At 38.3% G+C, this 72089-nt stretch overlaps 1 long non-coding RNA gene and 1 pseudogene across 1 annotated transcript; both read right to left on the reverse strand.

Moving 5' to 3' along the window:
* Nucleotides 1-12510: 12510 nt before the first annotated feature.
* On the reverse strand, nt 12511-13317 carry LOC133777711 (uncharacterized). The gene is made up of 2 exons (XR_009868782.1): nt 12916-13317; nt 12511-12813 (listed from the first exon to the last, which is right to left on the reverse strand). It is a non-coding gene; the product is annotated as an uncharacterized LOC133777711 (long non-coding RNA).
* Nucleotides 13318-15383: 2066 nt separating this feature from the next.
* Nucleotides 15384-46104, reverse strand: LOC133779548 (negative regulator of systemic acquired resistance SNI1-like; annotated as a pseudogene).
* Between the last annotated feature and the right edge of the window lie 25985 nt (nt 46105-72089).

Raw genomic sequence — 72089 nt, forward strand, 5'->3', positions numbered from 1 at the left:
TGATCAGGCTGCGAGGCAGGTGCAGTCTGATTCCTAGCCAATTGTAAGGCTGCCTCGAGGGCTGCCGTGGCTTCACTCTGGCGATGGTCCATCTCTGCCTGCCTTTCACTCAGCTCCGCGTGCTACCATTTAATTTCTTGTTGCTGCCGCGCCATGATTTCGGCAGCGCTTTCCTGGCCGGCCCTCAGATTGGCCAGCTCTTCGTGCAACACTCCTAGAGTGCTCTTCAGCGTCGTGTCATCCATTTCTTCCTCATCAAATTCCAAATGTGGTTCATCTTCAGCCACATTGGGAGGAGGAGGAGGAGGCGGGTTAGATGGTGCAGCGCCGGCCGCTTGTCCAGTTTTCCTGGTAGTTTTCGCCATTGGTTTTCTCAACGATGCTATATCAATCCTCTCAATGAAAGCACCAGAATGTTGACCTTGATTTTGGGCAACTAACAAGGAGTCTAAATATGCTTGACGTGGATGAATGCGTTGGAAAGAACGTGATAACGAAAATAATAAGAACACAAGATTTTATAGTGGTTCGGCCACAGGATCTGGTAATAACCTACGTCCACTTAGCTTGTTATTGATGTAAGATCCAAAGGAGTGATCAAAGAACTAGGGTTCAATGAGTTTCACCAACCTCTGAAGAACAATACAATATGACTAATTTTATAACTCTAATCTCAAGTGATCTAGAAGTCAGAAAAGAAAAAAGGATCCCCTTCCCTGAGCCCTCTTCTTCTATTTATAAGCTCAGGGAAGATTTACATTGATTTGTTACTGATATTATTTCCTAAATAATCGGATACTCAGGAAATCATGGGAGATAATTTCGGATTCCATCATAACTGCCTAAGATTTCCTCCGCGTATTATGCACATTTGACCAGGTTGGTCGTATAAAGAAATCGATCGCATGATACTGAATATTTTCCTGGTCGATAGTCGAGCACAGATTCTGCCAGATGTCAGCCACGTGTAATTAATGCCTGCCAAGTCATTCACTTCTGATTTTTGGGATAACACATATAACATAAAAACATAACGTAAGACCATATCAAAACATATACTATAAAACATATATCACAATTCTAACCCATGTCCATGGTAAACATTGGGGTTTGCTAGATAAGTAACAATGAGCCACAAAATACATTGAGGTTTGCTAGTTAAGCAACTGTGAGCCCCAAGCAACACAAAAACATTGGGGTTTGCTAGCTAAGCAACTATGAGCCTCAAAATACATTAAGGTTTGCTAGCTAGGCAACTATGAGCCCCAAAGACTGCAAAACATATTCATATATATCATAACATAACATATAATAACATAAACATATCATAACATATAAGCATATAAAAACTATCTATCCAATTTTCTTGACCAACACCGGGATATTTGAGAACAACGACGGGACTTGGAACACTCCTAAAATCAACAATAAGAATGGTAAGTATTTCTAAATGAAAGAGATGATAAAGAAGAGAACTAAACCACCAAGAAGAAGCTTACCGAAAAGAAACCTTAAGTTCAAAGAATTTAAATACCTAACCAAGAATCAAAAACAACAAGTTAGGATTTTAGTAAAGAAAACTAAAGAACCATACAGAAATGAACTTAAGAATAAGAATACCTTTGGATGTACTAGAACCGATCTACACCTCGATATTGAAAACACACTCTATATCTCTTTTCCCAAGTGTTTATAAAGCTTAAAATGATAAAGCTTTTATCCCAAACCCAAGTGTATAACTCTACAGTAAACCTAGCAGCTTGAAGGCTCTGAACACAGTTTGAAGAATGAGAAATATGGCTGGGTACTAGGTCCTATTTATAGAGTTCAAGGACTGAAAATATCTCCTTTTAGCTTGAATAAAAATAAGGAACATTAATTGAAAATTATTTGAAAATGTGCAGAGGCTAGTCAAGAGGTTAAGGGATGATTCAGGCTCAACTTCTACAACATTTGAAAATGTGGTCCTAGGGTCGATATATCGTCCACCCTAGGCGATATATCACCTGGCCCAATGTCCCGAGTGCTCATGGTTTCGATCGTGCGAAGTTGACGTGTTTTTCGTATCTTCCGTGTGGCGATATATCACCCCTATAGCTGCGATATATCAACATACGTTGAAATATTAGACATGTAATTGCACTTTATCAGCTTAATTTGAATTGGATAAACTGCTTTGACTGAGTCATAATACGATTTTAAAGCTGCTGGAAGGTTCTAGACCTTCTAGATCTATCTTTTATTAAAATTATTCATCAAAAATACTTAATTCCTTGATATTCATGGTTATGACAAGTGTCATTGTCTTATTAATTCTATCTAAACCTTATACTATAATAAATGACATCATTATAATCAGCTATATTAATCAAACCTTATGTTATAATTAATAGTCGTAAACTATAGGTTAAACTTATAAAATCTATAAGTGTTGCTACGAGTGTTCAACTAAGTTCCGGTTTGAACAAAAAACCATAGTAACTATCATACTATAACTACTACTAGCTACTACTACTACTACTACCACTATCTAACTAGCTAAGTAAAGTTCTGGGACTCTACATATTAGTTCTATCTAAACCTTATAGTGTAATACATGACATCCTTATAATAAACTATATTATTCAAACCTTATGTTATAATTAATATTCTTAAACTATAGGTTAAACTTATAAAATCTATAGGTGTTGCTACGAGTGTTCAACTAAGTCCCGGCTTGAACTAAAATCCACAGTAACTATCATACTACTAACTAATACTAACTACTAATACTACTACTACTACTACTACTACTACTACTACTACTACTACTACTACTACTACTACTACTATCTAGCTAGATAAGTAAATATTTTGGGACTCAACAATTCTCCCCTATTAAAAGAATTTCGTCCCCAAAATTTACTTATCAAACAATTCTGGATACCGGACTAACATGTCCACCTCCACCTCCCACGTTGCCTCCCGTTCAGAACTATTACTCCATAGGACCTTGACTATTGTAATAATTTTAGACTATAACTCTTTCATCCCTCTATCCAGGATGCTAACCAGTCATTCCTCGTAACTCAAGTCTTTCTGGAGTGCTATCGTATCGGACGTGAGATGGGTCTGACACATATCTACACAGTATCGAGATGTGGAAGACATTGTGGCTATTTGCTAGAGCTGGCGGTAGGGGTATTCTATATGCAACTGCTCCCACTTTGTCCAATATCTCAAAAGGACCTAAAAATCGGGGACTAAGCTTGCCTTTCTTCCCAAACCGCTTCACACCTTTCATAGGAGATATCTTTAAGAAGACTTGATCTCCATATTTGACTTCCACATCACGCCGCTTGGCATCCGCATAACTTTTCTAACGGCTTTGAGCAGCAAGCATACGATTTCTAATCAGCGTTACTTCTTCCTGATCTTCTCTAATAGCTTCGTGTTCAAGATGTTGCCTTTTTCCTACCTCGTCCCAAAGTAACGGAAATTGACACCTCCTTCCATAAAGTAACTCATAAGGCACCATCCCGATCGTTGACTGGTAGCTATTGTTGTAGAAGAACTCTATAAGCGACAAATACTTACTCCAAGATCCTCAAAAGTATCGTGTATTGCGCCAGATTACACCGTTCTCCATAAAGATAATGGCGCCAGATTTTCAATGCAACGACCACCACTGCCAACTCCATATCGTGTGTTGGATAGCGTTGCTCTACTTCTTCAACTGCCTCCAGGCGTAGGTTATCATCTTGTCATTCTGCATCAACACACAACCCAACTCTTGCTTCGATGCATCGCAGTAGACTACAAACTTGTCGTTGGGTGTTGTTACACAAAGTACTTGTGCTGAGCATAGCTTATCATTAAGCAACTTGAAGCTTTCTTCACACTTATCAGTCCAGTTGAACCTTTGTTGTTTCCGGGTCAGGTTGGTAAGTGGAGTGGCTGTTTGAGAAAAGCCCTCTACAAACCTCCGATAATAACCTGCTAGTCCCAGAAAACTTTTTACCTCTGACATGTTCTTTGGTCTAGCGAATCCTTCACAGTCTCTACCTTAGATGGGTCTACTGCATCTCCTTCCTTGGATACTATGTGTCTGAGGAACGCTACTTACGAAAGCCGAAATTCACACTTCTTGAACTTGGCGTAAATTTGATGCTCTTTCCATTGTAACAAGGTCATCCTTAAATGTTCCTCGAGCTCGACTTCGTCCTTTGAGTACACGAAGATATTGTCGATGAACACTATGAAAAATTTGTCCAAGTAATCCTTGAAGACCCTATTCATTAAATCCATAAACGCGGCTGGAGTGTTGGTAAGACCGAAAGACATAACTAAAAAATCGTAATGGCCATAACGAGTTCTAAAAGCTATATTAGGAATATCCTCTTCCTGTACCTTGAGCTAATGATACCCGGACCGTAAATCAATCTTTGAAAATACGATCTTGCCTTGGAGTTTATCAAACAAGTCGTCAATTCGGGGTAGCGGGTACTTATTCTTAATCTTCACCTTATTAAGCTCGCGGTAATCTACGCACATCCGCATGCTTCCGTCCTTTTTCTTCAAAAATAGAACTGGTGCTCCCCATGGCGAATGGCTTGGTCTAATGAAACCCAAGTCTAGGAGTTCTTGTAGTTGCGTCTTTAACTCCTTGAGTTCGGTAGGTGCCATCCTGTATGGTGCCTTTGAGATAGGCTCGGTGCCCAGTAATAGTTCGATTGTGAAGTCAATTTTCCCAGTCGGCGGCAGCCGTGGTAAGTTGTCAGGAAATACTTATGGGAATTCCTTTATAATGCGGACGTCTCCAACATTTAGTGGTGTTTCCTTTTCCACATCCATAACGCTGGCTAAGAATGCTTGACATCCTTTTTCTATCATCCTCTGAGTTTTGAGAGATGAAATAAGCGGTGTGCGTAGTCCTGAAACTTTTCCCATATAGCATAGTCTCTGACCGTCAGAAGTCTCGAATGTCACTTTCTTGCGTTTGCAGTCGATGGTTACGCCATGCCATGCTAGCCAATCCATGCCCAGTATAACGTTGAAGTCTTTGATCTCTAGTTCTATAGGTCTCCTTCTACTTGTATGCCCTCAATTTTGATCAGTACGCTTCGTACAATCTGTGATGATAGGACTACCTCACTCGAAGGAAATTAGTCACCAACCTAGTTCTACAAGGTTTTTCTAATTTCTTTATCATTCCTAATGAGATATATGAGTATGTTGTTCCCAAATCAAACAATACTAGAACATATACTGTCAAGGATAGGAATCTGACCTGTAACTGCTTTGTTACTAGCATGGGCTCCTCCCTGGGTCAAGGCAAAGACTTTTGTCTAGAACCATCGTATTATCCCTCTTCTCCTTTTGCTTAAGTTGGGGACATTCCCTCTTTCAATGATTTTCCTGGCCACAAATGTAGCATTCCTTGGTATTTGCACGACACTCCCCAAGATGTTTCTTTTGGCATTTGGAGCACTGCGGGTATTCTACATAACCTAACCTATCACTTGCTCATAATCTTTTGTCACCATTGGCCTGCTTACTATTGGGATGCTTTCTCTTCTGCCTATTACTGTCGCTATGCTGAGGATGCGGCTGAGGCTGTTGTCATTGTAGCAGCTCTTCAACTAGTTGTCGTAGCCAGAAAATTTCTGCGGTGATGTCAATCGGCAGTGGCGACGCACTTTGATTAGCAGCAGTAGTGGTAGCACACGCTTCTCTTCTGCGAACTGGAGGGGCTTCATTAGTCTCATGAGCGGCGCTGAAGGCATCGACATTTGTGTGAGCAGACCTTCTGAGCGACATCTTCAGCAAAGTTCTAATAGTCGAGTAAACATATTAGAACTTACCCTAATAGGCTCTAAAGCAAAAAATTAATCTAAGCAAACATAACTCGAACCTATTAATTATGGTTTCTTATGAAGAATTATATAAGCCTTCTTTATAATTAGGGTGTGTTTCTATACTTAGAAAAATAAGCCATCTTTATTATTTTCTAAGTCTGTTTCTAATCATCCTATATGACTTATTTCTCAGGCTCGAAACTCGTCGTTGTTCCAAAGTTAACCATATTGAGGGAGGGGTTGGGATCAGCAAAATTGTTCCCACTACTATGGCCCCCTAAACTCTCAATATGGAACCCGGTCCATTGATTTGTATCCACACTCACCGAACTTGGCCATTATTTATTATGATTGTAAAAAAAAAATCAAACTCATACATGTCATTCAAAATATAACAATGATATTTGTTTGGAATTTTTTTTTCACTAAGTACAATCATAAATGCAAAGATAATAAATAAAATAAATAAAGCAATAAACTATAACAAATAAACATAATAACTATAACATAAACACTTACATTGGCGGTTAGATTTGGAGCTTGAGCATGTGTATCAAGGAGAACTTCATGCAAATGGACCGTTTTCTTTGATACCAACTGTAACGACCCAACTATTTCTAAGACCTTGGACCCTTAAAACTACTAGACATAGCTACTACTTTGAAGAAAACATTCATAAGAAAAATAATAACTTCATTAGAACTCCAAAATAAATATTGTGCAAATTACAAAATAAAATATAAAATGTGGTATGGCATGGGTGCCCATTGTTTAGTAAACATAAAACATAACTTTAAATCATATAACAATCATATAACATAAATCATAATACCCAGCAAGGAAAATCTACTAACAATCATATAACATAAATCATAAGCATATAACTATATCATATAACATATACTATCAAACGTATGACTATAAAAACATCTATTACAATGGCCATCATACTTCTTGGGGCTTGCTAGCTAGGCAAAACATATGCCCATAAATTTGTTTGGCTTTGTTATCTAAACAAGTCATATAAATTTATGGGGCTTGTTATCTGAACAAAACATATGCCCAAGGACTATATTCTTAGGGCTTGTTATCTGAACAAATCATATGCTTGTTATCTAAACAAGTCATATGCCCAAATAATTCTATACATATACATATCATAAAATACACATATCATTTCAGAAGCATATCATAACATAACATCTAAGCACATAAAATCTATCCTATTTTCCTTACCAACATCGAGATATTTTGAGAACAAGGACGGGATTTGGAACACTCCTAAAACCAACAATAAGAATGGTGAGTATTTCTAAAGATAAGAGATGATAAAGAAGAGAACTAAACCACCAAGAAGAAGCTTACCGAAAAGAAACCTTAAGTTCAAAGAACTTAAATACCTAACCAAGAATCGAAAACAACGAGTTAGGATTTGAGTAAAGAAAACTAAAGAACCATACAGAAATGAACTTAAGAATAAGAATACCTTTGGATGTACTAGAACCGATCTACACCTCGATATTGAAAACACACTCTATATCTCACTACCCAAGTGTTTATAAAGCTTAAGATGATAAAGAATTTATCCCAAACCCAAGTGTATCACTCTATAGTAACCCTAGCAACTAGAAGGCTCTAAACACAGCTTGAAGAATGAGAAAAATGGTTGGGTACTAGGTCCTATTTATAGAGTTCAAGGAGTGAAAATATCTCATTTTATCTTGAATAAAATAATGAATATTAATTGAAAAATATTTGAATATTCATTCAACAGGTGCTTAAGACTCGGTCAAAAATGTTCAAAGGCAAGTCAAGAGGTTTATGGATGAATCAAGCTCTGTTTCTACAACGTTTGAAAATATGGTCCTAGGGCCGATATATCACCCATCCTAGGTGATATATCCCCTGGCCTTATGTCCCGAGTGCTCCTGGTTTCGTTTGTGTGAAGTTGACATTTTTTTCGTATCTCTTGCGTGGCGATATATCGCCCCTATAGCTGCGATATATCGACATACGTTGAAATATTAGACACGTAATTGCACTTTATCAGCTTAATTTGAATATGATAAACAGCTTTGACTGAGTCATAGTACGATCTTAAACCTGCTGGAAGGTTCTAGAGCTTCTAGATCTTTCTTTTTATTTAAACTATTCATCAAAATACTTAAATCCTTAATAAACATGCACACGACAAGTGTTATGATCTTATTAGTTCTCTCTAAACCTTATAGTATAATACATGACATCTTTATAATCAGCTATATTAATCAAACCTTATGTTATAATTAATATTCTTAAACTATAGGTTAAACTTATAAAATCTATAGGTGTTGCAATGAGTGTTCAAATAAGTCCAGGTTTGAACCAAAATCCCCAGTAACTATCATACTACTAACTACTACTACTACTACTACTACTACTACTACTACTACTACTACTACTACTACTACTATTACTCTCTAGCTAGTTAAGTAAATATTGTGGGACTCTACAGTATCCATCAAACCCATAGAGAATCTTTATTCCTTGGCATTGCCCATACATACTTGCCAATTGCTGCTTCATTCCACTCGTTGATCCTTTTGAATCCCAAACCTCCTTCAGCCTTTGCTCTACACATATCATCCCAAGATACATGTCCTAAACTACTAGACTCAGCCAAACCTTTCCATAAAAAATTCCTACAAATTGAATTAACTTTTTGTAGAACCATTTTAGGAATTATCATGATCTGAGCTCGGTAAGAATGTATTGCCAGAAGAACTGAGTTCAACAATGTTGCTCTGACCGCATAAGACAGATTCCTGGTACTCCAAACTTTAATCCTTTGAACCATCTTCTCCACTAGAGCTTCACACTCATCTTCCGATATTCTCTTTGCTCAAATAGGAATCCCTTGGTATCTAAATGGTAAATGACTTCTAGTAAAACCAAAAGAATCAATTACTCTTTGCACCTCCAAACCATCCATATTACTACAATACAATGCTTACTTTGTTTCGCTCGGTTGCAAACAAGATGTTTGAGAGAACAATTTAAGGCCACAAAGCATGAAGTATATTGACTTAAAGTCCCCATGACAGAAAAGAAAAACATCATCTGCAAAATAGAGATGATTTAGCTTGAGAGGTCCACATCTGTTATGAAACTTGAATCCCTCTTTCTTACCAATTTTCACCATAATTCGGGATAAATATTCCATCCCCAACACAAATAGTAAAGGAGACATTGGATCCCCCTGCCTTAGACCTCTTTCAGCTTCAAAGAAACCATGTAAATACCCATTAAACATGAGACTAAATCATTGGGTTCTCACACACATCATAATCAACTTAATAAAATCTTCAGGAAATTTGAATGCATATCCTCAATAAAATCCCACAACTGTATCGTATGCCTTCCTCAAATCCAATTTAATCATGCACTTCAGTTTTGAATTATTCCTTCGATAACGTCTAATCAAGTCCTGACACACCATTATGTTATATGCAATATACCTCCCTTGAACAAATCCACTTTGGTTCTGAGCTATAATGTCTGAAAGAACCTTTCTCAATCAAGAGCAAACTAGCTTAGTTGTAACTTTGTATACAACATTACTACAAGCTATAGGACGAAAATCCATAACAGAGTCTGGACATTTACCTTTGGCAATCAAGGTCAGAGTTGTTTAATTATTCTCCTTGAGAAATTTTCCTGTATGCAGAAACGATCTCACAGCTTCGCAGACTTCATTACCAATCACCTCCCAGTTGTCTTGAAAAAGAAACTACTAAACCCGTCAGGATCCGAAGATTTATTTCTAGGAATATAAAAAATGGCTGCCTTAACCTCTTCACTAGAGTACTCTATTGTTAATGACCTGTTATGAACATCAGTTACAATAGCCCTTGATTAATTACCTAAGGCAATATTGTTTTCCTTCCCTCCAATTTGCTCCCCAATAGCCTATAATAAAAGTTCAAAAAAGTTGCAGTCGCTTTGTCTGGTTTGTCAACCCAAACACCATCCATGTCCTTAATCGAATAAATCCTATTCGCAGCCCTCCTAGTCCGAATACTAGTATGGAATAAAGTGGAATTATCATCTCCATCCTTCAACCAATGCAATTTCTCTTTCTGTTGAAGAAAGGAGATATCATTTTTATGTGTTTCAGTGTACCTTACTTTGGCTTCCTTTTCCTTTGTGATGAGAACAATATCAAGAGGCCTCATTTGTAATTCAGCGTGGCAATCTACCAGATCTTGATATCGCATAGAGTTTGCAGCTTGAATATCCCCAATCTCAAACTTGGTTATCTCCTAGAGTATCTTCTTAACTCTTTTTAAATTTTGGACAAGTTGATACATTGGTGCACCACCATCTTTGACCAGCCAAATTGTTTTCAATCTCTCCTGAAAATCTGGAGCTTTTTGCTACATTCTAAAGTAACGAAATGTCTTCTCCCGTCCTGGAACAACTCTATAAATAGATAATATAGCTGGACAATGATCAAAATTTCCTTCTGACATGAACACAGCCTTGGCATTTGGAAACTTATCCAACCATTGTTGATTTGCCAATACCCTATCTATTTTAGAATAGATCCGAGTATCCAAATCTTGTTTGTTGTTCCAAGTGAAAAAAGATCCTGTAAACTTCACATCTTCTACCTGACAGCATTCCACACATTCCTTGAATGCATCTAAGCATTTTTGCCTCTTATTTCCACCTATTCTTTCTTCAACACTAAGTATATCATTGAAGTCCCCTAAAATGAGCCATGGATCACTCACCTTGGCTGCAATTTTTTTTAAATTAGTCCAAAGACGAACTCTGCCATTTTCTTCATTCATTGCATAAACATATGTAACCAAAATGTTTTCCTTACCAGCCAAGGAGGTAACTTCTAAATGCATTAATTGACTTGTGCATTTCAGAATATTGATTGCAAACATCCCCGGATTCCAACTTACCATAATTCTACCTCCTTTGTGCCATGCATTATTTGTTGAGAAACACCAACTCACAAAGATATTTACATATACAGATCCCATATTATGAGCCTGTATTTTAGTTTCAAGGAGACCAACTAAACCCATCTTCATTGAAAAGATCAATCTCTTGCCCTCTTCCTGTTTATGGCGATTATTGATCCCCCTGACATTCCAACTTAGGATCCTATCCATTCTCCAGGGGATGATCTCCCCCTCCCTACTTAGTAACATCTACTTGTCCAACAATTGAGCATTCTACTATCTCCCCTAGGATGTGAAAATTATTTGACAATGTTTTTCCATTGGAGCCTTCCCTAAATATTTCTTTGTAACCACCCACTCCTTTCTTACTTCTTCTTCCTTCATGCAAACATCAGTTGTATGTTCCATTCCATGGCATTTCCCACATGTGATAGGAAGCCATTCATATTTCACTGTTAAATAGATTTCCTGGTGAATTTCATTAGTGAACGAAATCACATCAGGAAATTCTTGATGTAATTACACTTCCACCATCACCCGAGGGTAAGTGAGCCTCTCTTTATTCTTAGTAATCAAATCCAGCATCAATGAAGTCCCCACCTGCCCCACAATCTTAAACAGAGCTCTTTCCCCCCAGTACTTTAAGTCTACTCCATGAATCTGAATCCATGTAGGTACAGAGCTAACATCTTTTTTCTTGAAATCAGTATAGGCATCCCACGACTTCATTACTACTGGCTTCTTATCAAAGAACATATAGCCTCGATTCAAGATAGTATCCCTAGTACTCAGAGCCTCAAATCGAATGATAAACACTCTATGTGCCAATAATCCAATTTTGTCTATGCCTTTGTCTCTCCAAACTCTCCTGGCAAAGCCTTAGGATACCCCCACGCCATACACACTCTGACGTTGGAACTCCCCACATCACCACGCGTGCTAAAGAGAAATCCTATTTGTTACCTGGAAGGGAAAGTAAGGAGGTGAGCTAAAAGCCCATTAAAGAAGTACAAACAACACACAAGTAAACACAACAAAACATATTCACATTCATACATCGTTATACATCATACTTAACTTCATCATCATACATCATCATCATAAACATCATTATCATAAACATTATCATCATATATTTGTGAACATGGCCCCCTATCTTGTCCATGTCACATCTTGAGGTAAACAGGAACTCTGGTCGTTGAATAACCTCGGCGCGTTCGCCCTATGAGTTATGTCTTCATATCCTTAGTAACACTACAAGAAAAAATGCTTTTAATAACACCGAAAATGTGTTATCAAAACCTATGATAACACTTTCTGATGTGTTAAGACCGACTATGTTATCGTAGGTCAGGGTACTTTACATAACACTTTATCAGTGTTATACAATTTCTGATGTGTTATTGTATTGTCAACGATAACACAATTTCTGTGTTATTTTAATATATAGATAAGTGTTGAATTATGTTATTTATAGTCGATTATATAACACTTTTTTTGTGTTATAATACACTTTAGTATAACACTTTTTTTGTGTTATACTACACTTTAGTATAACATTTTTTTTGTGTTATACTAAACTTTAGTATAACACATTATTTGTGTTATACTACACTTTAGTATAACACATGTGTTATATTAGCTTAGAGAAACATAATCTTTTTTTACTTACACAAAACTAGAAAAACAAATATGAAAGTTGAAGCCAAATAAGGTAGCATAAATAGATTTTTATTAATTACTCAAATGTAATTACAATATTTAGTCTACTAGTCTAGGCTTAAGAAATCATATTACAACATAATTTATGCCCAATTCAGATTCCTTTATCACCAAATACAAAACAAGAAATGTATACAAAAATTAGTGAAATACATTCTTCCATTCTTTGCATCAATATCTCGATGGCTTTGCAGTTTCTTTGAAAGTGTTATGCTTCAAAAACAGGTCAGTAAATGCCACCCTCAAGTTCTTAACCTCTCTATCTAATTCACTTGGTGTCCTTTGCCTGCAAGATCCTAGAAAATGGAGTAGGATCCACCAAAAACTGAGATAAGTCTACAGATCAGTGCTTGAAGTATCATACAAAAATAAAACTATAAAACCCACATAGCTCTTACAATTTTCTGAAAGTTTTTTCAAGACTACAGTATGTATTCCATCTTTTAGATACCACAAATTGTCAACAGCAGCAACTCAATTACTTGTAACTAAACTATACTAAATTTCTATGACTAGAATGATAGTAAATGTAAAAGCAAATATTACATCCTTATGTTAAATTCAAGACTCTAGTGATTGACCTTAAATTAAAGAGTCATAAAAGAGTTTCAAAGAAATAGAAGACCTTATTGAAAACCCAAATTTCACCACTAATGTTGCAAATGCTAATTAAATAGAAATTTACAAAGGAACAATGCTGCATAAATATCCAGTTTTGACATTAGACTCCAAATATCATAAAGTCAAATTTATATAAGAGGATTAGTTAAAGCCAAAGCTTTACAACCTTAATTAACAATCAGAATACCTTCAAGACAGACTGCTTATTAGCTTTCTGAATGTGAATATTAGCAAGGAGAAGAATTAGATGTTCCCTCTGGTTGGCAACATTGCTTTCCTGGTTAGAAAACACATTATGAAAATTCAGAGAAGCATCAAAATATGAGCAATGTAGAAGAAAATAGCTAAAACAAGAAGTTACCTTTGTAAGTTTTATCAAACATTTAACAACCCGATCAGAGAACTTCTGATTTCTGACAGCAAATGTCTCATTTGATGCAGGTGAGGGCCACCTTGAAGGATCTAATGGACGTAAGAGATTGATGAGAACAACAAAGGATGAAGTTCGATCTGCATTATCCTGTAAAGTTGAATAACAAATCAGACTAAAATAAAACATGCGAGTCAAGATAAGAATAAATGAAAAAAAGAAGAGGGAAGAAATGAAATGGCAAGTCTTAATCAGAATCTTTAGCATTAGAACATTCAAAGCTTTTAAAAGTTGGCTGCCATCATCCATATGTGGAACTCTCTCATCCAACAGCCATAGAAGGAGCTCAGTAATTAGACTATCAAGAGTGCTTTCCTTGACAGCATAAGCCAGTCTCTTGTTTTGAAATGTCTAAAAATCAATTAGAATTTTACATCAACTAGTTAGGTTTATAGTAAGGTATATAAAAAAATGGAAAAACAGAGTACAATGTTAGCATTAAGACATTCAACAACAACATAAACCAAACTTACCTGCATGAGGGTGTTGAGAACATATTTACAAGATCTAGATGATGCTCCTGTCAAGCTGAGCCTCTAATACCTTGGAAGTACTGGGCCAAAGATAGATCATGTAACCTCTGCACTTTGCTCTGCTACATCCAATCTACAATAAATAAAAATAAATAAAAGTTCAAAGTTAGTAGTCTAATAGGCTTGTATCAAAAGGACTCTAGATCGTGGTGACGAATTTTTTTAGCTATAAAAATAAAGTAAATGTCCTCAAACAAGTTTAAAAATATTGGACGCAATGCAATGCAATGCAACAATTTGAAAACCAAATAAGTGCAGCCCAATAGCAGGAATACTACAAAGAGCTCTACAACAGATTCTTTCAAAGATTATATATATTTTGGTGGCTGATATCAATAAGAGCTCTACAACAGATTCTTTCAAAGATTATATCTGTATTAGTGCCTATCAAATTGGTACCATGCTATTACTAATGCTGGTTAAGGACCTTAAAATTGGTTGAATCACAATATTAAACAATTTAGAATGGCTTATCAGATGACTAGAGTTCAAAACTTTTCCATGTTCAAATAAACAACTAGGATTATCTGGAGAAGGAAAGTCAGCAACAAACAAATTTTCGTTTGAAAAACCATGCTCTACATAATTATATAATCAGAATCTTTTCTTTAAAACCGATACGTTTAGCAAGAAGAGTAATACTTTATCTTCTCAGTCATCCTACAAAATTTAAAAAAGAACTACAAAGAGCAGTTGTGGGGGTCTAAAGCAATTGCATAAAATAGAGTACAGGGGTCTCTTTACATACAACAGGTTGAACTTTGAAAGACTGTGTTACTTATTAACAGGTATATAGATAAGTTCATAAAGAGCAAGATCAATCACCTGAAATCCATGTACTAAGAGTAACTGAATTACTTCAGTCCCAATTCTTTTAACAGCGCTTTTTGTGCCGGTGATATCTGAAAAGCACGTCAATGCTCCACTAAATGTTGAATCATCTACAAAACCATTAGACCTATGAGTACGGACAGAAGGCTGCAATATCGAATGATACAAGGTAAATAAGAATATCAGCAATGAGTAAAAAAATTGCTTTATCATTACAACAAAATAACACTTTATGACAACAATAACAAACTACGGCAATGACCATAGAAGAAAGTTCTTTGGTCAATATATGTGAAGTCTTATCATTGGTTTACTACTTTGTTCTTTCAACATTCCAAGAAGTCACTTACCTTTCCCACATATTTCCAAAAGTACTGCACAACAATTTCAAGCTTCCATTTAGGTTCATCGTATACCTGCAAAACATCCTCAGGATTGGCTGAGTGACCATGTTTTTGGCAAATTATATATTTTTACACAGAAAAATAACTACAAATTCATCATATATAAAACCATAAAACAGGGGAAACAAATCGAGGCAAATTCATTGTTTAGAAGTTAGATGAAATCTTATTTGTTCCTAAACCAGTAAGAAAATTATTGTAGAGCCATCAAATATTATAACCCACAATTTGTAACCATAAGAAAGTTAAAAAATACAATACATAAAATTGATCTTGGGCAAAAGAGCTGTCTCAACACTTTAGAGATTTATATTTTATACCATGCGCGCATAGGAACATAAACTATGTTGAAAAATGGCCTGAAAAAAAGCAGGAAGTGGAGATGATTACCTAAAGAAAAGGGTGGAAAATATCCTTATTATAAGTAAGCTCATCTACAATTAGCTCCACCATCGGAGTCCTGTATCATATTTTTCGGTTTTTTTTTATTATTATAAGAGTATTATATAAAAGAGCTGAAAAAATAATTTTGTAAAGAGAGCTACTGTATACCTGACACCATCAGCTCTTGTAGTAGAACCTTCCTTATTTGCTTTCTTCTTAGATGTATCTAGCTCCATAATCTAAATATCGTGTAAAACTAAAAATCAGTGACTCAGATGAAACTGGCTCAAAACAATACAAATCGACTTCTCATGGGGGACTTACAATTGTGAGAAATTTTTGCATAGTAATGCAGGCATTCTTTCCAACCTCAAATAAAGCAACTATCACAGCTGATCACAACTTTTAGCTGATTTTTCTTCAGAAATTTCTGGATGTATTTCATCATCATTAAATGCAACAGAACTCTGGTACAGTTGACACATAAAAGTTAAACAATCCTTCACCAAGTTTTTGTAGTTTATTTTATGTGATCCCTACATTAGAAGATTAGCTTCAAACATAAGAGCCATGCTGCAGTAAAAATCACTTTGAAAATAGCACATCAACAAGAATAAATCCCTTCATTATTCTTTTCTTAAGATAGTACATACCAAAAACATGTTAAGCAAAGACTCTTTCAAATGCACCCAACTCATGAGACCTGCAAACAACAGTGATTTGCAGCTTAAGAATGTAGCCATGGAGTTAAATCCATAAAACCATACATACAATCATATGAACTACCTTCATATGCACTATTGCGCGGTACAAAATCACTTTCAAGAATGTTGACAAGATATTGAAATAATAACAGCTTTCTCAGGGACTGCACAAAAAAAAAAGGACTGTAATAAACAACATAGAATTAAAGAAGCATGCTAGTATTTAGATGAATTGCTCCCTACAATTACAAATATTGAAATATACTTCAAACAAGCAGAAACAAATTAAAAATGTCAGAAAATTAATTATAACTTTAGAAAGTCTAAAAAAAAAAAAGAAACAGCATTATTTATGCATCTCACTTGACAAGTTCAAAGCAGAGCCAATCACCAAGTATTGTCTAAAGCATTACAAGAAGGGCAAGGATACCATGAAAAAGTGAAAATATTTGGACAGACGGTATGTATTAATAATCTCCAAAAGTAAAGGCTTTATAGCCATGAACAGTAACGAGCAAGGTATTGTAATTAATTGAGCAGCAGTGGGATTCAAGAAATGGAGTACGAAAAACAACAACAGCAATAATAATAATAATAAAGACAAACCATAAACACAATCATATGAACTACCTTCACATGCACTATTGCGTGGTGCAAAATCAGAGAACTAGAAAGTTTAGAAAATATTAGTAATTATAAAACTATAAAAATTAGTGTAATTATCAGTGACCTGTATATTTCTACAGCTTTCTCTAGTTACAGTCATACTCCATACATTTCTAAGCTCCAAATTTGTTTTCACTTTATATATGAGATCATGTATATCCAATAGATGATAAAACAAATATCAAGTATTTACTTCACACAAGACATTATTGAACCATTCTTGGCTTCATCACCATGAACCTTGGTATACGATGTATTTAGCTTCCAGGAATTTAACCAGAGACATATCATACTTGGTTAAATATAATTATCAATTACAAAAAAGTCCTAAATTACAATAAACAATGAAAAGGAAACTAGATAACCAACCTTTGTATCAGACTTTTGAAAGTTCATTCCATTAGTCACATGAACAAGGTCTTGTATCAGGCAATGAATGTCCTGTGCTTCAGAAGATGATACATTATACAATGTGAAAGTATCATACCTAAGCAATCAATAACAGAAAAATGCTCCGAACAAATACATGTAACACAATTCAGCACTTGGACGTTAGCCATGAAATGAATGAGCTTTCTTTTACACTACTAACTTTTTCATCATTTTCTAGGTTATAAAAATGGCCAGATATACAGAGCAAAAAAATATATATTTTAAAAAAATTACATGTTTATCTATTATTTTTTTCTTGAATGTACAAATCTCCTCAACCAAGCTTTCGCCTCATAGGAAAGTTGAAAAGGACAAGGATAGGAAAAGGTAACAGCAAGCCACAAGCTCATTAGGAAATTCATGGTCCAGATATTAATATAAGGGGGCAAAGTCATATCGAGAAACACAATGTCTTAAACTTGTTATGGCATGGAGATGAGAAAGAATTTCAGAATCTTATTCAAAGTATATACAAAATGCAACAACCAGGAGAAATACATGTATTTAGAAATGCAATTAAGACTGACAAGGAAGAAAGAGAAACTAACTTACATAGGAGTCTACTGGTCCCCCCTGGTTTTTATCACCTTCTCTTCCGTGACTAGAAAACTCCGGACTGAGATCAAATGGCGACCAAGCCTAAGAAGCACAGAGAGAGTGTCCACTATAAGACAATGGATATGACTTGCAGCATCAAAATATAGAGAATATTGAAAAAGAGACCATTTTAAAATATAAATGCCCTCAGAGATTAATGCTAGAAATTTCATGAACATTGAAAATTCATTAAGAACCAATCACATCTTCAAGGTTTAAACACCACCACTTCAACCATCACCTTTGGCATTCACCACCACCAACAGCAAACACAGATTATCATCACCACAGCCAACATGAGAAAATAGTAATAAATAACAACAACACCATTTCAACTTGACATTCTTATCCTCAAAAACTAACAACAGCACCATTTCCAGCCGGATTTGAATAATATCGTTTATAAGAAAAAGAAAATTACAGCAAAACTAAAAAAACCATTAAAAATAAATAAATGGATAAAGAGTACTAGGAATTCTCCAAATGCATAAAAGTCCCCGTAACTCGTGGCTAATGAAGGCAATACTGTTAAAACAAATTTCAAGTATAAACCCAAAGAGAAGCCCAAAACTAAACTCTAGCATACAAAACTATTATTAAGAGTCAGACCAGTCTTTAAATATTCTCATATACCTTTCAACCATAGAACCTTAAGAGAAATGCAAAGATCTCACTTCCTCAAAACAACTAGCTTAATTTATGCCTCAATCACTCGTATAAAACACAAGTCTCGTAATAAGATAAAGATTGCACGTTGAAAGGATAACCCATGATATACTATCTCCATTCAACAAACTGTAACTCAAGTTCAGGACTTCAAAGAAAGCTAAATAATACAATACATACTTTCTTTACACACATATATATAACACATACATGTATATAGATCAAGTATAATATTTGAAATAAAAAACAGAATATCTTAAAAGAATATACCTTCTTATTCAGTTTATAGAGATCTTTCCCCTTTTTTGAAAGTTTAAATCAAGCCCTAAATCAACTTTTTCCAACCATATTTGTAATGAAGTGAGACCGGAAAAAAAAACACAATAAATTATGAGCACAACAGAGTCATCGGAGCATAAAAATACCCCATAAATACAAAAATGGATATTAAAAAAAAGCTTACTGTAATTGAGAGAGGGACACAAATTGGAGAAACATACCAGATTTTGCTTCCACCATGCGTCGAGGTGATGAAGACACACATAGTGTCGTCGTCGTCCTCCTGGGCAGATTGTATAAGTGGCGGGCAAGCTTAATCGTCCTCCTCCTGGGCAGATCGGTCGAGAAACGAAGAGAGAGAGGGGGTAAACGAAGAGAGAGAGGGGGGGTAAACGGGGAACGAAGAGAGAGAGAGGTGGTAAACGGGGAACAACAAGAGAGAGAGAGAGGGTAAACGGGGAATGAAGAGAGAGAGAGGGGAAATGGGGACCGACTGTGAAATGGGGAAATGGTTTTTTACTTTTTTTTTTTGGTCAATTGGACCGTGTGAAAAAAAATTTTGGGGGGGTGGGGGCTGGGGAAAATTAGGCGCCAATTAAGTCCCGCCTATATACATATATATATACTTATATATATATTATAATACTTTTTGAAAAGAGTTATATTTTTGTGTTATGGAAATGGGTTTTTGTTGTAGTGTAACTCGGGTTACGCCTTCATATCCTTAGTAACCCTTTTGTTGTGTTGCATTCAACAGGCTAACAACCATTACATATCATACAACATACATAAATACATGCAATCCAGTCATATCAAACCCAAGGAGAACATCATGAATTTCTTACATGGCACATTATTGTATATAACATTTATATTCATACAAGTTAATCTTACCGTTCATAGCATAACAAATAGAATTCTATCCCTTACCTCAGGTCCAAGCAATGCAAAAATTGACAAAGTTCACAACGAGCCTATAACCATAATCAAATAGCATCATTTAGCATCACATAAGACTTTCTTGTGCCCAACTCATATACTCCATGTGTGCATGGGCCACATTGTGAAAACTACACATATTTTCCAAACATGCATATTTACACATAAAATCACCAAAAGAATAATGCAAATTATAGCTATTCTACATGCATGGTTTTTAAGTAAAAATCATATGGTTGAATATTATACATATTTTTGAACTAAAAGTGCATTTGCATGCGACAAGCATAATATTTTCCTACGCACTTATTTCTATCATTTTCAAAATAATGATTTAGCAACATACTTTCTTACCATTATTTATTTCTTTTAAATCCCTAAGTTGATTAAATCTCTTAAGACATTATCTTTATTTTAATAAAAATAATTTATTTAGCCATTTAAAATAATAAAACCATTTATTATTTATTTTATTTTTAAAAATATTACATAGAAATAACAAAGACTTGAAATTACTTACTATACTTTTAATTATCATGTTTCCTTAAAAAATAACAATTTTATTTAAATTAATAAAATTACAAAATTTATGTGAGAAAAATATAAATTTTAAGTGTGATAAAAATATATTTTGCTTGTATTATGTTAAGACTAAATTTTCAGTTTAGATTCATATGTGATAATCAAATAATTAATTTTAATTTATTAACTAAACTTTCAGCTGCCATTTAATTTATTTAAAAATCACAAGTGAATTAATCTAAATATTTTTCTTAATTAAAATAAAGAAAATCATATCTATTAAAATGAACACCGATGGTTACTTTTAAAATACCATTTTTTGTATATTTACATAGTTTAGGTGTTATATTATTTCACAAACACACAAATTTTCTTTTAATTAAAACAATTTCCAATATTTTTACAAAAAATTCCAGCAACAAAATAAACTCAAAAATCACCATCTTGAAATTAAAATCTCATATTTTATAAAAAAAAAAAAAAAAAAAATCAGCTGGTATTCATTTGAGTAAAAACACTATTTTAATGTATATTAAAATATCTTTTAATTTCTTAAAAACATCATAGAACTTGCAAAATCATTTAAGCATGCAAAATCATTATTTTCATCATATTCTAAACCATTTAAACACAAAAAATTCAGCAAGCTTAAGAAATTAAGAATCCATCTTTTCATCATGCTTCACAAAAATTTACACAATAACCATACATGTTTAAATCTATACAAATAGATCACCAACCCTAGCATGTTTTTATCATTCAAGTAATCCAAGAGAAAAAAAAATTATCATAGACCCATTTAAAATCTCACAAACAACCTATGATGTTTCTAAGATTATAATTGACATGAACACATAAAGTTGAACTAACATGCTTGAATAACCACCCCTAGGCCGAAATTCCACAAGCCAAAAATAAAAAAAATCCTTGCATGCTTACACATAGAACTTTTAAGCCAAAACATACATAGCATCAAATCATAGGAAAAACCTTAGGCAATATAACATCAACACCACCATACTTATGATTATAAGATCAAAACAATTATCCTTAATAAGAGATTGACATAATCACCATACATCAACAATAAAATATTGCCACAAACCACAACACCAAGAATACCCAAGCCCACACCTAGGTCAAATCCCTCATGCATCAAAATAAAATTATATCCATCAATCCATATAACCCAAGAAAGCATAATAACATTAGGGCTAAAGATTCATTACCTCTCTTGATTGTAGAATCAAGAATACAAAAGTGACCAACACCAAAACTATATCCACCCCTTGATCAAGCCTAGGGTTTCAAATCCCACATGAAGAAAAGGTGAAACCAACAACAACATCAACAAAAGGAAAAACTTGTCAAAACCAAGAATCATGAGAAGAGAATCTAGAAACCACAATTACAAAGAACACATACCCTAGGATTGAACCCTCTTCTTCTTCCTTTTCTCATCCTCCTTCTCTTTCTCTCTCTAGTTCGTCCATTCTCTCTCTCTCTCCTTCTCTCACTAGGTCGACGGCTCCAAGGCTCCAAATGGCCTCATTTTTTTTCCTCTTCCCTTTTTATTCCCTCATGGCCGAATACCCTAGCCCCAAACAAGAAAAGGAAACTAATTTCTTTTCTTTTTATTTTATTTTATTTAATCCCTTGATTTCTTACATTTTTAATAAAGGGTGGTGGACCTTCCTTTTTCCCATCCAATTTCATATAAATGTGGGATCTCAAAAAAAGGAAACAACCCTCCTAGCTTGTGTTCACACTCCACATGCCACCCTCCTCATTTCCTCTTCCTTTATTTATTTATTTTTTCTTCTAATTAAATAAAATAAATCTAATAAAATGAAGTAAAAAAAATGTGTAGAAAATCTATACAAGTGCACCATGAAACCACGCACATGCACACACTCAAACACTTGGGTGCATCACTACTTACCATGCACCTTGGTGCATTCAACCAAAACTTAATTATTCACAAAATTAAAAATAAATAAACAATTAGCAATTAAATTCACAAAATTATACCAAACAATTCTAACAACTAATTTAAACAAATAAATAAAATAATTCACAACACTTAACAATTAAATAAAATAAAGCACAAAATTTAATATATAAAAAAAAGTTGGTGCGCTACATTTAGGTCTTCCATTCATAAAAATGGAATATGATACTAAAGAAATGCATCCCTTTGTCCACGATCTCTAGAATGCACTAAATCATTTTTTTCCAACACAAAGTCCAAGAATTCCTATTCCACATAATCATACGACTTTTCTAAAATAAATTTTAAACACCATTCCATTTTTCCTTTACTTTTATACTCTTTTACAACCTCATTTTCCACCAAGGCTATATTCAGTATCTATCTTCCCTCAACGAAATCCCCTTGTGTCTCATAGATTGTACCAGCAAGTACTCCTCTCAATCTACTAGAATGTATGTTAGAGAAAATCTTATAAAGACTTATAACGAGCTTGAACAATCGATAAGTTTTCACCTAAATTTCGAGAATAAATAAACAATCTCGAAATGTAGGCTAGTAAAGTGTAAGCTCAGAATTAGTAAGTATTAACATTATACTTGTACAAATAAACATGATGTTCCAAATAGACATGTCATTTGCACTCAAGCATCAGACGCAGGCTCGAAGGCAACAAGAAGTCTCCTCTCAAAGGTGAGTTCAATGGATCCATCAAGCAAGAAGATAGTCACAACTAGAACGATGAGCTCAAAGCTATGTATGATCTCGAAAGCACGTTCAAGCTCGAAGATGCATTAAACTAATATGCGGAGATGTCGTGAGGGAATCTCTATAATCATGGGGATTTAATTCAAACTGTGTAATCAACCCTATTTTTTAGGGATATTTATCTACAATTAATGCAATTAATTGTATTTTAATTAATAGATTTGTATTTTAAATTCAAACTTGATATGTATCTTGTAATATCCCTAAGATTGAGGGAGAATTCTTGGAACCGGGTCTATAAATAGCCTAGGTTTAGTCATTTCTACTCAAGCGTTATTTTGTACTAAGAAAAGCTCTATGAAATTGCTCTAAAAAAAGCTTTATCGCAAATCTTAATAAAAGTGACTCGTGGACGTAGGCAGATTTTACCTGCTGAACCACGTAAAAAATCTATGTTCTTCTTTTCTTGCTAACCTATACATTTGCTTCATTGCTCTTACTTTTAGTTGATGAAAAACATCGTCAATAGTTTGGTGCTTTCATTGAGAGCATTAAGCATTCGCATTCTTTCATACCTTTTGTTGAACAAACAATGGCTGCACCCGCTGGAAACGTCCCTGGATCTAGAAATGGTCAACCATTGCCTAGAATCCCCAAGGAGAACACTCCCTAAACAGAGGAACATCTCCAATGACCTGGCAAATAGTCAATGAATGAGGAAAATATTGCTGAAGGGAGTGCGACATTGGGCCCGCAGGAACCTGGTCAAGTGTCCAGGCCATCTAACAAGGAGTGTTATTATTATCCTGAGAGATATGTGCCAATGGTGGAGTTGGAGAATCAAAGGTTGTGAGAAAGTTTGGCTGAATGAAGAAATGATGAGGAGGGATGCAGAATTACAGGTGCTCCCACGATGGACTAGGGGACGTCCTCAAGGTAGTGGTGCGGCAAGGGTGGCCGAACAAAGGGCCAAACAAGGTCAAGTAACATGGGTTAGAGCGAGTACTATAATCAACCAGTCCGGGGTATCATCTCAAAACTCCTCACGAACCAACCAGCCAAGAGAGGTTCTAGTCTCCATTGGGAACAACCGAGCTGCCCTGTAAGCAGCCCGGAATAATAACCCAGAACCAGCGAGGCCAGTCACGAACAATGAGAGAACACATCCCTATCCAATTAGGCATTCTCCATCACCTATTAGACACCCATCGCCAATATGAGATGTACCCCAGGGAGCTCCTAGTAGAAACCGAGCTGGGAAAGGACACCTCAGAGGGCTGCCCAAAGTGCTAGGAGTGGAAGCTAGGACAAAATCCATCAAGCTCGACCCGAGCATAGAGGTGGACACGGGATCCCACCAAGGGCACATCAAGAACATTTCCAGGTTAGACCACCCCACCCATCGGGAAGTTATGTGTTGAGGTCACGTGCTACTGGAGCTAGGGTGAACATGAATAATCTACCTCAAAAATATGCCCCACAACAACAATAGCAGCCACAAAGAACTGTTAGTTTCCTTGAGGGAAGCCAGGATTATAGCAGGTTGGTGAGTGTCTATAACACCAAGTCTAGATATTATGAGAACTATCTGAATGATCATCCTGATCTTCAAGATCATCTAAACAAAAATCAAGGACAATTCAACCGGAAAAAATCTGACCTGAGGGCACATTTAAATGTTGAAAGGGAGCCCTTACAGCCTGTGTATGGGAATTACTATAACCCTATACTGCAATAAGGAGCTGGAGTTCCTATGAACAATAACCAGCTCCCAGTGGTATAGGCTCCCCCTTTGATGGAATCAGTTCAAGAAAGAATTAACCAACTCGAGGAAGCGTTCAGGCTTCTTTGAGAAGGGAAAAACAAGGATAAGGCTTGTGGCTTAGATGAGGAGCTCGAGCCCTTTTCACAACATATCTCGAGCATGCCCTTTTCCAATGGATACAATAAACCTCAAGTGGCACCTTACGACGAGACTACCAATCCAAGCAGCCACGTGAGCACCTTCAATACAGTAATGAGGGCTAGAAATGTCGGATATGAGCTCAGATGCATGTTCTTCCCAACCACACTTACTGGACCAACAAAGAGTTAGTTTGACAAATTTCAAAGGCACTCGATCTCGTCATGGGAATAGCTCTCTAAGGAATTCAAGAAACAATTCCAGGCTGTGAAAAGCATCAAGCCTGAGGCTTCCTCCTTGACAAATATGAGGCAGCAGCCATGAGAATGATTAAAGAGTTACTTGGTGAGGTTTAATATAGAGGTAGCCCGAGCTCGCAATGTTGATGACGGTGCGAGCCAGAGTATTACCAAGAATTCCCCTTTGGGATGATATGCAAAGGAAGCCCATGAGAATGATAATCGAGTTCACCACTCGAGCTCAGAGGTTCGTCAATGTAGAAGATGCAAGGTCATCACTTAAACAAGCTCCCCCCCCCCCCTACCTCAATAACTACAGTGATCAACATTAACTCAACTACGAACTCGACCACAGCATCTGTGGCACAACCCTCAAGAGAAAATTCTTCTAAGAGGAAGAAGAATGAAGGAAATAACCATGAGGCAGACAGGGGTAAAAGAAGAGAGGAGATAAGCATTTCTTTATATACATCATATATACCGAGCTCACAGACACTCGTGAGAACATATTTCTCGCAAATGAAAATCAAGTCCCATTTAGACCAGAAGGATTGTGACATCAACGCAACTGGAGGGATTCGAATAAGTTCTACAGATTCCACAAAGACATAGGTCGTACAATTCAGGAATACAAACAGCTAAAAGATGAGATCAAATGACTGATCCCGAGGGGTTACCTCGAACAATATGTCTGAAACCGAAATCAAGCCCAGGCACCGCCTAATCAAAGGGCAACTTTGGCTCAACCTGCTCAACAAACCGCGGCACCACCTATAAGGGAGGATAATCAACCTCCTCCAATCGATGCAGTAGATGTGATAAGTATCGCTGGGGGACCTTACTCGCATAGGCGAGCATAAATGCTCAAAAGAGGTATGTCTAAGAGTTGAAAACTGGAGACAGATCTCCCTACGTGACTAAACTGTGAGCTTCTAAACAATAGATGGTCAAAACCCAACCGATCACTTTTACAAAAGAAGTCGCTTCCCACGTCCAATTTCCTCACAATGACCCCCTGGTCATAACATTCCAGCTCAAAAATAAGAGGGTTCACCAAATCCACATCGATAGCGGGAGCTCGGTCAACTTCCTCTAAAAGGCGACATTGGAAAAAAGGGGTTGTTTGTTCGAGACCTAAAATCTTGTGCAACAACCCTGTACGGATTCTCAGGGGAGGGAATCGCTAGTACAGGATCCATTGAGCTCCCAGTCACCTTATGAGACTATCCAATCTCGATAACTAAGATGCTGGAATTTAAAGTAGTGGACACCCCATCAGCCTACAATGTCCTGCTCGGGAGACCAGCCCTGATTGGACTGGGGGCAGTTACATCAATTAGGCATTTGGTTATAAAGTTCCCAACACCTAGTGGTATAGGGTCATTGAAAGGAGATCAATTAGCAGCTCAAGAATGTTACATTATCTCCAGGATGGGAAAGGCCAAATAAGTGCATAGGCACTGTTAATTATAGAGGAAATCGAAGAAAGAATCTACAAGGTCGAAGAAGAAAACAACCCCAGAATTGAAGAAGAAAGGGCCAACCTCGGTCCCTTTAAAGAGCTCCAAGACATTCAACTCGGTGATAGGGAAACTGCCAAGGTTGTAAAAAATGGGAAGAACCTCACAAAGGAAGCGAGATAGCAATTAATTTGCTTCCTGACGGAAAATCAAGATGTATTCACGTGTTCGCACTCAGGCATGATTTGGATTAGTACCAATGTTATAAGCCACACACTAAACATCGACAAAAGCTTCCCTACGAAATAGCAAAAGTGAAGACTCCTCAACGACGAGAGGAAAAAGGCCTTGAAAGAGGAGGTTGATAGATTAAAGGCATATCGGTTTATTCGAGATGCTTTTTACCTAGAATGGGTAGCTAAACCAGTACTATTCCTAAAACCGAACAGCAAGTGGCAAACTTGCATCAATTATTCAGACCTCAACAAAGCTACCCCAAAATATTGTTTTTCTGTTGCCTTGAATCGACCAGCTCATTGATGCAACCTCGGGTCACGATATTATGTCGTTCATGGATGCATATTCTAAATATAACCAGATAGTAATGCATGCACCCGACTAGGAGCATACGAGCTTCATGATGGACAAAGGGCTATATTTTTACAATGTAATGCCTTTCGGACTAAAAAATATTGAAACGATGTACCAAAGATTTTTACTTGTAAATAGAATGTTTGCCGAACAGAATTGAAAAAAGATGAAAGTGTTTGTGGACAACATTCTGGTCAAGTCCAAACACAATAATAACCATGTTGACGACCTTGCAGAATGCTACACTGTACTTTGAAAGTATAACATGAGATTGAACCCACAAAAGTTCTTATTCGGGGTATCTTCGGGAAGGTTCTTAGGATTTATAGGGAATGCTCAAGGCATCGAGGCAAACCCGGATAAGATCAAAGCATTAATCGACATGCCTTCACCTCGAAAGCATAAAGACATCCAAAGTTTAATGGAACAAATGGAAGCTTTGAGTAGGTTCATCTCAAAATCTACAGACAAATGTCTCCATTCATTAATCTTTTGAGAGGGGGCGAGAAGTTTGAGTGGTCAGACAAGTGTGAGCTTGCCTTCTAGGCTCTCAAAAAGCACTTTGATGAGCCACCAATCTTAACCAAACTAGACCAGTCACGGGGGAATATTGTAGTTTTACCTCGCTACAACTGAGCTTACAATTAGTGCAACACTATTTTGGGAGGATAAGAAAGTACAAAGACTACTCTACTACATCAGCAAAAGACTACTGGGAGCTGAATCGAGATATCCACTTATTGACGCGGTTTTTCGCCAACAATGTATTAAGAAATAATAAGGGTAGATTAGTGCTTAATGGTAAACCTTAATTAAAATATCAAGAATTCACTCAAGAACACATAAATTTTATGTGGTTCATTGGTTAAAATCCACCTAGTCTCCGAGTCACTATTATTACTGTTTCTCTCACTATTTTGGCAAAGTTTCGGTATTACAGAATAATTCCCATTTTCCTGTCCAACATTCCTAGTATTTATAGGGGAAATCCATGGACAGGTTTGGTAGCCGCATGAGTCAATCACGCATTTACATATTGTATATATTCAATACAAATAATTCCCATTTATATGGGGATATGATTTGATAATAGAATAAATATGTTCCTGCTATCTTAGATAATAAATATGACATCCTGGTCATAAATAAACATATAAATATATCCTGAGTCTCTGGGGATCCCAGAATATGCATTATAGTTGAATCGTCATGAGTTGGATATCTCCTCCAAACTCGTGCTTCGACAGTTATCTGATTCTGAGCTCGTGCTTAACAGCCATCGAGCTCTTAGTTCGCGATAAACTCAAGACGCCTAACACCATGTTTGATATTTATGAATCCTGAGCTTTCCACATGGATAATAAGGAGTATTCTACTTGGTTATTTTTCTGTGTATTTATCTACCAGTTGTCCCCGAGGTAAAGAATGATCACGTCGATATAAGGTTGCATCTACTATTACGTACCGCGGAGCTTGATAGAGTATTTTTCTCGCGTCTTTTCTGTCATTAGGTAACTTTCCAGTTGCGAGGTATTCCATTATAGGAGTCATCCAAGTTGGTCTTATGTCGATCATTTTGACTTCTACCATTTCTTCCGTTACACTCGGGCTCTCCAAGAACTCTACTGGCACTACATTTAACGTCTTAGCCTCTTTTGTGGTAGCAAGTCATGCCAAAGCATCAGCGTTAGAGTTTTGCTTGCGGGGTATTTGTTCAACAAAGGTGTACTCAAATTCAGACAATTCTCCCTTTACCTTAGCTAGGTAGGCTGCCATCTTGGTACCTCGAGCATGATACTCTCCCAATGCATGATTGACCACAAGTTGGGAATCAATATAGCATTGGATGGCTTTCGCCTTGAGCTCTCTTGTCACTCTCAGCCCTGCCAGTAAGGCCTCACATTTTGCTTCATTGTCGGATGCCTCAAATCTGAATCTCAGAGTTGTAAGGCCTCACATTCTTCTTCCTTGTTCGATGGCCTTCTGGTGAGAGTAAGATGATCCCAGCTCCTGATAAGTTCTCGTTTGACGATCCATCAACAAAATTTTTCCATAATTCTTGCACCAACTCCCTCAAGAGCTCTTCTTTAAAACTGGCGCATTCAGCCATAAAGCCAGTAAGGGCCTAACTCTTGATTGAGGTCCGTGGGATGCACAATATCTCAAACTAGCTATGTTTGATGGCCCATTTTAAGAGACATCCTGACGTTTCAAGTTTTTTCAAAACCTGTCTTAAAGGTTGGTCGGTCAAGATGTTGATTGAATGGGACTGGAAATATGGCCGGAGCTTTCTCGATGCCAATATCAGACAGAATGTCAGCTTCTCTGTCAGTGGATATCGTGACTCGGCTCTGAGAAGTCTCTTGCTTACATAATATACTGGTTTCTAAGCACGGTCTTCTTCTCGAACTAACAGGGCACTGACTGCATTCTCTATCACAGCCAAATAAAGGAACAAAGATTCGCCATACGTAGGTTTAGATAATACCGGGGGCTCAGCCAAGTGCATTTTTAGGTCACGGAATGCTTGTTCGCACTCCTCGGTCCACTCAAAATTCTTATTACCTCTGAGCAAGTTGTAGAATGACAGACACTTGCCTGTGGATTTTGAAATGAATCTATTCAAAGCCGCCACCCTTCCAGCTAGGCTTTGAACTTCTTTTTGCAACCTGGGTGAGGGCATTTCTAACAACAACCTGATTTTCTCACGATTCTCCTCTATTCCCCTTGTGTTGACTATGAATCCCAGGAATTTTCCAGATGCCACTCCGAAAGTACATTTCTAGGGATTCAACTTCATGTCATACCTCCTTAATATTCCAAGACATTCTTCTAGATCAGACACAAGGTTATTGGCAGTTTTTGATTTGAAAAGCATGTAATCGACATACACCTCCATATTTCTCCCGATCTGGCTAGCGAACATTTTGTTGACCAAGCGTTGATATGTAGCCCCGGCATTCTTTAGCCCGAAGGGCATAACTTTATAACAGTATATGTTATGTTCGCCCATGAAGCTAGTATGTTCCTGGTCTACATGATTCATCATGATCTGGTTATATCCAGAATACGCTCCCATGAAGGACATGAGCTCGTGACCTGCCATGGCATCTACCAACTGGCCAATCCTTGGCAGTGGGAAATAATCCTTGGGACAAGATTTATTTAGATCAGAGAAGTCAATACACGTCCTCCACTTCTTGTTTGGCTTCGGGACCAGCATGGGATTGGTGACCCAAATCGGGTATCTTGCCTCCCAGATAAACCCGCATTTTAATAACCGAGCTACTTCTTCCTCAAAGGCTTTAGCTCGGACCATTCCCAACACATCTCCATTTTTGGGATTTTGCAGGCACATTCTTGTCCAAATTTAAGGTGTGTGTGATTACACTTGAACTTATTCCCACCATATCTTCATGCGACCAAACAAAGATGTCCATGTTTTCCTGTAAGAAATCAACCAGCTCCTTCTTCCTTTTATCGTCAAGATTCTTTCCAATCTTTATGACTCTTGAAGCTTCTTTGGCGTCAATGTTTACTTCCTCGAGCTCTTCTATGGCCCGGATCTCTAATCTGTCTTTACCTACCCATGGGTCAATGTCATCGCATTGGGTATCCTTACTATCCCCTTTTTCCTGAGGTTCTTCTGTCCTGTGAGTAACTTCTACTTACTAGGACTCCTCACCTCCGTCATTTATGGCCATCGCTTGCTGTCCGAGTTGTGATTTTCCCTTCATAGAAATGTTGTAGCATTCTCTGGCAGTGAGCTGATCACCTCTGATGGTGCATATTCCTACAACTGAGGGGAATTTCATTGCTAGGTGGTGGATAAAGGTTATGGCTTCAAATGCCATCAGCGCAAGTCAGCCCAAAATCACATTGTATGTAGCCTGACAATCGATTACCACGAACTCAAGCAACTTGGAAATAGTTCGTGACTCTTCTCCCAATGTCACCACCAATTTGATTATCCTGATGGCTACCGACCCTTCACTAGAAAACCCGTACAGAATCATTGAGGTTGCCTTCAAATCAACTACGGATAACTCCATTTTTTCCAGGGTGGACCTGAAAAGTAGATTCACAGAACTTCTGTTATCCACTAGTGTTCTTCGGACCCTTCGGTTGGCAAGCTGAACGATTACTACCACCGGATCATTATGTGGGAATTGGACGTGGCTAGCATCCTCTTCTGTGAAAATGATTTGTTGCTTTTCCAATCGTTGCTGTTTCGATAACCATTGTTCCAGGACGAACTCCACCCCGTTATGGGACTTCAGTTCGTTAATGTACCTCTTTTGGGCCCCGCTACTCGTGCCCGCCAAATGAGGTCCTCCTGAAATGGTGGATATACCTCCCCCTACTATCGAGGAGGGTCGATTTGATTTACTTGAGCTCCAGGTTGGCTAGTCGAAGCTTCTGGAATAGGTAGCAGGGTCTGACCAACAAGCTGACTCAGATTTAGTCGATTTCAGGCATATTGGGCCAAAGGTCCTGCCCTAATGAGGGTTTCAATCTCATCCTTCAACAGCTGGAAATCATCAGTGTTATGACCGATGTCATTGTGGAACCGACAAAACTTTGAGGGATCCCTCTTCACCCTCTAGTTCCTCAATATTTCAGGCTTCTTCCATGGAAGGCGACTAGAATTGGCCAGAAAAATGTGCTCACGTGTATCCGTTGGGTTAGTATACATGGCGTACACAGGCTTAAACTTCTTTGCGGGCTTAATTTTTTTTCGTCCTGCTCTGGTCGGGTTCACCATTCCCTTTTCTTTTGTTATTCCCTTTTGGTTATTTTGGGTAACAGTTTGGGCTGTAATTGCCGCATCTGTTGTCGCTCCAAAGGGTTGGATATGGGTCTAGCTAGTTCATGCAATAGAAGCCCACGCCTCCTCGAGATTTATCCACTCTTGAGCCCGAGCTAAGAATTCATCTATGCTCTTAACTTCTTTTCTTTTAATTTCCTACCATAGGTCGCCCCCAACAAGGATTCCCATCCTCAGTGCCATGAGTTTGGAGCTGTCATTAGCATCCCTAGCTCATGTAGCAACATTGGAAAATCTACTCAGATATGCCTTCAACGTTTCTCTAGGATGCTGCTTTACGTTGGCCTATGTATTAGCCTTAACTCGAGCTGCAAGTGAAGCTCGGAATGCTTTTTTGAACTCGGAGGAAAACTGTAACGTCCTACGTTTTTGGGTACCTTTAAACGACTCGGGTCGGGATTTTTCCCCCGGGTTAAGAATATTATTTTAAATAATATTATATTTTGTTTGTAAGTATTCCATGAGTTATTGCTAGCCAAAATATGAATTTTGTGATTTTAAAAGTCAAGATAAGACTTTCGCTCCTGGACCGACACAAAAACCCTGATCGGGTGAAAATCTCGGAAAATAAAACGAAAAATCATGGCAATTATATTTTGGGCATAAAATACATTCATAAAAGTTAAAGTTTGGTCAAAAATAATAAACCTAAAAGAAAATGGAAATTTTAAGGCATTTTGTGTTAAATGCCTAATTTTGCCGAAATGGGGAATTTTATTCCATGAATGGACCTTAGGTTAAATTTTATTATGTGATTAATTAAATTAAATGTGAGAGACATTTAATTTAATTAATTAATGTTAAGTTTGGTAATTAAAACTTAATAATAGTGAAAAAGGTGTCAAAAGTCAATTTGGACTTTTCTTCTTATGAAACATTTATTAACCCTTTAAAAAAAAAAAAAAATGAAATGATCATATATGGCAAAGGGTGGCCGGCCATGTGGTCTTTTAGAGTTGTGTGAACCCACTTTTATAAGATTTAAATCCCATTTAATTAAAGGTTAGGGATAAAAGCAAGTGGGTAAAACACTTGAGTGTTTTTAGGGTAAATTAGATAGTATATAACTCTTCCATCCCTCCCCAACCGACCACACCACTCTCTCACATTCAATCATCTGATTTTTGAAGACCTCTCAAAGTGTTCTCTCCATTTTTCAAGCCCAAGAACACCAAGGAAACTTTGAGGCTAAGTCTTGGTCTAGGAAGTATTTTCCCTAAGGTAAACTTTCACTAATCTAGGTTTTTGTAAAGTTTTAAGCATAGAGTTTCAAATAGCTAATTTACTATGTTGTTGGGGGAAGTTTTTTAGGGTTTTTGAAAGGTTTTGAAGGAGTCAAAGCTTATAGGAAGGTCCAAACCTTAAGCAAGAACACCAAAGAGGTAAAAAGTTTACTTTTGATGAGTTTGTTGAGGGTTTTTAGTTTTAAGCATTATTTTGTATATCTAATGCTTAGAGTTTCTTGTTGATGATGTAATAAGGTTATGGTAGTTGTTTAATAATTTTTATGATGCATGTGTATTGATTTTTGAAAATGGGAACCAAAACCCCCAAGGGTTTTGTAGGATACCCTAAAACAAAACATGTTTTAAGCTGTGACTTCCAAGGGGTCAAGCAGCCACTGTATATTGTTTTTGTAAAATTAAATTGTACTGTTATGTTGTTGATATTGAGTAAATAAAATTGAGCTTTTGAAACACTAAAAAATGTTTAGAAATGAGTAAGTTATGCTATTTCAAAGTTTAGGTAAAAAACTGTTTTTTCGTATTCTCATTTTCGGAACCAAGTTTGGACAGCCACTGTATAGGGAAAATGAACCCAGTTTTTTCTAAAATTTTGTGGACATATTTCTGGCATAACCTATTAGTCCATTGTAAAATTTGGTAAGAAAATATTAAACGGTTTGAAAGTTATTAACTGTCAAAGTTTGGAAAAAATAAGGACTTGAAAATAAGGTAATTTTTACCTCATTGTTGGAAAATGATTTCACCAATAAAAAATGCTCATTTGGACCTAAGATTTTACAAAGACCTAAATGGCATAACAAAAATGGGATTGGGAAATTTTGGTAACAATTGGGTAAGTAAATTTCAAGATATGAACTAACGAAGTATGTAGTTAAAAATGTGAAAAATAGGTTTTTCACACTTAGTGTAAAAATGATATTTTGGAACATAAGGTAAAAAGTAAAATTTTGTTTATTTCAAGATATAAAATGGTAAGTCTTGAAATTATATTTTCACTAAAATTTACCCTTTGAGTTTAAATGAATTATTTTTATTAAAGAGTTTTTATTCTTTCTAAAAATAAGAGATTTAATTTATTAATAGTTAATAAATTAAAAGAGGGTTTAAAACCCTATATTTTGAGAAAATAATTAAATGAATGATTTTTCTAGTAAGTAAAATTGATTAATTTCTTTTGGAAAATTAATTAGTCAAGATGAGAAATTTATAACGGTTTTCCTAATTAAGACAAATTAGGCAATTTTCTTAAAACGGTTTTTAGATATTAAAACCTTAAGAAAAATAAAAGGAAAATTTAAAGAGTTTATTTTCTTTAAAAATAATTAAGGAATTTATTTGTATTTTCTGGATATAATACTGGCTAAAATCTTACATATTTTAACCGACTAGTCGAAAGTGCAGGTTAATAGCGATACCTTGAGAGAGTAAGATTTTTAGCAGGTTGTGGGGAAATACCATTGTGATACCCGAGCCTAGGTATCGAGACCTTAGGATAGGTCTCCCCGAGACTTAGGGTTTAGTCTCGAATATTTTGTATAACTTTTCTTAATAGGTTTAAAACCCAAATAAGGATTATAAATCCTTACAAATGACTTTTATTAAAATGACCAAACTGCCCAAAATAATAATAATGAATTATTAGTGCCATAATTAATCCGAGTATACTGTATGGATAACTACAGTATTGGCTAAGCGTAACTGGACTGAACGTTGGAGGGTGAAAACTTGCTGAGCGCTAAGGACTCCAAGTAAGTCAACTTATATTGTATGGCTGCAACATGAAATGATTATTGTCTTGTATGTTAGTATAGGGATACATGCACATATATAGGCTGTCATAGAAAGTTGCTTAGAGTCGTTAGTCTAGTGAGTGCTGATTTAGAAAATATGAACGGTAGAAGTCCGTCATATCCTAGACGGTTGATCCCCGTCACACTGCTTGATTTTATTTATGTCCGGTTCATTACCGCGATGAGTGGCCATGAGATGAGGATAAGCTGGTTAAACCTAGGGGCGCCAAGATAAATGGGACCTAGGGGCCCTCATGCTTACTTAATCATTGGACGGTTAGAATCCGAGCAAGTGCTCTGATAAGTTATTCCCGGATAGCAGCCGTGAATATTGGCCATTCCGTGAGAGTGCCTAGAGATACTAGGGGTTGCCAAGATAGAGTGAGGTTGAACACCCTAGGGGCAGCTGCTCACCAGCACCACTGATTAACATAGAAGTCTCCGTAAAACCGTGTAAATTGGATTACGCTCTTGGATAAGTAGCGATGCCCTAGGTAACACGATAGTAACCCTTGATGAGAATATTTATTGGCTAGATCTTAGTGTGGAGACTCGGTTCTCTTTTACAGATTAGCAATTATGTTGGACGGCGCGTTACGCATGAATTGTTAGAAATTGTCGAGCGTTGGTCTCGAATTATGTTGTGATATAATATATCTGCTTGCTCTGGGATTTTCTGAGTGCAGGGATATAATTGTTGATAAGATATAGTTGTGATATAATATATCTGCTTGTTCTGGGATTTTTCTGAGTGCAGGATTTTTATCTAGATATGAATTAATTTATCCTTGGTTATCAGGCATGACCATAAGTTTGCCAGGATGCTTTAGCGTTCTTGAAATTGATTGTGTAGGGTCCGGATCCCTATTTCTCTATCTGCTTTGTTTGAAAGTTGATCTTACTAAGCGTTTTCGCTTACCTAGTTGTTTCATGTTGTAGGTAAGGGCAAGGGCAGGGCAGAGCAGTGAGCGCTGGAGTCTAAATGTACATGTGGACCGACCTTTTGGGAAGCCTTTTTATTTTTGGAAATATTGTGTAATTTTCCTAAACTAGGCTCACTCTAATCTTTATAAAACATGTTTGTAACTAAATGTTAAGTATGGCCATACGACTTTTTAAAAAGTTTTTTTTTCTATGGGTTTTTGAGACATTTTGTTAAATGAAAACATTTATATTTCCGCATTATCGAGTCTTGAAAATCCGGGTCGTTACAAAAACGTCTTCCACGAGCATATGGAATGTTTCTTGTATTGCTTAAACCACTATCTGGCTGTCCCGACCAAAGTTGTAGGGAACAAAATACACCTTAGGTCAAACCCAACATTATGGGCCATGATCATGGTGTTGAACATTCTGAGGTGATCTGACGAATCTCCATCTCCATCAAATTTTGACAAGTGTGGCATCCTGAAACGCATAGGATATGTCGCCTCCGCAATATTTGGAGCAAAAGGCTCAAGCTCTTCATCTGAGTCGCAATTGTCTTTTTCCTTTTGGGACAAGATTTTTTTCATTTGCTCTTCTATTAAAGCTAGCCTCTCGAGGGTTTGGTCCCTGGTCCCTAGGTTAGCTGGGGGCTATTCAATAGCTCCCATCCTATCATGCGTGTTTGACGGGTTATTGTCCCTCCAAGTTCAAGCTTGGTTTTGTGAGGCATTCCCATTATCGCGTACTATGGACAGACCTCCCTCCTATCGAGTATAGCTAATATCACCATCCCAAACTGGATACCTTCTCTGCAAGTTCAGACGATTGCGCAAATCGAGTTGTGGATCATACCAAGGGCTTTGTGCTAAACTCAAATGATTCCTTAGGTCATTTTCGGACCTACCGCTTCTATGGCTTCTGGTCCAGTAACTCCCATTTGTGAAGGTTACAGCTTGCGGCGGGGGCCGAGGACCTAGATTCTCGACATATGTTCGTGGGACGTAAGTACTGTCCAATAGGGGAGGATTTCTCCTACTGTCTCCATGAGCTGGAATATTCCATTGAGGACGAGGTGGTGTTGGATGTCGTATAGGTGATGGGGGATGCCTTATATGTGAGGCTATCTTTGTTCCATCAGGACAGACTAAATTAGCCCGCATCTATTCTACTCCAATGTCTCTAGTTCTTTGTTCATGTTGATCCGATCGCAGCGTAGGAGGATTTGTTGGAGCATTTTGTCTTCGTGAGACTGTTCCAGCCCCTCCTCATGGATTGTCATGGGCATTCATGGGGACCTATAAAGAAGGCACTGAACTTGGGGTTGCAGTCCTAATCGACCGATTGACTTACTGACGACCCCTATGATGGTTGCTTGGTCGAGCATTATGGTAATCTTGCCCCGCAAGTATAGAGCTTGGAGTGGCAGTTCTAATTGATCGACTCGGATTGGATTGATTATTCTTGTGGGACTTATGAGATCCAATTTTCCTCTTTCCGACATTAACGTCAGTTACAAGAGGGGGTAACCGAGCCAAAACCTCCTCAAACTGTTTGTTTGCCCTAGCGAGATGGCTCCTTAGTTGCATGTTTTCCATCTCAATGGCAGTTAGGTAGTCTGGGTTTGGGTTTGAGGGTAATGACGCCGAACTCCCAGTGTCACCTTGATCCTCCAGTTGTTTTCCCGGACGTTGTTGAATCTTAGTGCCACGTTCGTCCAGAACAATGGGATGATGGGCCTCCTGCCTACCAGGCTGTTCTGTCTCATTATCGTGCATTGAGCGAGTGAGCACCGTGATGGAAATCAACTAGGATTTTGTGAAGCACTAATTTGCTCTCAATGAAAGCACCAAATGGTTGACGCGGTTTTTCGCCAATAGTGTATTAAGAAATAATAAGGGCAGATTAGTGCTTAATGGTAAACCATAACGAAAATATTAATAATTCACTCAAGAACACAGAACTTTTACGTGGTTCCGTGGTTAAAATCCACCTAGTCCACGAGTCACTATTATTACTGTTTCTCTCACTATTTTGGCAGAGTTGTGATATTACATAATAATTCCTCTTTTCCTATCCAACATTCCCAGTATTTATAGGGGAAATCCATGGACAGGTTTGGGTAACCGCATGAGTCAATCACGCATTTACATAATGTCTATATTCAATACAAATAATTCCCATTTATATGGGGATATGATTTGATAACAGAATAAATATGTTCCTGCTGTCTCGGATAATAAATATGACAGCCTGGTCATAAATAAACGTATAAACATATCCCGAGTCTCTGGGGATCCCAAAATATGCATTATATTTGAATCATCACGAGCTAGATATCTCCTCCAAACTAGTGCTTTAATATTTTTATGATTCTGAGCTCGTGCTTAGCAGCCATCGTGTTCTTAGTTCGCGATAAACTCAGGATGCCTAACACCATATCTGATATTTATGAATCCTGAGCTGTCCACATGGATAATAAGCAGATATTCTACTTGGTTATTTTTCCGTGTATTTATCTGCCAGCTGTACCCGAGCTGAGTAAATGAAGTCGTGCTAAAAATAGGATACAACACCACTTATAGAAAAACTAACACAATGCCTAGTTCATGCGTCTCAAAAGCTTAGACCATACTTTCAAGTGCATCCCATTCATGTGCTAATTGATCAGCCACTAAGACAGATATTAGAAAAACCTTAAGCATCCGGAAGACTATTAAAGTGGGCAGTTGAACCCAGGCAATTTGAGATCACATTCTCGTGATCCGCAGGGGGAAAGACCGGGTAAAAAGCTGTGCAATCTCACATTGCCTGGGGGAGTTCAAGTGTGATGATTCTAAGACTGTGTAGGTATGGGACTACATAGTTGAAGAGGGGCTAAATGGATTGATGGGTACTACCTATGCCAACAAGATGTATCTTCTTTTCGGTAGCCCATCAATTGAGAACTCCAAAGTTAAGCGTGCTTGACCTGGAGTAGTCTCATGATGGGTGACCTCTTGGGAAGTTTTCACGAGAAGCGTGCAAGTGAGGACAAAGCTGGAAAGACTCGTGTTGGTTTGCAGAGCCAATCGTCATTCTAGGAAGCAGCCATAGTGGCATGGGGTGTTACATACCACCCGAGAACGACGATAAAAGGTCAAGCATTGGAAGACTTTATAGTCGAATGTACAGGAATAACCAACAAAGAATTCATAACCCCAGCTCGCGAGCTGTGGAGACTTTATGTCGATGGATCCTCCAATGAGACCGGATCAGGGTAGGCATTATCATAATAACTCCATCAGGAAACAATTTTCACTCTGCCTTAAGGTTTGGCTTCGAGGCTACAAATAACTAGGCTGAGTATAAGGCACTATTAGCAGGGCTACAAGTAGCTTCCAAACTGAAAGCTAAGGCCATATACTGCTATAGTGATTCTCAGTTGGTAGTCAACCAATTGTTAGGAGAGTACCAGGCTCGGGGGATTAATATGGCAGCAGACTTGGAAAAATTATGAGAGGCGTTCGAACAATTTGAGTTATATGTGATCAAACAGGTTTCTCAAGAACAGAACTCAAATGCAGATGCCCTAGCTTGACTTGCCACAACCAGGGAGGCTGGCACACTAAACATGGTACCAATGGAATTCTTACTAGAATCAAGCATAACCGATCTTGACGACGTCGAAGTCGACATGATAGACTCACAGCCTACTTGGATGACACCTATAATCGACTACCTTGAAACTGGGAACCTGCCTGTAGATCGGAACAAGACCCAAAAACTGATGTACAAAATACCAAGGTACACTATCTTGGTAGAAAGATTGTACAGAAGAGGATATTCCATGTCATTATTGCGATGTGTAACCCCACCCGAAGCTAAGAAAATCCTAGAAGAAATTCACGAAGGATTTTATGGAGATCACGCCGGGGGGCACAGCCTCTCGAAAAAAGTATTAAGGCATGGATATTTCTGGCCAATAGTAAAGGCGGACTCATTTGAATACGTAAAGTGTTGTGACAAGTGTCAACAATTTGCCTCGATACCTTGAGCTCCACCAACTGAGCTCACCATGATGAGTTACCCTTGGCCATTCGTCGTATGGGGAATTGACCTCATTAGATCCCACCAACAAGAAAAGGTAGAGCCAGATATGTAGTAGTTGTCGTAGACTGCTTCACTAAATGGATCGAGGCTGAAACTCTGGCTAGAATCACCTCAAAGAAGGTTCTAGACTTTGTGGTGAAGAACATCATTTGTAGATATTGGATGCCAAGGATAATAGTCTTGGACAATGGAACCCAGCTCAACAGCGAGCTGATCACACAATTTTGCGAGAAAAATGGGATTATTAAAAGTTTCTCCTTAGTGGTCCATCCCCAAGCAAATGGTCAAGTCGAGGCCATAAACAAGACTCTCACGAGTTCTATGAAGAAAAGTGTGACGTCTTACTACCCTAGAGTCGTTACCAAGTGATTTTAACACGTGTTATTAACTCGCTAATCAAGGTATTAGACCAAAAAGTCTAATTAATTAAAGTAAAGACACATTTAAATAAGAATTCAGTGTAAAAGTTTGGACACTCATTTAAGTCATACAAGTGTTACATAGGGATCCCAAAATATTTTTTAAGACATATTTACAACTCAAAATTTATTTTACAGTCGACCTAGGCGATAAAATTCAACAGTTATAGCACGTCCCTCAAAACTACCCCAGTTGTGGCAGCCAGGTAGGCCAAACATGTGCACGCTGCTCCATGCCCTCCAACTCAAGCTTGGTCGGCCTTTCCCTTGCCCTTACCTACACAATAGAGCACCCGTGAGCCAAGGCCCAACAAGAAAACTCCACAAACATAGCATATAACAATTTATTTCATTAAATGCATAACGTAAACAGATATAATGGACAATTCACAACAACGACCTAAGTCGATCCAGGTGCGTTACCTGGCACTAAGTTCACGGTCTTAACCGAGTGGGTGAGTACAGCACCCTAGATGGCCATGCCACAGCGGCCTGCATTCAACATGCTTATTGTCATTTTCGGCCCTTGCAGATCCCATCCTTCACCAATCAGTAATAAACACATAGACATGACATAACAATTAAAGGCATTCATACATAACACTAAACACAGATAATCAAGACATGCCCTTCTCTACAGGCACAAATGGTTTTCTTACCTTTGGTTCAAGTGCAAGCAATTAGGCAAGCAAGCACGAGTCACGAGAACGATCCTCTTCTGAGCCCTAACAGTAACCTCAATAAAGAATCACGCCCCCGTGCTGCTGTTAGTCAATTCCTAGATTCAATCCCCTTCAATTCCCATCTTTAAGCCTCAAAGTTGCAAGCCTTTCTTCCCAAAATTCAACAAAACCCCCAAGGCTTCAAGAGATAGAAAGAGAAACGAGAGAAAGCTGAGAGAGTGTTTCTATTTGGTTCCCCTGGGTTCTGAAAAGTTCCTAACTAACTAAGCCATCCTTAGATAAATTCCTAGCCCTTTAATACAACCAAGGAAAATTTTGTCAATTGCCACTGTAACGCCCTACTTCCTTAGAGTCATTACTAAGTGAGTTATAAACGTGCATTTAACCCGCTAATCGAGGTTTTAAGACAAAAGTGTAACTAAACCATAAACAAAGTCACATAATTTGAAAATATATCCATTCATTGAAAATTATAAAGAGTTTAACATTTGGGATGCCAAAATACTGTTTCGAAATATTTACAATTACAAAATATGATTAAAGTTGACTAAATGACAAAACTAGGTTTAATACAACCATCTCCCAAAAATACCCCTGGCCGTGGCAGCCAGGCAGGCCAAACATGTAGGTGTTGTATCACGCTCTCCGTACTCATGGTTGGTCGACTTTCCCCTTGCCCTTACCTGCACCATAGAGCACCCGTGAGCCAAAGCCTAGCAAGAAAACCCACACAAGCAAATAACATATGCATATCTATCATTCTACATATAATCAAGCCGCCAACAGGCTAAACACATACGGCCATGCCGTCCCAGGTGCTTTACCAAGCCCTGGGTTTGCGGTCAACACCGTGAGGATATCCCAGGTATCCTATAGGGTCTCACCCTAGCAACTTGCACTCCGCGTGCTTAATGTTTCTCTTGGCCCCTTGCCATTCTCGGCGCCGTACCGGCCCTTGCCGTCCTCGATCTTCGTCGTTCTTGGCTCTTGCCATTCATTCATATATATATGCACACATAGCATAACTAAACAAATACTTGAACACGTATAAACAAAATCAATGGGCTACGCCCTGCAACACAAACTATAGGGCCTCGCCCTGCTCTACAGGTACAACAGTTTTCTTACCTGTGTTCCGAGCTTTCCAAACACCGATGTCCCGAGCATAGTCCCCTAGCCCGAGCCTCGCTGAAAACTTACTCAAAATGTATCAACAATGCCCATCCATCAAGTTCTAATCCATTAAATAACTTTGGGCTACAATTCTAGTTTCCGGAACCTTGGATTCTATCAATCCAGGTGATAAAATCCATACTGAGCCATAACAATTGGGTTCCCAAGCCAAAAACCTACAAAGCAACCAACATTTTGAACTAAGGTCGCGACCCAACCCCTTAAGGGCCGCGACATGCCTCAAAATAGAGGCAAAATGCCTCCTTGGAAGGAGACACAGGTCGCGGCATGCTTAGCCAAGCACCTCAGCGCGCCTCGAGAACAGAGGCCTTCCCAGGCCTCACGTGCACACGGGCCGCGACATGCCCCGTCAAGGGCCGCTGCTCAACCTGCAAACCAAGAATTCTAGCCTTTCTCTCAAGTTCTTCCCCGAGCTTAATTCCATTTTTCACACCCTAAACTTTAGCCAACCCTAGAAATAAGCCCAGAATTCATATCCATATAGCCTAAACATCCCAACAAGCTCATAAACTAATTCTTACACCCATCAATAATTCAAAGTCAATCATGGAAATCAATTCATGCATGTCTAAGTTCTAACAATCAAAACCAGCAGAATTTTAACTTGTTCATCAAGTTTAAAAGCTTACCTTTGAGCTTAATTAAATCCCTGAATTACTCCTCTAAGTTCCAAGCTTCTAGCCCCCAAAGGCCCAGCTTTGAATCCTTCCTTGACCCCAAAGAAGATCAGCTCTTCCTCCTCTTCTTTTCTTGCTTCTGCTTTTCTCTAGACCTCCAAAGATGATTCTAGCATAAGCCTAGGTGAAGAAAATGTGAAGCATTTTACCTCTACCAGTTCTAGCTATCCTTAAAGCCAAATTCCCTTTTTGCCCCTTAAACCTATCCTTAACCCTTAAGTAACCCCAAGGGAAATTTAGTCATTTACCAAATCCCGCTAAGTCCCCGGGTATTCCTATAAATCTACGTTTAATCCCAACATAACCCAAGCATTACTAAATTACTACTCGCTACTCAATAATTCCTAAACACATTATAATATTCCCAAAATACCCCTAAGCTCCTCCCAAGCCGGGTATTTGACCCCGTTGTGACTTTCTAACTAAACTGCTCCCGAGGACTGTCTCAGATCGTGCATCTCAAATATGTCACCACTCACATGTGGTGTCAATCACAATAATCACAGATATCGCATTTATGCCCTCAATAGGCTAAAATTACAAACATGCCCCTAATAACCAGATAGGGCCCACATGCATATTTAATTCACCTAAACATGCATTTCTAATCACATATTCAATAAATTCACATATTAAGATAATAAATCACTTATTTCCCTCCAGGAACGCTAATCAAGGCCCTAAGCCTTATTATCAAATTTGGGACGCTACAACCACATTCCCGCTAATTCCTCAAGTAGTCCTACAAATCCCCAATTAATCTTGGCATACCCAAACAATCGCTAAATAAATACTTGTAACACGCACTAACTCCCCAAAATACCCCTAGGCTCACCCCGAGCTAGGTATTCGACCCTGTTGTGACTATTCTGGTAATTCGCTCCCTAGGACCGCCTCAGACAACACATCTCAAATACACCCACATAACAATGTGGTCTCAGTCATAACACACATATAATCACATTTATGCTCCCAACGAGCCAAAATTACAAATGTGCCCCTTGTTAACCGGAATGGGCCCACATGCATATTTAATACACATAAACATGCATATCTAGTCATATCATATCATAACCCATGTAATCACATAATGATGCACATATACAATGATTAATCACATAATAATACAATTAAATCAATTATTGCCCTCTTGGCACGCTAATCAAGGCACCAAGCCTTATTAACGAATTTGGGGCATTACAAAAAGGCTGAAGGAAGCTAAAGGCAGATGGCCAGAAGAATTACCACATATCATTTGGGCTTACAGGACGACAGCCCGAACCTTAACTAGACACACACCCTTCTCCCTAGCCTACCACTTGGAGGCGATGTTGCCAATTGAGGTTAAAGTTCCTACTATAAGGCATGAAGAATATAATCAAGATTCAAACCAATCCTAGCTCAATGAATCCCTAGACCTAATTGAACAAAAGCGATATGAACCCCAGCTTAAAAATGTTGCATACCAGCAAAGGGCTGCAAGATATTTCAACAAAAGGGTTTGAGATAAACACTTTGAATTGGGAGACTTGGTACTAAGACGCGTATTTTTGGCCACACAAGACCCCTCTGCAGGCGTGCTTAAACCTAATTGAGAAGGACCTTACCAAATTTAATCCATCGATTGACCTGGAGTTTATAAACTAGCTCGACTAAATGGAGAATTGGTCTCACGAACATGGAACTTTGAACATCAACGACCATATAATCAATAAATTATGGAATGGTGTTTATTAAGTTGTAACCAAGCTTGTATTTTCCCAAAGGAACTATTTTCCCTTCTTGAGATTTTCCCACAAAGTTTTCTCTTGAAGGTTTTAACAAGGCCTTTTATCAATAAATTTTTTTCATTATTTTTATTTGTTGTTTTTCGCAAGCTCTCAATATTCAATAACCTAAGATTTCTCAATCGTAGGAATTTAAGAGGGCATAAGTTGTATACAATCATACGATAAGCTAAAAAAAATAGCAAAAATAAAAATAAATTTAAGTACATGGATCACTAACCAAGCACAAACATAAAAATAAGTGCATGGACCAATAGCCAATCATGAGCATAACTCCATTACGAGTCTGGATTAACCAGTACAAATAAATCGATACATGGATAAAGTTAGAATTTTAGATTAATCAACAATATTCATAAATCGAGACAGAACTAGAATTGTTTGCAAAATAGTTTCAACCTCGCAACCTTAAGACCATATTCGAGGATGAAGAAAGTTACTAACACTAAGCAAGACATAACTAGACTAATGAGAATACATGCGAGTAAGTGTTTTTAAATGCAAAAAGACATGGTATAAGTGGTATTTGACCTTGAATATAATGAGGTCGAAATTAGGCAATCAGATGAACTATGTATGATTATATGGAAGTTCGAACTTAAGCTCAAACATGTACTTGTGTGAGTAAACAAGTATAAAAGCAAGCCCTTAGTGATAAGCTCGAAATGTTTCGATACGGAACTATGATGCATAATATTAAGCCAAAAACGCTAAAAGTAGATAATGTCCAAAATAAAAGTTTTCAATCTAGAAAATCAAAAGCATAAAAACTACTATTAAGTTAATGCATTCGAAAGATAATAAAAATAGCCCAAACTCGAGCTATAAATTGTCTTTGCCTCAAGGGCATAAAAAATTATAATTACAATTATCAAATAGTACCATGGCTCACAGCCCATGTTTGAATCTTCAAGGATTGGTGGCTTTGGCATCCACCATTCTGACTTGCTCATTGGCTTCTGCAACCTCCTGAGCTGCGAGCTTGGCTTCCTCCTCCTTCAAATGAGCCTGCCACATGTCGACATACTCAGTCTCCTTACAATCCATGAAATGGGTATCGAGGTCAGGATTCGTGACCTAAATTTGATACATCGTCATATCATCAGCATTGTCCTTCTTGCTCCTGAATTCCTCAAGAAGACAAGCTTTCTCGCTCTCAATGAGCTCGTAAGTTGTCTTCTTGTCCTCCTCGAGCTTGGCATTTAGCTCTTGAACCCTCTTAAGCTCCAGGTCTTTTGCCTCCAACTCATTTTGTGCCTTCTTAAGTTCATCCTCGGCCTTGATCTGTGTTTCCTTGGAACTTTGAGCATACACCTAGTTCATTGCAACCTCATGGTCCAAAATATAGTTGTACTGAACAAAGGCAAGGATGGCCTGGAATTGGGAACAAATTTTAAACACCTAGAAACAAAGAGTATGGCGTTAAAATACAGAGTTAATCAATTTTTAAGGCAAACTTACAGAATAGAACAACTCTCCACTCTTGTCGAAAAGAGAAGCTGCATTCTTACAACCTGTTATGAAATCTAACTAGGGAGCTCTGAGGTTGCTCTAGCATTGACCCATGTGGGTCAAGGCATCCTAACGCAGTTGAGCTCCTAAAGTTTCGGCAGCATTGACGATCATAAACTCAGAAAAATAAGGTGTGACTATGAGCTTCCGATCCTGGATTGGAGTGTGGGAAGGATGAGTTTTCTTCACCTGACTCGAAGGAGGAGGAATGACAATCTTTGGAAGCACTAGAGGAATAGTGGCAGGGCCTGACTCAGCCTGCCCTGAGGCCACAGGTGCAACCTCGACCATTTTTGCCACCTTGGAGATACGAGCACCCTTCAAGGACACCCGGTTGCGCTTGGACCCCTTAGACACAGTGGGCTAGCTAAGAATGTTATCAATGTCCAAATCCATCTCGCCTGAAAAAAGGATAGTAAATGTTAGTACTTAATCATGTTTGGAAAAAAAAAATATGAGAACTTCTAAGTAAAGGAACCTAACTGGAAGATCCCCTCTGGCTCGAACTTGGGGACCAGGAAATCCTTCTATCTTCAGATGATTCTAAAGGGTTCCTTCTCGATAAGTAGGGGACAGCCTCGAAAAATCCTTATAGTCATTAGTCCTGTGTTGGATGGCTATTCCTTCCCAAACCTCGTTTACACTATACATGATTTGGTATTTTCCTAACCAACTATCGTCCCTATGTACCTTAAAATCTACCCCCCACCAGGTCATAAATTTTTTTTGGGGATCATAAAAAAGGACTGTGATATTGGTGTTGTTTTAACGGTACTAAATCAGGTATGTAGCAGAAGCATTTAGGTTAATTATCATTGTACCGACCCCAAGCATCCCCCATATGTGACATATATTAAAACAGAAAGCAATAATGGTAATTAAAAAATACCTCTTGATGCCCATTGCTTTCTTTTCGTATTAAAAATGACTTTCCTATCCAAGTTGGTAGAAAATTATGATGATGAAAAACTCACACCATAATCTTCCAAGCCTACCTCAACGCTCAAGGATTAGTGTGGGCTAATAGGATTCACAAAATTATGTGTTCTTGTTTTTGTCTCAAATTATGAGCAAGAACAGTAATGGGAGAGGAGAGAAAATAATTCGATTAACCTTTTTTTTAGGTTTCCTAAATGTATCGATATATAGATTTAGGATTATACCGGTATAATTAAATTCACCCTATATAATATTATTTAGGTTAAGATAATAATATTTAATAAAGATATTTATTTATTTAAACATTAAATAATCATATTATAAATATTTAAATAAATATCTTTAACCGATTCTATTATAGATTTTATTACAAATTTAAATATTTAAATAATTAAATATCTAATAACCGAATAAGAGAATCTCTCAACCACTTGAGGGAATATCTCAACCGCTAGGAGAGAATCTCTCAATTACCTTTGAGAGAATATCTCATCCACATTAAAGTATTTATAACTAACTTTTAAATTTAAATTTAAATAAATATTTAATTTTTGAATTAAAATAATAATCCAAAATTAAACGCAGTGGACTCGACCTTATGATGTAGGCGACCACCACTGTTCTTACAAATGGATTGGCACCAATGCTGTTCTCCAAACAGCATAGGTGGCACACCACCTTGTCCAGATAGACATAGGTGGCGCCAACATCTGTCTTGTCCAGACAATGGTGTTTCCCAATTTATTTAATATTAATTATTTATTATAAAATAAATAATTACTATTTTTCCCTTACAAAATAAATTCTCCTTTCTCTTTTATTTTGTGACATCCATACTCTTGGCAGTGTGGTATAGAGGCGACTCGTGGACCATGGGCCTATAACACTAAGCTCCAATAAATCAGATTATTTATTGAACTCATCAATAAGATAATCTTATTTATTAATTCCATTATTGCTCCACTATAAATATGGAATTGCACTCTTAGTTATTGTAGAATTATATTTACTGAGTTTATTAGTAGTAGTCCATTGATATAATCAATACTAGAGTTCATCCTCCTGTTATCGGTTCATAATTAGAATTGGTCAAAGCTACCATTTTACCCTTCTAATTATCTATTTAACCTATAGTACCATTAATTCACTAGTGAAAGTTAATGTAGATCAAATCTAAATTTGTGCACAACTTTTTAATTCTAGAATTAACACGAAAAGGGAACCAATATTCAATCTGATAACAAAGTCAGGATTCCATCTTGTAAATTATGTTCTCAGACATCCATGATACTAGATTCCCAAAATAAAAGTTGTAAGCTTCATTAATAAAGAAACTTTAACGAGTGAATCAAAGAACTTAGTAAACATGAACAAGAGTTCATGAATACTCAGGATTTAGACCGATCTACTAATTGATCATCTAAGTGATATGAATTAAGTCTTTATAATAAACGATAGGTTCTATAAAGAAATTAATTCATATTGGTCCAGTCATATATAATCATAATTTTATACAACACATTTACTAATATGTCTATCTACATCAACAATCTGAATCAAAAGTGCTTGCACCAAATAATGTGCTTAGTAAACCATACTAGCAACCATTGATTAAAGATTTCATACAATAATATGTTGTTGACAAATTTATTCATTATGTATGATCTTAATTCTCTCGTACTCATACAAGATCATACCCTCATAAATGAATATGAAATTTTATGATATTCATATTCTATAAATTATTTAAATAATAATTTAATAATCAAACATATTAAATTGTTCACTTTATTTAATATTGATAATGTCTAATACAGCTTTTTAGGACATAACCTCTAACAATTGGGTTCTTGTTTTAGAAGGATTAAAGACCACATATACATGTCTAACATGACTTCACCTACATTACACGGGCTAGGAGAGGCCTCTTCTTGTGCTTCGGTCCCTAAGCTTGACGGTTCACTTAAGCTAGGAATGGAGGCTCGAGACTGTGAGCTTGAATGTTTCTTTTTGGAGGGGAGCTTGGAAATTGGGACAGGGACATCTTCCCACCTCGAGTAATTACGAGTCTCGGTGTCATGAGCTGACATCTTGACAACGGAAATGCCCGTGCAGAAACTTGACTCCTTTTACCGAAGGTCAATCTTCCAACCATTCGAATAACAATGGGCGCATTTTTGGCTCGAACGTGTGCCTCTTCATACTTCCTTCTCTTCAACAACTCTCGCCGATTCATGCTGTCAAGCATCTATGAGTGCATCCATGCATCAAGGCTCTCTAGCCAAGACACTCACACTATCCATAGGTTCTCACAATGGCAAGGAAAATTCCAACACCGATCCTCACCCAGACATTCACAAGCCAAGGTAGCATGTGCGTCCAAGAGCCAACAACAAGTTGACATGCCAACGCCTCTCGTCATGCCCCATTTGATACAATCTGAATAGTTCCCATCGTGGCCCATTGACTCTCATCCGTCCATGGTCCAATCCTTAAGGCATCATGCCTTTAATCATGTTGGCAGGCCCTCAAGACTAGCTAACAGACTAGCAACACACACTGGACCTCTGCCCTTCTCAAGCATTATGCACCTTCTAATGCCCGTATGCTAACAAGTCCCACAAATGACTTCCTGTGTCAAGACTCATGGCCATGGCGTCTCTCAGAGGTTTGGGCCACATTCTTTGCAAGCGTCATACCAGTAAGCCAAGGGAACCATACCCATAAACCTCTGGCAGCACACTTCAACGCACTACAGGGGCGACCCAGTAATGTCCATGAGTACTCCTACTCATGGAGACATGTGAGTCCCCTCGTGGTCCTCATATGCCTACCCTACTAGCCCTTCTAACTAGTAGTAGCTCACTTGACGCACCTGCACCAGGGGATGGTGGAGAGCTGACACCAGGTGCTTCCCCTACAAAGTTCCTTCTGAGCTTTTAGCCTTCTACCAGGAACATATACAATTTTTTCTTGGGAGACATATTTAGCTCTCAGCTCGCAAATTTTCCAAATCTCCCAAATCCAATCACACCAATGTGTTCATTGACCCTTCAATATGGAACTTACCAAGTCCCGTCCATTTTCGGGCAATATTGAAGATATTTATGAAAATACCACTGTCGTACAAACTAGGCATCGACATGCTCACCAGCTTGCACCCTCGCGTGCGCATCTGACCGAGCACCAACCTAACTTGTAACATTCCCTAAGGCCGACATGTTACACTCTCCCCCACTTTAATTCTCGACGCCCTCATCGACAGACCGCTAGCCAATCTTCCTGCCTCAACTCCTAAGCTTACTCCATGGTTCTTTTGAATCTTAAGTCTACACTTGTCCCTCTACGTCTGTAGAACCACCCACTTGGTGACGATCTCCCACATCCACTCTTGGACTCGATCAAAGACCATGTGCCACTATCGTTATTGTAGCGCACCAAAAAAAAAATTAATTTAATAATTTTGTGCTTTGTTTTATTTAATTGTTAAGTGTTATGAATTATTTTATTTATTTGTTTGAATTGTTTGAATTTACCAAGGTGCATGGTAAGTAGAGATGCACCTTAGTAATTAAGTGTGTGCATGTGCATAGTTGCATGGTGTACATGTAGTAAAATTTTTCTACACACCTTTATTTCCTTTTATTAGAATTATTTTATTTAAAAAAAAAATAAATAAAGGGCAAGAGATATGGGCGTGTGGCATAGTGGAATGGATGAAATTGTTTTCCTATTTTATGTGGCAATTTGATGATGTAAATTTATGATGACTAGACAAATTGGTATTTTTCTTCTTTTAGTTTAATTGAAAAATCTCTTTATTTAAGAAATTAAAATAAACAAATTTATGGAAAATACGAAAGAGGAAACTTACCCATTCCTATTAGGACTATGGCTAGGTTAGATTAAAAGGAATGAAAGAAAAGAAAAGAGAGCATTATGCTCTTTGTGTCGTCGGCTAGGAGGAGAGAGAGAGAGAAAGGCTACGTGAAAGGCTAGAGAGAGAGAGAGAGAGAGAGGGCATGAAGGCTAGGGAGAGAAGGAGAAAGAGAAGAAGGTGACTTCAATTAGGTTTGTGTTCTTGTTCCTCTTTGTGTTTTTCTTTTCTTGATGCTAAGACTTTTGTTTTCTTGGATTGTTGTTGTTTTCTCTCTTGTGTGGGTTCGAAAAACTCTAGGGTGCCCAAGGTCATTATGCTCTTGTGCTCTTGAACACAACCAAGGAAGGTAATAGAAAATTTCCCCAATATCTTGTTGTTTGGGTGATTGTAATTCTCTTGGGTCATGTTTGGGTTTTGTTTTGTACTTAGGATCTATAATCTATGGAATCTCAATGTATGGTTACTTTGATGAGGTGTTTATGTTTTCATAGTTATCTTAACCAATGATTTGTGGTCATGATTATTTTGATAAAAAAAAGAGATGTATGAATAAGTTTGACAAGGGTTTTCGTTTTGATCTACTGAAATATGATGGTTTTGATGTTTTTATGTTTATATTCATGTGGGTTCGGCCAAGGCATATGTAAAGATTTCATGTTAGGGTTTCTTGTCTCTTTTCATGTTAGTTTTCATCCTCTTTCTATCTTGTGACAATTTGTGATATTAGAAACATGCTAGGAATTTATTGGGTTTCGGAAAACAATAAGGAATAGAAGCATGTTGTGGGTTTCGATCTAAGGTTTCTTACAGCATGTCTTATGCATGTTTGATCTTGAGTATGCCTATGATTTAAATATCACTACACCAAATACCCATTTCCATAACACATGAATATAATACTAATAAAAGAGAGTTATGAAAAAGTATTATATTGGGAACTTAATGAAAAAAAGGGCGGTAATTTATTTAGCCATCCCACCACTTAGCTTTTTTTTTTTCATTTCCTTCAACATTTATTCAACAAAGAACAGAGACCCATTTCCTTCAACATTTCGACACAAAGAAGAGACCCATTTCTTTGGCTTGGTACGGTCTTCGAACTCCTCACTCTCTCAAATCTCCTCAATGGAGCCGGAGCAAGTGATGAAGCTGAGCGGAGGATCAGTGCTCGGGAAGAAGACGATTCTGAAGAGCGACCACTTTCTTGGCTGCCAGAACAAACGATTGTCTCCTCAAATCGATGGCGCTCCCAACTACCGTCACGCCGAATCTTTACATGTTCATGGCGTTGCAATTCCTACCATGGATGGGATCCGGAATGTTCTAGACCACATTCTTGGAAAGGAGGCTCAAGTTCTTTGGATGAACCTTCGCGAGGAGCCGGTAAATTCCTACACAGATCCATTACTTGTTAGGTTCTTCAGTTTCTATAACCAAAATCGATTTCCTAGGCGATTTCATTTTAGCTGTGTTTTCAAGTTCACCCAAACTAAATTTTGGACTCACAAGCCTTTTGATGCTTTGACCATGCAAAAAATTTGGACCAGATAGTCCACTAGTGCAAGTGGTTGTTCTCAACCAAAAAAAATTCTTTCTTTTCTTCAAACAGGTAGTGTACATTAACGGACGCCCTTTTGTATTGCGTGATGTGGAAAGGCGTTTCTCAAACCTGGAATATACGGTATGTTGTTATAAATTCCAGCCTTTTTTTCACTTGCAATTTGAGTTGTATGTTTTACTCCTATGTTTCTAAACTCCAAACATTATTGCTTTTTTATTCATGAACTCTAACATACGTCTTTAAGGCTATACCACTTTCTTCTTTCATGTAAGCATGGTTTAGAGCTTTGGCGAAGGCTTTCCGAAACTTGAGAAGCTGAGCTTAATCTGGTGCTCTAACGTCTCAAGTTCTGGCTTAATTGCACTCGCCAAGAAGTGCTCATTTTTAACAGCTTTAGATTTACAAGTGATTTTTTGGTCTACTATTTTTGAAATTTGAAGTGTTTTATGTGGGTCTGATCTGTTTCTGTTAAAATAAATGAAAATATATTCATCGTTTACCTCATTTTTCCCAAGTTTTTGTGACATATCATTTTGGTATGGTTTTCTTTAAGGGTTGTTATGTTGGAGATCATGGTCTAGCTACTGTTGGACAGTCTTGTAAGTTGCTTAGGGATTTAAATTTGTGATTTTGTGAGGCCTTAACAGATGCGGGTTTAGTTGAATTAGCTCTTGGTTGTGGGAATTCATTGAAAGCTCTTGGTATTGCTGCTTGTGCTAAGATAACTGATGTCTCACTAGAAGTAGTGGGCGTACATTACAAGTCTCTTGAGACCCTTTCTTTAGATTCTGAGTTCATACTCATTTTGTTGTATTGTTTGCTCTCGGCATGGAGAAAGGCAGTCAGAATGTAAGGTTTTTATAATTACAACAATTCTAGATATTATAATTTGATCTTTTTCTCTTGTTTTGTGAATTTTTTCATTTTATTCATTCTAATTATTTGAATGTTTTCTCTTGTTTCATTTATGCCAATGATGCTTTCCCCAACTCAAGGGGTTCCTTCACAAAATCCAGAGTGGAATGGGTATAAGGTACTTTCATACTAAGAAACTTATCTATTACTTTTTAAAGTACCGAGATTTAATTAACTTTTATTTCTTTGATGCTACTAGTGAGTATTTTAAGGATGAATTTAAAGCATGTACACTCTTATTTCATTTTTATCTCACTTTCTTTTTATTGAATTCTATTACTAAACTCCATGTATTATTGTCATATAGAGATTTCATCTCCTCATCCATGGCTATAAGCCAATTTTTTCTGTCCTTACAAGCAATAGCACCTTGCTTAGATTTGTTCTCATTCACTTTCATTTCTGAATTTAACTGTTTGTTTTGTGGAAAATTCATATGCTTAGATTGGGCACCTTGGGAGAGTCCAAGCTGTCAATTATGGTGACTATTTTGGCCTAATTTAACTCCCAGTAGGATGATCGACTTGTAATTGAGGTCAATATCATTCACCCGCTTGTACATCTTCTCCAACATTCAGAGTTCGATATAAAAAAGGATGTTGCATGGGCCATCTCTAATGCCACTTCCGGTGGCTCTCATGAACAAATCTAGTATATACTTGTGCTTCCTTTCTTGTTTACAAATGCACTTCTGTTACAACCAAAAAAAAAAGAGAAAATATATAAAATTTGAGTTAACTCGTGTAATTTAATATCTGTCCCCTACTTCTGGTCCTCATGCACTTCTGTTGTAGAAAGATTCATCTAATATATAGCTATTATAGTTGTAATGCATTTGGCATGACATTTCACTAACATGGACATTGTCTTGCAGATTTCTTGTTAGTCAAGGTTGCATCGGCCCACTCTGTGATCTCCTAAACTGTCCAAACGCAAGGATTGTAACTATATGCCTTGAGGGTCTAGAGAACATTCTGAAGGTGGGCGAGGTAGACAAAGAAATGGGACTAAATGACAGATTCAATATATATGGTCAGGTAATTGATGAATGTGAAGGTTTGGATAAAATCGAGAATCTTCAGAACCACGACAACTATGAGATTTATGAGAAGGATGTGAAGATCTTGGAGAGATATTGGACAGAAGAAGAAGATGAGGAGCAAAACATCCAGGATAACGGGGATGGAACTCAACAAGGTTTTCCTTTTGGAGGAAACCAGCCTACCCTACCCCCTGGTGGCTTCAAATTTGGGTAAAAATAGTAAAGCTGCTCTCTACCCTGCTTTTGATCAAGATTTTTAAAAAAAATATGTATATATATATTTATTGCTCTCTTTTCTAGGATGAATTACTCATTTGAATTTGTCATGTCATTGTCAGGGGCCATATTTTTAGCTTGGCACATAGGCTCGTCTATGGAATTTGTTATTTTTAAGTCTTTAAACTTCAGTTTTGCAATCTTATTTCTAAATTAAATAGTAACCCTTTTGCCTTTTATGTGAAGAAAGTTGGCAACTGTGTATCTTTTTCAAATGGTCCTATAATCCATTCAATTAGGTTGTTCTGTTTGTTCCATTATAAATCTGCTAGGTAAGTTGTTCTGTTTCTAATTATCATCTTGATACTAAGTTGAAATTTACTAGGTTGCCAAGGAATTGTGTTCCTACCTAAACATCTATAAAAAAATCCTCCTTGCTTCCCATTCTAGTTGGTATATTTCTACTTTGATTTTCTAGTTGGGAATTGAGATCTCTTACTTTCATTATTTATGGAAATCCCATGGTTTTTGTATAGAGAAGCAATGCTAATATATATGTTTTTGCCTTGCTTTTAAACATGTTTATGCTTTAGCCAGCCATGGGTAATGTTTCATGAGCAATTTTTTCTTCAAATAATGCCTGTGTCATGTTGTTTGTGGTATATCTTAGTTTCTTGTTAATTATTTAATTATTTAGGTTTTGTCCTCCAGTAATGGATGTGAGATTCTAACTAGTCTAGTATTGGTTATCTGAAAATCTCATCTTCTCAAGCTTCAGATTTTTTTTTAATTCATTTTGGTATCTTAGTAGTGATCACTGCATGCATAACAGTTGTTACAGGTCCTTTCTTTCATTCTCTCTCTCTCTGACCATTTCTAAATGTTGATGTTTGTCTGTGTTGCTCTTATAGATATATTTGTTATCTTGATACATTTCAAAAGCCTTGTTTTAAGTTGCATGTTTTGTTGCTTCAATCATTGTTTTGCATGGTAGTACATCTTGCTATACCCTGTTGTTTTGTCAAATTTTGGAGTTATTACAAATTTAATTTAAATTTTATATGCTTACAGGTGGAAACTAGCTTAAGTCTTATGTTCTTAATAATAAAAGGACTTTTTTTTTACAATGTGTAGGTATATTGAGATGATTTCTTTGGAGCAATTCTTGACAACATTTGTAGTTGAGGCCTTTAGAATGGAAGAATGTATTTCACTAATTTTTGTATACATTTCTTGTTTTGTATTTAGTGATAAAGGAATTTGAATTGGGCATAAATTATGTTGTAATATGATTTCTTAAGCCTAGACTAGTAGACTAAATATTGTAATTACATTTGAGTAATTAATAAAAATCTATTTATGTTACCTTATTTGGTTTCAACTTTCATATTTGTTTTCCTAGTTTTGTGTAAGTAAAAAAAGGTTATGTTTCTCTAAGCTAATATAACACATGTGTTATACTAAAGTGTAGTATAACACAAATAATGTGTTATACTAAAGTGTAGTATAACACAAAAAATGTGTTATACTAAAGTGTAGTACAACACAAAAAATGTGTTATACTAAAGTGTAGTACAACACAAAAAATGTGTTATACTAAAGTGTAGTATAACACAAATTTATAAGTATTGAAATGTGTTATATAATCGACTATAAATAACATAATTAAACACTTATCTATACATTAAAATAACATAGAAAGTGTGTTATCGTTGACAGTATAATAACACATCTGTATAACAATGATAAAATGTTATGTAAAGTATCCTGACCTACGATAACATAGTCGGTCTTAACACATCAAAAAGTGTTATGGTATGTTTTGATAACACATTTTCGGGGTTATTAAAAGCATTTTTTCTTGTAGTGTATCTAAATGATGTTAGGGTTTCTTTCTTAGGGTGATAATATGTTAATAGGTGCATGCTAGGGTTTGTGTTTGGAACTGCGTTGATTAACCATGTAGGTTATTGTATGTGTTTTGAGAAGCATGATGTAAAGATGAATTTCATGAATAAATATGCTTGCTGATTTTTGTGTGGAATTTGTGAATAATTTGGTAAAATAATGATTTGCATGCATAAGTGATGTTCTAAATGATATGTTGATTTTTATGTAAATAAAATGGTATTTTAACTCACATTGAAATGATATTTTTACTCAATCAATACCTACAGTTTTTTTTTTGATTTATGAAGAAAATATAAATTTTAATCCAAGTTTATGACTTTTGAGTGAGTAATTTGTTGCTGGAAGTTTTGGGTAAAAATAAGAAATGCCTTTTTAAATGAAAGAAATATTGTTTCTATTGAAATAAATTAATACCTTAAACTATGTATATATTAAAATGATATTTTGAAATATAACCATGAATTTTCACATTTTTAATAAGTGTAGTTCTCTTTATTTTTAATAGGAAAATGTTTGGGTTTAAATTCACTTGTGACTTTTAAACAAAATAAATAGTTTCTGAAAGTTTAGATTAATAAGTTAAAAATAATTATTTTGTTTCAAAATAATGGATTTACACTACACAAATTAAGTCTTAAATAATACAAGTGAAAATGTATTTTTCCCACACTTAAAAAAATTATATTTCTCACACCAAATCTTGTGATTTTGTTAATTTTAAAAGAAAATGTTATTTTCTAAAGGAAACATAAAATTTATAAGTACTTCTAAATAATTTCATGTTTTGTTATTTTCTATGAAATTTAAAATAATAAATGGAATTATTATTTTATGAAAAACTAAGAAAATGGTTAAATAAATTATTTTTATGAAATAAAAATAATGTAATAAGAGGTTTAATCAAAATTAGTGGTTTAAAGAAATAAAAATGGTGAAGAGATCATGTTGCTTATTTTTGTTTGAAAAAGTTGAAATAAACATGTAGGAATTATCGTTTTGAACGTCACTTTTAACAACACTCCGACGTATGCATGTCGCATGCAAATGCACTTTTACGCTCGAATATATGCATATTATTCAACCATATAATTTTTACTTGGAAACCATGAATGGATAATAGGTAGAATATGCATTATTCTTTTGTGATTCTATGTGAAAAATGTGCATATTTGGAAATTATGTATAATTTTCACCAAGTCTGCATGACCCATGCACACATGGGGTATATTTTTTGGCCACAAGAAATCTCTTGTGATGTTAAAGAGTACTATTTGATTATGATTATAGGCTCACTATGAAATTGTCCCATTTTCACTTTGCTAGGACCTGAGGTAAGGAAGTTAGATAGAATATTTTTGTTTATGCTAGAAACGATAAGGTTGGCTTGTATTAGGATTAAAGATATGTTGTGTATGATGATATACTTTGTGATATGAAGTATGAAATGCTATTTTGAGATGATATGATGAATTTGATGAATCATGTATTTCATTTGTGTTGATATGACTGGATTACAGGTGTTTTGTATGTTGTATGAATAAGCAAATGGTTGTTAGCGTGTTGAACGCGACACAACAAAGGGGGTTAGTAAGGATATAAGACGTAACCCGAGTTACTAAGGTATGACGTAACTCATAGGGGGGATGCGCCGAGGTTATTCAAGGACCAGAACCTCCTGTTTACCTCAAGATGTGACATGGACAAGAGAGGGGGCCATGTTCACAAGGATGTGATGAGTGATGTTTGAATATGATGATGATGTTTGAATATGTTAATGATGTGCGAATATGATGATGATGTATGATGATTACGTTTATGAATGATGTATGATGATGACGTTGAAGTATGATGTCTGATGATGTTGTGATATGATGTGTATGAGTCTTACGATGTGATTATGTTGTCATTTTGTTTTCTTTGTATGCTATTTGTACTTCCTGACTGGGCTTTTAGCTCACCCTTTACTTTCCCCCTTTCAGGTAATAAATAGGGTTTCTCTTTGGCACACATTATGATGTGAGGAGTTCCGACGTCAGAGTGTGTATGACGTGGGGGTATCCTATGGACGAATAAACGATCAACTTAAACGCCAAATTATAAAGAATGATGTTATGGACCTAAATTTTAAAATAATCAATGGGACTTAAACTTTATTTATTTTAAACGTTGCATAAGTGTTCTTATTTTTATTTTTATCAAGGCCCCACTGGATTTCATATGTTATGTGGTTTTCCTCTATAATTTTATGAGTATGGAGACGCTTTGAAAAGTAGTAGTTTAGGGCGTTTTACAGTTATCCAAATTCATCCAATGAAGTAGTGCCTCTGAACTCGAATACTCTTTGCACATATGAACTCCTTTGTGTCCATCAAGACATCCCTCCAGTCAACCAAGTAGCCCTTGCAACACTGACCCTAAGCCAACACATCCTCTGATTGAAACTTCCCCACCAAATTCCCAATGAAAAATCCTATTGATAAGAACGAAATTAAGGAGCACCCCTCAGGATGAGGTTCACAAACCCTAGCACCTTAAAAGCATCCTCTCACTTGAAGGCATGTCTCTCTTAGACATGTCGTAAGCCAACTCTATGGAAAACTCGACCCTAACACTCTTGTCGTCGATCAAAAATCATGACGTGTCTCTCTCAGACGCCGTACTCATGCCAATTGTAGCCTTTATGCAGTATCAAGTGCACACTTGCACACAGACTTCGCGAAGTAGTCTTTAAGACTTTTGGCCCTTCGGCCTTATTGCATACCCATGGCTTGATGCGAAATGGCCACTCCTGACCATAACCATAACTCCTCCTCTTAGCTTCTACAATGTGGCCACTCATCTGACATCATTCAAAACCACTGCAGTGCCTTATGGCTCGTGCTCATGCTAACTCTCAGCATCGGGCCTCAAGTTTTGCCCCCAAATAAGCCTTGCCAAACTCTAGACGGCCTATTGAATCTTTATCAACTTGACTGGACACTACTACACCCTTGAGGTCTGAAGTTTAACTAATGCCTTAATCATTCTGACTATTCACTTCTCGACATCTCTATGTTTCCTTAGTACCTGAGTCCCGCTAACTTTCACCTTAGGCAAACGTAGCATTGATATTACCTTAGTACCTAAGTCTCAACGACTTTCAGGCTAGGTAACTAGCTTTGTCTTTGTCTCTTAGTCTTCTTGACTTTTACATTCTTAACAACCAATGATCTTAGTGGAATATGTAGGAAGCTTTAGAAGTCTGAAGAAAAGAAAAGAGGAAGGATAAAGAAAGAAGGAGAAAGCAGGAGACTCTTCTCTCTCTCGGTTTGAGGTTTCTTCACCAACTTTTCTGGAATTTAGGGCTATGATTCAGAGAAGGCTTAGGCTAAGGCTAAACACTAAGGTCCTTGATTTGTCTTGAGGACTTTGCAGAGGTTATTCATCTGTTTGAGGTTGTTATTCAATTTGTGGTTTTTGTTGTTGAACTGGTTTTCTAAGCTGAGTTTTTGTGGGAATTCTAGGGAATTAAACCTAAGGATTTGAGGAGGTGAAGGCTAAGGAAGTGTGGATAACCTAGGTCCAATTCATCCATCAAAGATAAGAAGTTATAGCTTTGAGTTTTGAGATTTCTGTTGTTATGCTGAGTTTTGAGCTTTAACCTCAACCATGGTGATTTCTTTATTCTGGGGTGATGTGATTGAATTTCATATGGTTAGGTCATTTGGGGTAAGTTGGAGATGTTGATAGGCTTGCTTTGGGGTATGGTTGAGGTTTGGAGGAGTTTTGGAGATTTTTGGCTCGAGGAATTTCAAAGGGGAAAACCTGAGTCTTGGCTGTGTAGTGACTAGTGCTGTAGCGCTAGCCTTAGGGCACTACAACGCTAGGCTTGGGTGTCTGGGTGCCTATTGGCTCTGTTTGTAGCGCTATAGTTCCCACTTTATGACACTGTAGCGCTACCCTATTTCTAGAAGGGGGTTTTTAGGTTATTTCTTAGGGTTTTTGCCCTGGGGCTTGGGCTTTGATTCCACCACCCCGTTTGGTGAAATTAGGTCTTCCCGAGGGCTCGGGATCGGTCCTGAGGCTAAGTTTTGGAATTGAAGTTTGGAGTTGGTTCTAACTTGTGACTGTGAGTAGGTGTACGCTAGGGCTCTGAAGGGATCTTGCTTGAGGGGTTGTCATTATTGATGAAAGCTACCAGAATCCAAAGGTAAGAAAACTGCATCCAGTTATGTGATTGTGTTGGGACTAAGAGCTCCCTATATCTGTATGATTTCATAGGTGGTATTATGCCATGGGACATGTGATAAACGGCCTAAGAGTGACGTAAATAATATTTGTGCACAGGGCGCGGCTCGCCCACTAGTAGCTGAGGACTGCGTGATTTTCACTGAGCTCGGTTTAAACGGGCCGGAGTCAGTGGGACAAATAGAGGTTGAGACCTAAGGGCGTTGACCCTGGTTATCATACGTGAATTGGTTATTAAAGTGAAATGATGATCTTGGTATGTTGAATACTTGATTATAGTGAATATTTGGATTGTTGAGTTTATGATTATGCTGTATGGGCTATCTAATTATTTGACTGATGATTATGCTCTATTATTGTGTTTTCTTGTTGGGCCTTGGCTCACGGGTGCTATGTGGTGCAGGTAAAGGCAAGGGAAAAGTGGACCAATCCTGAGATGGAGAGCTTTGAGGCTGAATGTACATAGTCAGTTGATCGACCGCCGCAGCCGAGGAGTAGTACATGACGGGAAAAACCTAAATGTCTGTTTTGCCTTAGAGTGGCTAGTAGCTGTACTTTTATCCTGAAATTTTGTAAACCATCTTTTAATGTTATTACTTTTGGGATCCATGTAAAAATGTTTGATTATCAGAAATGTAGCTTTTGTAGCCAAAATCATTTAACCCTAGTTCAACTACAATTTTAGTAACACATTTCTCACTAAATGACTTGATTAGCAAGTCTTACACCTTTATAAACACACAGTGTAACGGTCTTGGCTATCTAGGGCGCTATAACTTGGTATTAGAGCGTCTTAGGTTTAAGGGTTCCTGAAGACTGGTTGGACATGTACATTCGTCATTAAAGACAGGCTCGACTCAGGGTTGGTAATTGTGTATACATGATTATATGCTTAAATGATTAGAATGGAATATGAATGCTGATATTTGCTTGATTAATAGGGAGCATGAGATACTGATAGGGCCTAGCCCTTGACTATTGCGTGATGATATTGAGGCGTGCTTTTTAGCATTGTTATGCATGTGAATGAGTATATGGATGAATACTTGGCTAAACTGTTATATCTTGATTGTTGTGAATGTTTGAGTCCCAGTGGTGGATCATGAAAGGATTATTACCCTGTCATCATAGTCTGACCGCCGAGTTGTTGATTGCAGATTAACTTGGATAATTATGCGTCGAAGAAAATCTACACGACTAGCCGGCACCAGGTCTGAGACTAGAGATGATGACCAGGGCCAGACCCCCCCGCCAGTCCCTGAGAATTGGCAGCAACTTATGGCAGACATTCAAGCATGGCTACAGAGCTAGGATGAGCAGATCCGCATTCTGCGATAGTAGGCTCCATCAGGGAGTGCTGCCCTTATTGTGCCACCTTTAGTGGTACTAGTTGTACAACCAGTAAAGGTTGGGAATAGATGGGAGTCATTGTATGAGTGGTTCAGGAAGTAGCAGCCCCCGATCTTTGAGGGAGGACCTGATCCACTGAAGGGCGAACAATGGATGACCATGATTACTACTATCCTAGATTTCATGAGGGTAGAAGGACATGACAGAGTGGCCTATGCCACATAAATGCTGAGAGAGGATGCCCGTATCTGGTGGGAAGTGCCATCGCAGACAAGATATGTTACTACACTGAGTTGGGAAGGATTCAAGGATTTATTCAGTCAGAAGTACTATAATGTTTCCATTAGGGCAGCGAAGGTAAATGAGTTCATGGGGCTGGTTCAGGGTAGCATGACAGTTACAGAATATGCCCTGATGTTTGACAGACTGGTGAAGTTTGCACCAGATCTTGTGCCTACTGATTCAGCTAGGCAAGACAGATTTATCAGAGGGCTTAATGTTATGATAGCCCGAGATGTGAGGATTACAACAGTTCCTGGGGGGACAACTTATGCCCAGGTCATAGAGAAGGCTCTTACCGCTGAGGAAGCAAAGAATAAGATATGGGGGGAGAGTGCAGCAATGCGGGAGGGTCTTAGGGCAGTGCCTCCACATTCTGGGTCTGGTAGGGGCAGAGGCCTCAGTGATCTGAAGAGAAAGAACCATGATACTTCGACTTCTTCCAGTCCTGATAGGAGGGGTCGAGGTACCCAGGGTGGCCATCAGGGAGGCGGTGATTCATGGAAGAGCTATCCTAAGTGCACGAGGTGCAGAAGACACCATCCAGGCGAATGCCGGGCTAAGGCCTGTTATGTGTGCGGGGTGGTAGGACACCTCAAAAAAGACTGTTTGACAGTGAAGAAAGGGGATGCAGGGAAGGTGGATAGCTTGACCCAGCTCGAGTGTTCACCCTGACGCATGCAGAGGCCGAGGCTAGTCCCTCGGTAGTGACAGGTCAGCTTTCTAGCGCTGGCTCTCCTTGTACTGTATTGATTGACTCTGGTGCTACACATTCAATTGTTTCTAGTAAGGTAATTGATAGACTGTGTAGACCTAGTGAGTATTATACTTCGGGGTTTGGGACTATATTACCTATAGGAGAACTGGTAGTTTCTAGGAGGTGGATTAGAGTGTTGCCAATGATGGTTGATGGTAGGGAGTTGTTAGTAGGCTTGATTGACTTGGGTATGGAGGACTTTGATATGATTTTAGGCATCGATTGGCTGGTTAGATACAGAGCTGCTATTGACTGCAGAGAGAAGATGGTGACCTTTAAGTCAGAGGGCGAGGATCCCATTGTCTTTGTGGGAGCGGTGTGTGGACCCCGCGTACCCAGGATTTCAGTGCTGAGAGCTAGGGACCTATTACAGGGAGGATGTATAGGTTTCCCAGCTAGTGTGGTAGATACCACTAGGGTTTTGCTAGCATGACCGGAGGAGACCAGATTGGTTTATGAGTTCTTGGATGTGTTTCCTAAGGACTTACCTGGATTGCTGCCGCGTAGGGAGATTCAATTTGTTATTGAGTTTTCGCCAGGGCAAAAGCCAGTGTCGAGGGCACCATATAGAATGGCATCGGCAGAACTGAAGGAATTGAAGATACAGTTGCAAGAGCTTCTGGATTTGGGGTTCATTAGGCCTAGTTACTCGCCATGGGGTGCTCTAGTTTTGTTTGTGAAGAAGAAGGACGGGACTCTGAGAATGTGTATAGACTATAGGGAATTGAACAAGTTGACTATCAAGAATAAGTATCCCCTACCAAGGATTGATGACTTGTTCGATCAACTGCAGGGTAAGACAGTGTTCTCAAAGATTGATCTTCGATCTGGTTATCACCAGCTGAGGATCAAGGAGGAAGACATACCGAAGATGGCCTTGCGAACGAGGTATGGGCATTATGAGTTTCTGGTCATGTCGTTTGGCTTGACCAATGCCCCAGTAGCCTTTATGGATCTAATGAACAAGGTGTTCAAGGACTTTCTAGATCAGATCGTTATTCTCTTCATCAACGACATCTTAGTGTACTCCAGTTCAGAGGCAGAGCACGAGTTTCATACAGAGATTGAGGGAGCATCAGTTGTATGCCAAGTTTAAGAAATGTGAATTTTGTCTCCCAGAAGTGACATTCCTTGGACATATTGTTGGGGCAGATGGGATTAAGGTGGATCCATTGAAGGTGGAGGCAGTTAGGGATTGGTTGAGGCCAAGGAACATCTCAGAGGTGCGAAGTTTTCTTGGTCTAGCAGATTACTACAGATGGTTCGTGGAAGGATTCTTTAAGATAGCGGCACTGATGACACAATTGACACAAAAGAATTTGAAGTTTATCTGGTCAGACAAGTGTGAGAACAGTTTCCAAGAGTTGAAGCGACGACTTATTATTGCGCCAGTGTTGAGTCTTCCTTTGGGGGAAGGGAAGTTTGTTGTCGTACTGCTTAAGGCTCTCAATGAAAGCACCAAAATGTTTACATCGTTTTTCATCAACTTAAAATGTAGAGCAATTAAACAATAAGAACTATGGCGCAGATGAATAATATGGTAGAACAACAAGAATTTTACGTGGTTCAGCAGTTAACTCTGCCTAGTCCACGAATCTATTTTATTAAGACTTGGTGTTTTCTGGAAATCCTTCAGGGCTGAATTCTCCAGAATTTCTCGCAGTATGTCAAAAGATCCATCCTCTACAAATGTTCATGAACTTTTTATTTATAGAGAGTTTTCAAAGTTCATTCCCACATATTTCGGGAAGATACTTCTGCTTGTTAATTAAAATAATGATATTAAATATTGTAACTCCTATATACAAGTAAACGTTCCCTGAAGACCTTGGGGCGAATAACAGACTTGTAAATATCCCTTTAATCTTGGGATGTTACAACAATAAATATCTTTAAATGCATGGAACGCGTTACATCAGATGACCCATTAAATCTTTCGAGGTCGGCCATCAGCATCGTGTCGTTCCATGTCTATAGATAAGTTACGAACTAGCTGCCTTACTCCAAGACCAGCTCGGAGCAGGTAGATACCAGCGAGGCTATTACATTCTGAGCTTGTACTCCCGCTAAGCTCGGTCTACTTGATCCGAAGACACCCGACAACGGATATACCCCGACAACCAAGCCCCACCTCCGCGGGACGTTCATGTTCCTCCCCGCAGGCCTCGTGGGCGACCTCGCAAAAACGCTACCACAAGAAGAACGGAGCAACCTCCGCCACTGGCAGAGAAACCTTCTCCCTCGAGGCCCAGAAGAAACACCCGGGCTAGAGCTCCGGTTAACTCAACTACTGAGTTACCAGCTGAAACTGGGAATAACCGAGCCCGTGCAGAGGCTCAGACTCAGAATCCTGGTAACATGAAAAATGTTACCGAGCCGGCACAGGCGAACTCGGGACCATCTAGACCCCGAATTGGGTGGCAGCCACCGTCACCCATACGGTTCCCTCCATCGCCGATAAGTTATCCCTCACCGCCTCGGAGGAACACACAACCGACTCAGGGTGATAGGGAAAGGCAGGCTGGATGGAAGTAGGGGAATGTAGAAGCAGCTAGAGAACGGAGAGGCACCCAGCCTACAAGAAGCCAAATGTCCCGATCTCGCACTGCAGAGACAAGGCAGCCTGAAAGGAACCCATCTCGAAACAATCATGCGACAAGCCTCGCCAGTGACGACTCAGGGGATACCAGATCAGTCAGTATGTATGATCAAGGACGTAGAAATACTGGGAGCCAAAGGAACCTCCCTAACTTGCAGGAACACCTGAATCAGAATCGGGGTAGTGGTAATCCCTCGAACCCAGATCTGAGAGATCTCCTAAATAGGCGCAAGGATCCCCTGCGAAGGCGCGAGCCTGGAATTGTGATCAATGATAACCAATTTCAGGCGAGACCCCATGTGGACCTAGTTCTGGATAGAATCGACCAACTGGAAAGAGCATTTAGGCTCTTACAGAATGAGCAAGGTCGGAATCGGGACGAAGATTCTGATGAGGAGCTCGAACCATTCGCTCCCCACATTTCCAACACTCTGTTTCCTCAAGGGTTTCGAATTCCTCATGTCCCACCTTTTGAAGGGAAATCAGACCCGTATAGTCATTTGAGTACATTTAATACTATAATGAGAGCAAGTAATGTGGGTTACGAGCTCAGATGCATGTTATTTCCAGCATCGCTTACAGGACCAGCCAAAAATTGGTTTGAAAAATATAAGAGACATTCAATCACTTCTTGAGATCAGTTATCGAAAGATTTCAAGAAGCAGTTTAGAGCCATGATCAGGGTAAGACCCGAGGCATCGCCCCTGACCAACGTTTGGCAACAACCAAATGAAACGTTGAAGAGCTACCTTACAAGATTCAATCTGGAAGTTGCCCGAGCTCGGGATGTAGACGACAGCGGTCATTTAATGGTCGTCCAAGCTGGGGTAATGCTGGGAAGTCCCCTCTGGGAAGATATGCAGAGGAAGCCTGTGAGGTCCTTAATCGAGTTTAATCGATGAGCTCAGAGGTTTGTCAATTATAGAAGAGGCGAGGTCAACGCTGGATATGACCTCTCAACTCATAACTACAACGATAAACATAAACTCTGCCTCGACCTCGGCGGATCCGTCAACCTCGAAACCCCTTGCCGAAAATCCTTCCAAAAGAAAGAAGAATGAAGGAAGTAACCCCGAGGTAGAAGGGGGAAATAAGAAGAAAGGGGAAATATACTTCTTCGTGTACAAGGTGTACACTGAGCTCAATGAGTCTCGGGAGAATATTTACCTGGCTAATGAAAACCAGGTCTCTTTCAGGCATCCAGACCCCATGAGAAATCAAAAGTCCAAGAGAGACTCCAGTAAATACTGTCGATTTCACAGAGATACTGGGCACACTACTGATGAATGCAGGCAAGTGAAGGACGAGATGGAAGGACTGATCTCGAGAGGATATTTCAGGTAGTATATCAGGAACCAGAACAATAATCAGGCTTCTATCAGCTGGATCAACCATGAGTTGGAGAGCTCTAGGGGCAGAGTGTACATAGTCAGCTGCTCGACCGCTACGGCCAAGGGAACGGCAGGGACAGAATCCTAACCCTTGTATTTTTCCATTAGAGTGACTTTTGGTTGTATTAAACTTTTTAGGGTTGTAAATTATCACTTATACCCTGTTTTTGGGATCCCGTGTATTAAACATCTGTTTTAATAAAAAGTAACCATTTATGATCAAAATCTCTTAACCCTGACCTAATGATTAACCTTAGGATCACATTTTGTTAAAATTACTTGATTAGCAAGTTTTGCATTATTTCAAATACACAGTGTAACGGTCTTGGTTGTCTAGGGTGTTACAACTTGGTATCAGAGCGGTCTAGGTTTAAGGGTTCCTGAAGACTGACTGGGCATGTACACTCACCACTAAAGACAAGCTCGACTCAGGGTTTGGTAACTATTTATATGTGATTACATGCTTAAATTCTTTAATGAAATATAAATGTTTTAATCTATGTAATTAATAGGGAGCATGAGATAATGATTGGGCCTGGCCCTTGACTGCTATGTGACTATAATGAGGCATGCTTATTAGCATTGCTGTTGCATATGAATGAATGTTTAAATGCTTGTTTGCATCTTGATTGCATATGGATGGTTGAGTTTCAATGATGGACTATGGAAAGGCTTTTAGCCTGTCATCATTGCCTGACTGTCGAGTCGTTGATTGCAGATAAACTTGGATAGCCATTCATCCAAGGCGATCAATACGACTAGCCTGCATGGGGTCCGAGGTTAGAGATGATGAACAGGGCCAGAACCCTCTACTAGTCCCTAAGAACTGTCAGCAGATACTTGCTGATATGCAAGCATGACTGCAAAATTAAAAAATAACATATCCACTTGAGAACTGTCAGCAGATACTTGAGACAACAGGCTTCGTCAGGGAGTGCTGCACCTATTATGTCACTTGCTGTGGCACCAGTTGTACAACCACCTGAGGTTGGGAACACGTGGAAGCCACTTTTTGATCAGTTTAGGAGGTAGCATCCTCCAACCTTTGAGAGAGGACTAGATCCACTAAAGGTTGAACAATGAATGAGTATGATTACCTTTATCCTAGATTTCATGAGGGTGGAAGGTAATGACAGGGTGGCTTGTGCCACCTTTATGTTTAAAGAGGATGTCAGTATTTGGTGGGAGGTGGCATCACAGGCCAGGGATATTTCTACCTTGAGTTGGGATGGGTTTAGAGATCTATTCAACAAGAAGTATTACAATCTTGCCATTAGGGTAGCAAAGGTGAATGAATTCATGGGACTGGTACAGGGCAGCATGACAGTTACAGAGTAGCCCTGAAGTTTAATAGGCTAGTGAAGTTTGCATCAGACTTAGTGCCTACAGATGCGGCTAGGTAGGACAGGTTCGTTCGAGGGCTCAATGCTATGATAGCGCGAGATGTGAGGATTACATCGGTACCTGGGCAGAGGACTTATGCCCAGGCTATTGAGAAGGCTTTTATCGTTGAAGAGGCAGAGAATAAGATCTGGAGGGAGAACGCTGCTAGACGGGATGTTCGCAGGGCAATGCCTCCATCCACAGGGTCTGGGAGGGGCAGAGGCCACAGTGATATAAAGAGGAAGACCCCCAAAACCTCGACCACTGCTGTTCCTGAAAGGAGGGGTCGGGGTGCTCAGAGTGGCTGCCAGGGAGGCGGTGAGACATGGAGGAGTTATCCAGAATGCACAAGATGTAGAAAGCGCCATCTAGGTGAATGTTAGGAAAAGGCTTTTTATATGTGCGAGGTAGTGGGACACCTCAAGAAGGATTTCCCAATAGCGAAGAAGGAGAAACCAAGAAAGGTGGACAACTTAAATCTAGCTCGAGTGTTCACCTTGACGCAGGCAGAGGCCGAGGCTAGTCCCTCGGTAGTGACAGGTCAGTTTTCTAGCATTAGCTCTTCATATATTGTATTGATTGACTCTTGTTCTACAGATTCGTTTGTTTCTAGTAAGGTAATTTATAGATTGTGTAGGCCTAGCGAGTGTTGTAATGCAGATTTTTGGACTATACTTCCTACAGGAGAACTGGTAGTTTCTAGGAGATGGATTAGAGCATTGGAAGTGATGGTAGATAGTAGGGAAAAATTAATAGATTTGATCGAGTTGATTATGGATGATTTTGATATGATTCTAGGGATGGATTGGCTGGTTAGATATGGGGCTACTATAGATTGTTGGAAGAAGATGGTGACCTTTGAGCCTGAGGGTGAGGATCGCATTGTTTTCGTAGGTGTTGTGCATGGACCCCGCATACCCATGATATCGACATTGAGGGCTAAGGACCTACTACAGGGAGGTTGTATAGGTTTTCTAGCTAGTGTGGTGGATACCACCAGAGTTATGCCAGCAGGGCCAGGAGAGACTAGATTGGTATGCGAGTTCTTGGATGTGTAATCTGTCGCCACATAGGGAGATCCAGTTTGTTATCGAGTTAGTGCCGGGTACAGAGCCAGTGTCGAGGGCACCATATAGGATGGCTCCAACTGAACTGAAGGAGTTAAAGATACAATTGTAGGAACTTCTTGACTTGGGGTTTATTAGACCTAGCTTCTCGCCATGGGTTGCTCCGGTTTTGTTTGTGAAGAAGAAGGATGGGACTCTGAGAATGTGTATAGACTACTGGGAGTTGAACAAGTTGACCATCAAGAACAAATACCCCTTACCAAGGATCAATGATCTGTTCGATCAGCTACAGGGAAAGACGGTGTTCTCGAAGATTGATCTTCGATTTGGTTATCACCAGCTGACGATCATGGAAAAGGATATACTGAAGACGACCTTTTGAACAATGTATGGGAATTATGAGTTCTTGGTCATGTCATTTGGTCTGACCAATGCACCAGCAACATTCATGGATCTGATGAACTGGGTGTTCAAGGACTTCTTGGATCAGTTTGTGAATGTATTCATCGACGACATTTTGGTTTAGTTCAGTTCAGAGACAGAGCATGAGCAGAATCTCCGGCAGGTATTGCAGAGACTGAGAGAGCATCGGTTATATGACAAGTTTAAGAAGTGCAAGTTCTGGCTACCATAAGTGACATTCCTTGGACACATTGTTGGTGAAAATGGGATTAAGGTAGATCCAGCTAAGGTATAGGTAATGAGAGACCGGCCAAGGCCAAGGAATGCCTCAGAGGTTAGGAGCTTCCTTGGATTAGCGGGATATTAATGATGGTTTGTGGAAGGGTTCTTGAAGATTGCTGCACCAATGATAGAATTGACACGGAAGAATCTGAAGTCTGTCTGGTTCGATAAGTGTGAGAATAGTTTCCAGGAACTAAAACGACGGCTGATTGCTCCTATGTTGAGTCTTCCTTCAGAGGGAGGGAAGTTTTTGGTATACTGTGACACATCGAGATTGGGGTTGAGATGCGTGTTGATGCAGAATGAGAAGGTTATTGCTTATGCGTCATGTCAGCTGAAGGAGTATGAGTAGCAGTACCCTACCCATGATCTACAGTTCGCAGAGGTGGTATTCCCACTGAAATTTTGGCGACATTACTTGTATGGGGAGAAGTGCGAGATTTACACCGATAATAAGAGCTTGAAGTACTCCTTCACCCAGAAGGACTTGAATATGAGGCGGAGATGTTTGCTGGAGTTGTTCAAGGACAATGATTATGATATCCTTTACAACCCAGGGAAAGCCAATGTGGTGGCAGATGCATTGAGCCAGAGGGGCCCAGGACAGTTATTTAGCTCTGCACAGATATCAAAATAGTTTGTAGAGGAGATAACTAGAGCAAGGATAAAGCTGGTTGTGGGCCGGTTGGCCAATATCACTTTACAGTTGACCCTTCTAGAGAGGATAAGAGAGGGTTAGTTGGATGATGCATTGTTACAGGAGGTTAGAGGGAACGTCCTAGTTGGAGTGGCTAAGGATTATTCTATTTCAGAGACAGATTTACTACGGTATAAGGGTCAGATTTGTGTTCCAAAAGATGTGGGTATAAGACGAGAGATTCTTGATGAATCCCATACTACACTGTACTCACTCCATCCGGGCACCTTGAAGATGTATCAGGATCTATTGACCTTATATTGGTGGCCTAGGATGAAGAAGGATGTAGTGAAGTATGTGGCCAAGTGTTTGAACTGTCAGCAGGTGAAGGTTGAGCATCAGCGACCAGCGAGGTTGCTACAACTTTTGGGTATTCCCGAATGGAAGTAGGAGGACATTATTATGGATTTTGTGGGAGGTTTTTCCAGGACAGTGGGATTACATTACTCGGTGTGGGTGATTGTAGATAGAAACACCAAGTCAGCTCACTTTCTACTAGTGAAGACGACCTATACTGTGGACCAGTACGCAGAGTTGTACGTGAGGGAGATTGTACGTCTCCATGGGGTTCCTAAATCTATTCTATCAGACCGGGATCCCATATTCACCTCCAAGTTTTAGG

The sequence above is a fragment of the Humulus lupulus genome, chromosome 5 (assembly GCF_963169125.1).
Source record: "Humulus lupulus chromosome 5, drHumLupu1.1, whole genome shotgun sequence".
NCBI classification, from domain to species: domain Eukaryota; kingdom Viridiplantae; phylum Streptophyta; class Magnoliopsida; order Rosales; family Cannabaceae; genus Humulus; species Humulus lupulus.